The sequence below is a fragment of the Callospermophilus lateralis genome, chromosome 2 (genome assembly GCF_048772815.1).
Source record: "Callospermophilus lateralis isolate mCalLat2 chromosome 2, mCalLat2.hap1, whole genome shotgun sequence".
Classification (NCBI taxonomy): Eukaryota; Metazoa; Chordata; class Mammalia; order Rodentia; family Sciuridae; genus Callospermophilus; species Callospermophilus lateralis.
Genome location: NC_135306.1, coordinates 2166317 through 2234199, shown reverse-complemented (window position 1 = coordinate 2234199; position 67883 = coordinate 2166317). Strand labels below are relative to the sequence as shown.

The following is a 67883-nucleotide window of genomic DNA, read 5'->3' as shown; positions in this document are numbered from 1 at the left end:
GCAGAGCAGACAAGAAGGCACCAGGTGCTGGGTCGCAGTGGGTGGGCACGTGCCAACCTGGCTGCTCTTTGGATGAAGGGGCTGAAGGCAGGGTCTAGGACCTTGGCACAGTACCTCCCTGCTCCTGGCTGGGAAGTGGGGTGCAGGCTGGCCTTCTGGGGCCTGGCTCCTCCATGGCACATTGGGGCCAAGTTTTGTTTTCCCCAAAGCCCTTAGAAATGTCACCATTCCTATCAGGGTCTCCCATGGCTGCTCCTTGTGTAATCATCTCTGATTGGCCAGAGCAGTACCTCCCTGCAGGGCTCTTGTTGAATAGTGATAGGCAAGATGCCCCCTGAGTGACCATCTCTGAGTTCCCCAAGCTGCTGGGACCTTCAAGAGGGACATTCAGCCACTGGTCAGTGAGGGTCCTGCTGGGAACAGTCCCCAGCCAGGAGAGCAGTATCCACCTCTCCGGACCAAGATGGGAAAGCCTCCATGATGCAGAAATGCTGGTGACCTGGGGAGGGACATGGGCTGCACCCATGGGGACTGCAGAACATCCCAGACTTCTGCTGAGTGCCCCAGCCCTTGCCCATAGAGTACCTGAGCTCAGCCTGCTGTGTCCTGCAGGCAGAGAAGGGACCTCAGTAGAGATGGCGGTTGGGGACCATCTCACGGTGCACCCTCCCAATTGTCCCTGGCCCAGCTTTGCCCTGGGGATCCCCTCATACTGACCATGGCCCCCAGTGGGTATCCCCAGCCTGGGGAAAAACTTGGGGATTGATGTTGGCTCAGCCCTACACCCCTGATTCCCCAGCCCCCCCTTTGTTCTCTCTCCATCTCTGTGTCTCTTTCTGTCTTAGTCTCTCTTCGCCCACTTCCTCTTATTGCAGCTGCCCTGCTTTAGAGAAGGTTCTGGATGGCACTGGACAACAAAGAGTCAAACAAAGAACTCAAAAGTTCCCCAACCTGAGCCAGGCTGTCCGGGTGTCCTGTATGTATCCCCCCCCCCCCGCCCAGCACACACAAACACACTTACTACCTATGTAAAAGGTGTTCTGTATGTGTCCACGTGGCTGAAAGAGCAGGACAAGGGACAGATGGGCAGTCACTGCTATCTAGGGTCTAGATGGCCCCCAGTCCCAGCCCAGTGGGTTCCTAGCAGTGGACAGTGTGGGACCAGCAAGGGTCTTGGTGCAGGCTGCTGCAAAAGTGGACAGTGCCTGGCAGGGGTCAGGCAGGTGCTGCTCGACTTGCACTAAGGGGAGAGGGCAGGACGCTGTGGCGTGAATACTTGTGGGTAGCTTGGACACTTTAAACGGAAGGAAGACCAGAGTGCCCCTGCACCCGCGCTGCACAGAGGTCCCTGCGGGATGGGGCCGCTCCCATGGTGGAACCCCATGCGCACTTGTGTCTTGTAGCCATTAGCGAGCCCCTTCCTAGTTTCCGGCCGCCAAGGCGCGGGTCCCCCGCAGGAGTGCAGATAGACAACCTGCGACGCTGCAGCGGTCACAGTGCGGCGGCAGGGGGCGCGCACAGCCAGGCGCCTGAACTTGGACCCTGGAACCTGCTGTTTTTCCCCCAATCTGAGTAAAGAAAATGTTAATTGTTCTGGGGCCAAGAGCGCCAAGAGGCGGAGGGGGCTGCTGACTCGCTTCTGCCTCGGCGCTCCGCTCTGTAGCCTGGTCCAAGTGCCAGGCCCGCTGCTCCTGGGCGGGGTGCACAGCCTGGGGGCGGCTCCTGGGGGACTAGGGGCTAAGCCAACAGGCTACTTTCCAGGAGGATGGCCAATGCGACCCCAGGTAGGAGCTGGGCCCTCCCCCACCCCCACACCCAGGCAGATCCCAGTCTGGGCTAATACCATCCTTGTGAGAATCCGGGCCCCCATGTCCAAGGCCTTCATCCCCAGGACCCAAGCTGCCTTGGAGACAGGGATGCCCCTCCAGCAGAGCCTGGCAGGTGTCCTTGCATGTCCTAGTGCGTCTGTCCATGCGGGGCTCTGAGCCTCTCCAATGGGCAAGGGAGGTGGTGTCGGAGCCCGCCCAAGTGCAGAGCCCCCTCCTTCCTGCAGAGGAGGCCCCTAGCTGGGGGCGAGGGGGGGGTGAGATGCCTGCTAGCCCCCTGCTGGACCCCCCTCCCTGGAGAGGGGCCCAGGGGGTGTTCCCACATGACGGGGCAGTGCTGGGCAACCCCAGAAAAGCCCCCTTTGGGAAGGGTGTGTGAGTGAGCTGTCAGAGGTGGACAGGAGTCCTGGATTCCAGTCACTTGGTGATTTTCATGGGTCACTTCTTCTGAGGTCCCAATTGCCCACCCCAGTGATGGCACAGTCTGCTAAGAAGGGCTTCCAGGTGGCTGGGAGCCAGTGTTCTCAGTGCAGTGGCCTGGGCTACCACACAGCTCCTGCCCACCCGACTGGCCGTACAGGGGACAGGGCAGCAGTGCCGGTGGAGGAGCCCAGGAGGGCAGAGCCACCCAGGTCCTGCTTGGCCCTAGCGGTCAACCACTGAGCACAGGCACTGCTGCCCCTCACCCTGTGCCAGGAGCCAGACCCCAGGACCCTGGACATAGCCTGTCCACCCTCCTGCAAGAACCCTTCCCCATCCGGGCCCTTACCTCGGGTGTGGTTGGTCTCGGCTGTTCTGAGACAGGAGCATGTTTCCTCAGGGGACCCTTTCCCTGTGTGGAACAGGAGGGCTGGAGCAGATGGGAAAAGGGTCCTTGTGGTGTGGGGCCAGGCTCATGGGGCAGGTTCCTACTGGAACCACCCTGGAGGGACACACCAGAAGGTGCAGGGTAGGGACAATTTGGGACCCGGATCACATGTCTAAGAGTGAGTGCCATGAACAGTGTCCTTGGGAAGTAGGTGGAGCCTGGACCTCCCATGGCCACTTTGGGGGGTCAGCCGGGTGATGTCTTTCTGGCACAGTAAGTGACCCCAGGAGGCTGTTTGATTTCTGTCACCCCTCCCAGTCTGGGCATCCTCTGCCATCTCCCTCTATGGCCTGGGTGTCACCCTCCCTGGCCATTCTTTCCAGGTTCATTACCTGTGCCATCTGCCTGCTGCATACCAGGCCACAGCACCCTGTCCCCAGGGTCTGAGTTTCAGCTCCCAGCCTGGTGGCATCTTCTGCCTAGCACAGTCTACCCACTGGGCTGTCAGCTTCCAGGTTGTAGTAGTCTCCACCCAAGTCTCCACTGGGGGCTGCCCCTCCTCCCTGCTTGTCTGAGTTGGTCTCTGTTCCTGCAGAGTACACCATCACTCTGCAGATGGAATTGCTGCTAGAGCTGGGGGCAGGGGTATCGGGCACTGGGTGAAGACTCTGCAGGAAAAGGACAGCCTGGCAAGGAGAGCTGAGCCCTGGATGAGGCCCAGGTTGGCAGCTCAGAGAGGTGATCCTCAGCACGGAAAGTGAGGAACTCTTGGGAGAACTTCCAGGCAAGAGAGGGGGCTCCTCTTGGGCAGGGACCTCCTGGTACAGGACCTCCTGGTGAGGTGGGGGTGCGGCATGGTCAGAATCTGGACCTGGAGTCCAGCGGCCCTGATACCTGGCTCTTCTCCTTCCAGAGTCTTGGGTAACATGAGCGTCCTGCTAGGCCACTAGTGTGTGCGCCACAGTGCCCACACCCCAGCCCCATCCCAGGGGTCCCCCCAGGCCCCCAGGCTGCCCGACTGAGCAGTGGGGATCCAAAGAGGAGCTGTCAGCCTTCCAGGTTGCAGAAGTCTCCACCCAAGCCTCCCGACCCCTCCTACTCCCGTGCCTCCCCACCCCAAAGCCCCTGCTATGAGGCCAGGGGCCAGGGCACCCCTTCCTCTGCCATCATTCTTGAGTCTGGTTGCTCCTGCCCTGGAGGTGACAGCTGCTGGAGCTAGGCTGTCCAGAGTCAGGAGTCCCTTCCCCACCCTCTAATGCACTTCCCATCAGAGACCCCAGCCACTAGCCTCCCTGGAACTACTAGTTCCCAATGGCCCTGCTCCCATAGGTCACGGGACCCTAGCCTGGGTCCAGATGGCCAGGACACAGAGCTCAACCCTGGCGCCCTGCCAGGGTACATGCCTGGCCAGCCCTCCAGGCCCATATTAGGGAGCCCTGCAGGGCACAGAACACATCCCAGGCCCCTTGGGAGAGGCTTGAGGCCTTGATGCAGCCCAGCCCAAGCCAGCAGGACAGACAGGGGTGGAAGGAGCTTGGGGCTCTGCCCCGGGCCTGGATTTTCATGGCAGCTCAGGAGGACAGAGTGAGTGAGCAGAGGCAACAGGGCCTGGGGATTCTGCCGCCAGCCAAGGGTGCTGCTCTGCACACACTGGTCTCAGCCACCTGCCACACCAGTCTCCACATGTCTGCAGTCCCATCTTGACCAGCCCTGGAAGTTGCTGAGGCTCCAGGTACTGCCAGCCTGGGGAAGGGTGGCTCTTCTGTGCCCCACAGACAACTCAGGTTTCCCTGGAACAGGGAAGTCCATGTGGGTGAAGGATGCCAGCGAGTGATGTGTGCCCCCCAGCCTCAAAGGCATGCTCAGCAAGCACACATGCCTGCAGTCACGTGCCACGTAGCTGGTGGGCAGGGTGTGAGAACTCGAGGGTGGTGGGAAGGGCTGCCAGTGACCTGTGACAGAGGGGTTACCCACAAGGAGTGGGGGAGGAGGGGCCTGCCCAGTGCTAGGCCTGGCCAAATGGGCGCTCTCCAGGCCAGTGTGTTGGTGAGGCTATGCCTGGTCTGACTCAGGGAGATGACGCTGGCACTCAACTCTGGGCATCAAAGAAGAAGACAGACAAGGGGCCACTGAGGTGCAGCCCTGGACGAGGCTTTCTCAAGAAGGGGCCAAGAGCTGCCCTAGAAAAGGGGCCAGGAGGAGGCCGACTAGGAGGCCAGCCTCACAGCAGTAGAGATGGGCGGTGCTGAGGGCGGCTGGGGTCCGGCCTGGGGTTAGGCAGGACCCCTCAGGAATCCACAGGAGGGCTGAGGGGCTTTGACTTCAAGACTGGCCCATCCTGATCCAAGAGTCAGTGGCTGTGTGAGCTGGACAAGTCACAGCCCTCTCAGGGCCTTGGTGTCCCCATCTGTAAGACGGGAGTGACAGCCTCTGCCTGGAGTGGTGAGCTGAGGCCTGATGGTGACCAGAAGAGATGGGGCACCTGCAGAGCTGTGCAGACACCTCTGTGCCCAGGCCAGTGCTGCTGGAAGCTGGGGCCGATGTCCGCCCATTGTCTCAGTGCACTTCCCTGAGAGTGGAGCTGCCAGGCCAGAAGACCTCACGTCACCAGGTGGGACCGGCTGCCCCCGCAGCAGTGCCCGGCACAGTGGGAGGTGTGTTCTGGGGACCCTGGACTGGGCCTGCTCTTCCGTGGCTCACTTGCCCCTGAGCCTCAGCAGCACTGGTGCCATCTCCTGCACAGGGCACTGCAGCCTAGGGACGTGCCGCCAGCCCTCCAGTCTGGTTAGTGGTAAGACCGGGCACTTCCTGCTGGGACCTCAGGCCAGCACCCTCCTTGTGGTGAGGCTCTGGACAGCAGGGATGTAAGCTGTGAGGCCCAGGGGTGCGCATGGGTTCCAGGCAGGGGTGTGGGTGTCATAGAGACACTCCCTGGTGGCCCTAATACCTCCTTCCTGGCAGCTTTGACTCTGCCGACCACTCGAGCTGTCTACCTTCCAGTCACTTCTCCTGCCGTGGTGGCAGCAGGCACGTGGGGCTCGCCTGCCTGCATCATCTGAGGAGTGGCATAGGACAGGCCAGGGTGGCACTGCAGCACAGCATGCCCCTGTGCTCTTTGTCAGGCACCAGCTGCTGAAGGCCCAAAGGGCACTGGTGGCCGTGGGGACAGGGCAAGGAGGGGTCCTCCCCTTGCTCTGGGGCATAGATACATCTATGCGGCTGTGGGCACCCAAACCCCATGTACACAGGGGGTCACAGCAAGGTGAGGCTCCCAGTGGGGATGCCCTGTTCTCCCTGCTCAGGTGACAGGACCCTCAGCCAAGTCCAGGTGGGCTTTGGAGGTTCTTGCACTAGCTCCAGCTGGCACAGCCCAGGTGGGGAACTGAGAACCCATGTGTGCATGTCACCAGATACCTGGAGCAGCCATGGGGTCAGGCCCACAGCCAGGGTACCCAGGCAGCTTCAAAAGAAAAGAAAAGATATGGCCTGTGGGTGGGACTGGCCAAGAGCCCCAGGTACTTGAGGGTGAGCATTCGACCCTGAGATACGGACATGGACATGACCCAGAGTGAGCTGCTGTCCACTGACAGGGAGTTAGCAGAGGGCTCTCCGAGAGGCTGACCAAGCCCAGGACGTGCCAGGGATAGGGACTGCAGTCCCTCATTCTTGGGGGCAGGGTCTGGTGGTGATGGCCCCAGCCAAGGCCAGGCCTCTGTGTGCCAGGCTTCCTTCCTTCCTCCCAGGTGGGTTGTGCCCAGGGAGAGCTGCCCGGGTGTCAGTATAGATGCTCCCCAGTTTGGATTCTGCTCAACATGAACGCAGAGCTTTCACTGTGGACCATGACCTGTGTGTCACAGGAGATGGTGGGCTGCAGCCACTGTCCATGTGATGTGGAGAGGGAGAGGGATGTCACCCAGACACGCTGGCCCACCCAGCTGCCTGGGCAGCTAGCACAGCTCTGGCTTTTAACTGCTGCACGCAGGAAACTATGAGTCTTTCTGTCTAGGTCAGCAGAGAACCCAGCCTGCCCCACTTGCCAGGCACCAAGCCCAGCACTCTGCTGCCCCACGCCACAGTGACACTGCTCTGCTGTTTACCTCCTAGACCTGGTCTCCTTGACCTGTGGGGGTACTCCAGCCTGCAGGCCTGAACACACACATTCGTGTACATACATATATATGTGCACACATGCTCACACATCCCTGTGTGCTGGAGTGTGTGCAGGTGTGGCATACAGTCTGTGCATGCACGTGTTTGTACGGGTGCCTGTGCACACACACCACGCCATGCTTGGACTGTACCGCCCCCCTCCCCGCCCCTCTGTAAGCATCTGCAGTCTCCCTGAGACCTTGGACCCCAGGGTGAGCAGCTGGAGAATGTATCTCTGCAGAGGAACTGCCTCTCAGTGGAGGCTGGTCACACCCGAACCTGGGTGGTCAGGGTCAGCACTAAAAGCACTCCGGCTCTCACGGGAACCCCTGGGAGCCTGGGAAGAACATCTACACACCAATTCTGAGGAGTGGGCCCCGCCCCTCTCCAAGCCCACCCAGCTCTGATCTGGTGAAGCTGCGGTCATTAGTCAGGAGATGAGGTGCTGCCGCCAGACCCCACCCTGGCCTAGAGCCGGGCTTGCCAGTGGCTGGGGAAGGCCTCTGTGTCTCCTCTGTGAGCAGGCACCAGAGAGACCTCCTTCTGGCTTGGGATCCTCTGGAAGATTCCATGTCTAGGTTTGCGGAACCCTGTTAAAAGCCCTGAGTCTTTGCAGTATGGTGCCCACCCAGGCTCACGTGGAGACCACCTGTGTGCTCAGAGAGTGGCCTGCAGGTAACTGTTGGTCTTTCCTGAGTGTGGACACCCAGGTCTTCAGTGTTTGCCTTTATGGTGGACAGCTGCGCCCCAGCCTCCTTGGGCACAGGGCAAGGGTGTCCCCCGGAGGTCTCCAAGGTGGAAGGAACTACTGCTGGGTCATAGACAGTAGCCACCCTCCATATGGTTATGTGGGTACAGGAGCCCCAGGTTTCAATATCCCCGCACTCCACACTCTCAAACTGGGTCCACCTGCCAGTTCATGGCCAGCTCTGCCCACCTGAGTGCCGTTCTATCCCTGTCCTCCTCTTTGGACTGCCCCTGCGCTGCTTTCTGTGGGTCACCTGGCTGGTTCTGACTTCCTGCTGCACTCCTTGGTTGTCCCCAGGTTCTTTTCAAGCAGCACTTCTGTTTCAACAGGCGAATTTTACTCCGGTGCGGAAGGTCACAGACCCCTTCCTCTATGCCTTATGGGATCTAGCATGTTAGGCAATTCCAGCATTTCCTTGGTTTCTTCCTGGGCGTCAGGCCCTGAGGTGGCTCCAGTTCTACTTACTTTGATCTAGTGGAAGGCGCACGGCAGAGCAGATCTCTCAGGGGCCCAGGCTCCAGAGCCCTGTTCCTGGGTCTGTGCACTGAACTGCTGAGGCCAAGGGGACCAGCACCAAGCTGAAAAACAGCAAGGCTGAGCCCACTGCAGAGGCTCTCTGCCGGCTCCTCCATAGCAAGAGAGTTTTCCCACCTCATGGGACCCGAGGCCACTACCGAAGTCAGACCAGGACTGGTCCCACGGCTTTCACCTAGGGTAGGACTGTCCACCATGCCCCCTTCTTCACCCGCATCCCCATGCAGACGGGGTGGCCAAGGGCGCTCAGCTGTGCTCCACTGCTGTCTGTCGTTTCCTACGCCAGCCCCCGAGAGCCCCGCCAGGATGTCTGCGACACGGTGTCTGTGCCACGGTGCGAATGGCTGGCGGGAGGAGCCCACTCTTTTCTCAGGATCCTCTCAGCTGCTGCTGCACTTTCACTCTTCAGCATGAGTTTCTGAAACGTTTGTTAGATTCTGGGGAAATGATGATACACTCTAAATGGGAGTCGATTAACTGCCCATTTGGAGGATGACCACTGAGCCCAAGGGAACATGATGGCTCGCGCCCCTCCCGACAGCTCCCAGTCCAGCACAGCCCCAGGGAGCAGGCAGGTAGGCCCTGGGTTCGTGCACCTCGCCGCCTGGTGGCAGAACCTTTCCCCAGCAGTGTCTCTGGCTCCTGGACGCTCCTGCTCTTGGTTTGTGGGTGCCCTGGTTTGGGCTGCTGAATCAGAGGCCTTTATTTGTTCTAGTCATTTCTCATCTGATCCTCCTGGGTTTCCACATAAATGATCATGACAGCCGTGAACACAGCCCCCGCTCCTTCCCTCCTGGGCTCAGTGCTCTGTTCCTTCAGTACTCAGACAAAGGGTCCTTCACGGGCAGCGGGCAGCCGAGCTCCCCGTCTAAGGTGAGGAGTGCCTGCTGCCGTTAGGAGGGAAGGTGTCTCTGACCACCTTTTCCTCAGTCCTGCTGCTGCTTCCCTGACCACCAAGGGGAGAGAGGGGAAGGAACAGAGAAGAGGCAGTCCTGGCCCTAGGAGAGTCCCCCTCGGGTGCCTGAAGGCCGTGCAGTCAGTGGGGCAGGAATCCAGCTGCAGCCAGGCCAACTGGGTTCCCACCAGAGACCTCCAGAAGCCCCTAGGCTCTGTGACTCCAGGTGTCCTCACCATGTGTGAGGGATGCAGCAGCCCTGGCCAGGGAGGGGCCTCGGGTTCTGTGCTACCACTTGGCTCATCGAAGTGCCCCGCACTGGACACAACTGCCAAATGGGTCAGAGCCCGGGATTTTGTGGGCACCAGAGGGCTTCCATTGCAGACAGTGGGCTGTGGGCTGCCCTGCTCACCCTTGGCTTCTGGGTGCATTCCATAGGCTGGATCCTGAGACTGAGCTCCCCAGAGGTGCCTCCCCCTGACCTGGACAGGCACCCTAGGGACCTGATTCCCTTGGGTTCCAGACTTTGTCCACCAGAACTCAGCCTCAAACTGAGAACTGCTGTAGATCAAGCACCACTGTACCAGGCACTGGGGGAGCACCTCCCGCTGCTGTCTTCCCTCTGCTCCACAATCCCCAGGGAGGGATATTCTTTTGACTTGCCTGGGGCACCTAGTCTGGGCTCAGGGACCAGGACTGAGTCACGCTCATGCCATCAGAGCCCTTGGCTCCCCCTGGGTCCCAGAGAATCCCTGAGAGGGGCTGGAATTCTTCACCTGGAGTTTCTGGCTGCCCCAGCTTGCCTGGAAGTGGGTGCTGTCCTGCTGGCTCCACCGTGTCTCCGGGAGCCAGCCAGCCCCACAGCTAAACTCCACATCTTGTTCAGAGAATAGAGAGAAGGTCGGGGAGGTGGGCTTCTCCCAAAGCCACCAAAGCACAGAATTCTTGTGGACATTGGCAATTTGCTGGCACAGCCATCTTAAGGAAAGAAGGAGAGCAGTGTGATTTCAGGGCCCAGACATCCTCCAGGTCCCCTTGGGTCACACAGGGAAGGAGCAGGAAGGGGAACAGGAGGCATGGGCCCCAGAGTCCTGGCAGCTGTGCCACAGCTGTTTTCTTGCTGTACCTGGACTAGCTCTACATGGGGGTTGCGACCCCCATGTGCCCCAAAACTCTCTGATGTGACCCAGGACCTGGTGCTCAGTGAGCTGTCTCCTCTACGCCCCGATACTTGGGGAGCTATGTCCTCCTACAAGGGCAACTTTCCAAGAGGCCCTGGGGACCCTGGCCCGCAGCCTGCATGGCAAACAATCATGTTCATGTGGAGTTTTGGCTCTGCTGAGGGGACAAGGAAGGATGCCAGGGAGTCCGTGGGTCGCCTCCAGGGCCGATGCTCACTCCGGTGTGAAACAACACTCCAAGGGGACAAGGGCAGCTCACCCTTGGCTCTCCCAAGCCATGTCTGGGGGCGGGGCCTCCCAGTGCACTTCCTTGCCCCACCTGCCTATGCCCCTGGAGCAAACAGGCCCCCCTTGTGCCCTTCCCAGGCACTTCCAAGGCTGACCTGAGGCCAGGAGGGAAAACCCAACGTGCCCAAGAGGTAGGGTGGTAGGGGCAGCAGTTCCTGAGGAGTCGATGGTCTTTTGGGGTTTTGCCATTGAAAAGGGTTTTCAGTAAGAAAGGGGCAAAACAGAGAGCATATAGTCCCTACCCCTCAGCCACGTGTTTCCCCACCTGCGGCTACCTCCTGCGGCCCAGCCCGCTTGTGGCTAAGGAAAACAGGCAGCCACGCTGATGCAATTAGGAAAATGTTATTTTTCAAATGCTGCCAGATCCCTGAGGTTGAACCTGTGACCTGAGAAACAAGGAGAGGGTGTCAGGCTGTGCCTACAACTTGTAGCCATGGCCTGGGATGGCCACTGAACACCCCCAGCCACCAGAGGATGGGGGGCCCACCTGCTTGCTTTCTTGGGGATGGGGAGCTTGGGCAGGTACTCTGGACTTGACCTTGTGCCCAGGTGAGCCTCCTTGGAGCCCAGCCTCCCAGCACTGCCCAGAGAGCTGGAACAGAGCCCATTCAGATCTCCCTGCACCTGCCTCAGGCAAAGCACTCTCCAGGTCCTCTGCCCTCCTGCCAGTCACGTGGCCTGCAACCTATGGAACAGGCCATCTAAAGATCCAGGCTGCCCTTCCTGGGGCCCTTGCTCTAGGAGCAGCCAGGGTGTGGGAGCACTGCTCAGCCTGGAGGTGGAGGCTGCAGGGAAAGGGGAGAATTCCTGCATGCTGCAGCCCACTGCAGAGGGACAGTGCCAAGGACATCCTGGGTCTGGTCCCCTGGGAGCTCAGCTCATGCCAGAGGATGAGGAGCCCAGGGGCGAAGCTGAATCTCCCCTCATGCCCCTGCACCAGGCCCCTTGGCTGTCACACATGCCTGCTGGATGCTGCAGGTGGCTGGTGACCCTCTAGCTTGGGGGGCAGAGAGGTCTTGGTGTTAATATCCAGGGGGCTGCTGTCCCAGGAAGCTGGGAACTAGGAACCAGGGTGGTTCTGCTGGCCTCTGCCCCAGGGGCTGCGTGTGGTAACTGCAGCAAAACCTTCCTGGATGTAGAGACTGAGGCAGGAAATCTCTCAGGGCTCCAGTGACTGCAGACCACCAGGGACCCTCCTAGTGTACCTGGATTGCCCCAAACACCCCTGTCTGCCACTGGCAGGTGTCTGTCACTCGGGTGATTGGGCAGGGTCTCTTTGAGCCCACAGTATGACAACACTGGCAGGGCAGCCTGGGACTCAGAGGGCCTGACCTGATCTGCTTGGCCCCAGGGGCTGCAGACTAGAGCCCTTTGAGCCTCCTGATGGTTCACCAACCCAGCCCTGCACAGCTTGAGGGTCCAGAGGAGGCCTGCGGGCCAGAGGCCAGCTAGGACCATGAAGGAAGGCTGAGCAGCCTGCTTCGGAACAGGCTGTGGCGGGGGAGGGCCGGCCTGGCCCGGGTCCAGGGAAGGGAAGGGTTCCCACGCCAGCCTCAGGGGGACCAGGGGCAGCTGTGAGAGCCTGCCCTGACTTGGCTGTGATCTGTCCCACCTTCCAAACTTCCCCAGCCTGGCCGCGCCCCCTCCCCCGCGCGCCCCCTGCAGGTGCCGCCCCGCCCCGCCCCCACCCTGGTCGGTCGCGGTCGCGGCGTCCGGGCTGCGCGGGGCCGGGGGCTGCGCGCGTCCGCGAGGGCGCCCGGCGACTGAGGGGGCGCTGGCGTGTGCCCGCAGGCGGCCCTGCGCCGAGGACGGCGGCTGCGGGGACGTGCTCCTGGACACCGCCAGACCCAAGATGAGCGACCTGGACACGGAGGTGCTGCCCTTGCCGCCGCGGTACCGCTTCCGGGACCTGCTCCTGGGCGACCAGTCCTTCCAGAACGACGACAGGTAGGCCGGGGGCGGCCGGCCGCGCGGAGCTGTCCGCGGTGCTGAGCCCGCGCGCCCCCGCAGCCGCGGCGCCCTGCAACTTTCCAGGTTCCGGGACCGGGAAGTTTCGGGGCGCCGGAGAGGGGGAGTAGGTCCGGGGAGGGCCCCTGGAGCAGGGCGCGGGATGCTCGGTGCTGGGGGTCGGCCCAGAGCTCGGTCGGGGGTCCCTGGCCTCCTGGTGCCTGCCCCCAGCTCCAGCAGAGCTGCTCCGCGGAAGCCGGGGTCCAGCCGGGGCCTAGGCGCCGGGGTAGCGGCCGGCAGTCTGGCTGAGAACTAGTGTCCTCCAGACTCAGGCTGTGCTCACTTATTAATTATTCACTGGGGGACAGAGTGCAATTTCACAGTCACACATTCAAAGTGACAATGTTCCCTCACCTTAGATTCTCTTCCGTGTGAAAAAGCCAAATGAACTTGTGTCTCTGAGGAGAGGACGGGCAGGATGGGTCCACAGGAGCAGCGCGGCTGAGGGGCTGGCAGGGAGCTGAAGGATGCTGCCTTTCCCTCCCCTGTTCCCCAAATAGCTGTCTTGGGTAAACACCCAGCACTCCAGCTCTGCCAGCCTCAGGGGAGGTGCTGTCAGCCTGCGAGCCGAGCCGAGGACTGGAAGCCTCTCCTTCCACTGTGCGCTGGGCGGCTCAGCACTCTCCTCAGGGCTCACTCACCAGCCCGGACGCGGCTGTGGTCCCCGAACAGTGCAATTGTTAAGTTAGCACATGAAGTGCTCGGGGCTGCAGATTATCAGGGCACAAACTGAGCTGTCAGAATAAGCTGCTGAGACTGCAGCAAAGGAGGAAATTGCTTTCATGAGCAGGGTCAGTGTGCAGGCGCTGTGTGTCAGGAACCCCCAGTACTTGGGGAAAGTGACTAAAAATCACATAGCCTGCTGCAGGGATGTCCTGCCAGACCATCCCCTGGATCTCCAGTGGTGCTGGGTTGCATTGAACACCTAGAGCCAGAGGAGATACCGATCCCAAAGTCTTCGACCACTTAACAGCAAGGGGTTGAGTCCTGCAGAGGTGCTTTTGAAAGTCAGTGTTTTCCTGCCTTGTTGAACCAAGTGCTGCAGCACATAATGAACCCACCTAGAATAAATGCCTTGGACAAGAGATTAGTTTTAACTTCCTTTTTGGGCAGTAGGGATGGGCAGGTGCTGGTTCTGGTGTCCCTGACTGGGGACTCCTGCCCTCTTGGGACCCATGTGGGGAGAGTCCGGGCTTCCCCAGGCCCAATACGTGCACTAGACATCTTGCTAAGTCAGCCCCATCCCACTGGGTGCCTGCTCTGGAAAATGGCAGACTTGGGGGACCTCCAACGTCAGATAGGAAATGGCTCTGGCTCCCCACATGGTGCACGGGCCTCCTGATCACCAGATGGATGTCAGTGACTAGGGTTGGTGTTGCTGTGCCCCTCTGTCTTCACAGGAGGTGACAGAGGTTCCCCTCCTGGCTCAGGCAAAGGGAGCTGCCACTGAACCCATCCCCAAGTCCTAGACCTGTGTACGACTCTTTAATCATGGCTAACTGTGTGGAGCATGAGGTCTGCCCCAGTGTAGTTCAGCATGTCCTCTGCATGATGTGGCCCTCACTGAGCCAGAGCACCAGCTCCCTCAAAGGAAGCCACCCCTTGGAACCACTTCCTATTTTTCTAAAGCTGTCTCTGTCCCATGGGGCTAGTTTGGCAACAGCTACAGGGTGGGTGTCTGGCCTTGCCCATCTCATGACCCCCAGACTCTGAGAAGGTCCCCGTTTAGCTAGAGGGCCCTGAGGCAGGAAACCAGCATGGCGAGGGGGCCAAGACCCACCCTGAGGAGGTCCCATGGTCACCTGAGCCCCCATCTGCAGCAACACCCTCCCCACCCAGCTCTGAGCACAAATCCCAGGCCAAGGGGGAGGGTGGCTGCTTGGAGGTCCCTGAAGTGGGCCTGGTAGCCCTGATGGCCACTGCACTCGAAGTGCCTCAGCCCTCCTCTCCTCATCTGCCTTTGGCATCCCCAGAGCTGTTCCCCCACCTCGTGCACTGTCACTGATTCCTAAAACAAGGGACGGAGCTGGGGGGCACATGGCTAGCCTACCACGGACCCACAGGTATAGTGACAGCCAGGCCACATGAGGAAAGGAGACAGAAAGGCTGCTTCTCAGGATGGGAAGGGAGTGCTGACTCTGGTCTGAGGGGCCTGGGTGCCCAGAGGGGCCAGGGAGCCCACTTGCCCCACCTGCAAGAGCACAGGTGTGCAGGGGCTCTCGGGACCTCTCCAGGGCTTTAGCAGGTAGGATTCCTGGGGCCGAGTCCTGGGGCTGCAGGCCATAGGGTGGTATGCAGAGATGGAGCAGCCAGGACCTCGGGGACCAACCAGGGTGGTGGTCTCCACCAGGAGAGTCTGGGGAAGCTGTGACCTGCGCGTGCTCTCTCCGCCTGCCCCCAGCTCCCCCACTGTGGGCCCGGCAGGCTCTGTGGGGAGAGGCCCGAGTCCTAGCAGGCTGTAGGGCTGTGGCTTCCTCTCTGAGAGGGGAGTAAAGCCATGTGCAGTGAGTCACCACTGCTGAGGCTGGCCTTGCGGGTGGGGGTTGGGAGCACAGCCACCCACACGTGGACAAGGCAGAGCCGCCAGGCCACTCTCCCCAGGTGACTGAGGGCTCTATGCAGCTCCGTGAGGGGCAGGATTGAGAGCTTCCCCTTCAAGGGACTGATGTGGCCCAGGTAGACTCACCCCCCAGGCCGTGTTCTGGGGCTTCCTGGGGAGCGGCACTCAGTGGAAGCTGACTGGACGCTGTGGAGCCTCTACCCCTTCCCAGGACCCAAGAGGCAGTGTTAGGAGACCCAGGCCCACTCCCTGTCTAGAAGCAGTCCTCCTTTATGCCCTGGAGACGTAAGTGAGCACCACAGTCCTAGGGGGACTGGCACTTGGGCTCCTTCTCCTGCAGAGTGGGTTAACAGCCCCGGAAAGGGCAGCTTGAGGGGGCAGTGGGGCAGGGCTGTAAAAAGGCCTTGGTGGCTACAGGTGTGGCTGCAGGTGGGCTCTGGGAGCCTGGGCTCCTGCTCTGTAATGTGGACATGAGGCTTTAGCTCTGCCCTGCCCACTCAGTCTCAAGAAGAGAGGGGACGAGCTTTCCACAGGAGGCAGACAAGGGCTGTTGCACCACTGGCCCTTCTTCCAAAATGCCCAAAAAAATGGAGTATAGGAGCCAGGGGTGGATGGGCCCAGCCCATAGTGTCACCCAAGCCCCAGTGGAAGCCAGGTTAGGTCCCCCTCTGAATGTAGGGCAGGCCAGCAGTGAGAAGCACCCACACGCACCCCCCCCAACCCATTGAGCAGACTCCATGCAGGGAAGGGGGCTTGCCCTGGGCTGGCTGGGTTGGCCTGTGTGCTGCCCCAGGCCAAGCCCCAGGAGAGATCCCCACCCCATCTCTCACCCAAGGGTCCTGGAGTGGAGCAGCCTGCTGCAGGGTGACGCCCGAGCAGGCCTGAGGGTGGACGCAGCCCCAGCAGGGCCCCAGCAGGGCCCCAGCCTGGCATCCCGTGGTCCTCTGACAGCTGAGCATCTGGACTGGTTTCTCTGGAGGAGACGTGAAATATTTTCACACGGATGAGAAATGGGAAGGCAGGCAGGATCCAGCATTGTCAGGACAGAGCCCTGCAGGAGGCAGCTGTGGACAGACCAGCAGGCAGGGACCCAGCACAGGGAGCAACAGTCAGTCCTCCAGGGTCTAGGCCCTCCCAGGCCAACAGAACCACAGTGGGTCAGGCCGCCCTATGGGACAGAGCCAGGCCCCTCCCCAGGTTCGAGGCCCCACCAGGGCTCCAAGCAGGACTCAAGTGAGGGTCCCTAGGGACAGCAGGCCCTCAGAACCACTCACCTATGGTTGCTAATGACTGAGCAGTTAGGAGCAGAGTGGGGAAGAACCATCCAGGGAGGCCCAGGTGAGTGGGGAGAATTAGCACGGCTGCCTGCCAAGTGCCTGCAGGAGGCCTGTCCCTTAAGTGCCCTCCCCACCCATCCCTGCCTGCCTGCCCCTCTGGGCCATCAGCCTGCCCTCCCCCACGACACCCTTCCTCCCCCCCCCCCACCCCCTTCCTGAAGCCTACCAGCATCCGCCCTCCCCGTGGCCCTGCCCATCTTCCACCAGAGCAGGGCCGCAGGGCTTCCCTAGAAAGAGCTCTGTTCAGGCTGCCTCCCCTGGGCGGCCCCTTAAGGACAGCAGCCAGCTATCTGGACCTCAGAATGGGCCCTAGGCTCCCCAGAGGTCACCAGCTCAAGTTTGCTGTTGTTATTTTTTTTTCTAATGTTATATATTTTTCACCTTTATTTTATTATTTATCTATTTTTATGTGGAGCTGAGGATCTAACCCAGGGCCTCACCTGTGCTGGGCAAGCGCTCTGCCACTGAGCCACACCCCCAGCCCCACCGGCTACAATTTTACCTGAAGGCCGCGGCAGCTCTGTGGGGCATCTGGGTCACATCGCTGTCTTTTGAGGGTGCTTTGGGGATGCTGGGGGTGGGCTGGGCTGTACCTGTATCCCATGCCCCTTCTGGGGGTGCCTGGTGAGCCAGCTGGTCCCTGGGTCCCCACAAGAGAAGTACCTGTGTCAGGCATGGCCAGGGCTTGGAAACCGAGGAGCTTAAAGGAGAGGACACAGCCAGGCCTGGCTGGGGTGGGGTGGGGCCAGCTGAGCATCCAGGAGGACTGTGGTGGGTTTAGGGCAGTGGAAGCCCATGGAGGAGGCCGGGAGCTTCTGGGGGTGAAGGCAGAGGGAGGTAAGGACAGGCAGATTGGGAAGCATTTCCTCCTGGACTAGGGACCCCATGGGGACTGGACATCCACCCCCACTGCACTCTGGGCTGAGCTGCCCGGAACTCACATGTGCAGTGAGGGGATTTCACCTGGACCAGTGGACGAGAGTCAGGAGCTGTCGCAGCAGAGGACCGCCACATGTGTGATGGTGACCCACCTGTGCCAGCCAGACTCCAGGGCAGGATCAGCAGTCCCAGGTAGCCCTGGAGCAGGCCGAGTGTCCCTAGTCCTCTCACTGTCAGTGCCTCCCCGGCATGTGTCCACCCCAGGGCTGCTTAGCTCAGGGAAACGCCAGCTGGTGTGGTCTCCCCAGGTTATGTTTAACCTCTGCCTGGGACCTTCCTTCCCCCTGCACAGGCCTGACTGCCAGGCCAGGCTGGGCTGGTGGTTCTGCCACAGGTCACCTCAGCCCTTCCCTTCGCCCTGCCTGGGGTGGGGCCTGTCCAGTGCAAGTCCGTAGGCCTTAGAGGATGCAGCCTGCTAGGGAGGTGGTCTTGACCTGGCCAGTGGGCCCAGGGGAGGTTGGGGTGAGCTCTCAAGGGAGGGTCCACCTGTGTGGACTCCGGGAACTGGTCCAAGGTGTCATGTGTGCTCTGTCCTGCCCACTCTCCTGGATACCCTTTGTCTGCTGCCTGCAGAATGGAACCAAGAAAGGACAGATCTGGACTGTGTGCTCTCAGGTGTCCTGAGTGAGACACGTGGCGCCTGTCCCAGCCACTGCCTGGATCCAGCCTGATATGCCCTCCCCATCAGCTGGGTGTGGGGCTGGGACTCCCCCTGGGGTCCTTAGCAGGAAGCAGAGCCTCAGAGGTGGGCCCTGAGTCAGGGTGGACAACAGAAGGCCAGGTGGCCTTCCTGTGGGGGTGTGGCCTCCAGAGCAGTTCACACCTTCCTCCTGCCTCACATGAACTCCAAGGCTTGGGCCACTGCTCCTCCCCAGGAGGCCAGGAGTGAGCAGAAGGACAAGGGCCAAGGTCACAGAGACAACAGAAGGAAGTGGGCACTGGGTGCGTGCGTGTGCAGCCGAGCAGGGCATCTCCTGGGGGGCTGAGTAGCACCCGGGGCCCATCTTCACTGAGGTAGGATGTTGGCCTCCACGTGATCCCATGTTAGTGTCTCCACCACAAGAAATGAGAAACGGCTCTGGCTCCCCACACCCAGGCCCTAGGGCACCCTGAAACGCTGAGAGGGCAAGGTAGGTGTTCCTCCCGGTGTGTGCTGCTCCTCGGGCCCCCTGGGCCAGCACAGCCAGGCACATGGCTTCCTCCCCTAGCCCACACCCCAGAGACTCACAGGCATGACTCAAAATCAGATTCTTCCCAAATTAATTATAAAGCAGAACCCAGATGCCCAGCAAGGGGGAGCCAGCATCCCCCAAGGCACAGAGACCGTGGTCATCTGGCTGTCAGAAGGTGATTTCCATGAGCTTCCTATGGTGTGACCACATGTTCCAGGCTGGTGCATGCAGCACAGGAACAGGGAGGGTCACGTTAGGGCTTCTTCTGCTCAGGCCTCCACCACAGAACAGGGGGAGTGGGTTCCGCTGCAAGTATTTATTGGGCACAGCCCTGAAGGCAGGGAGTCCAGAGCAGGTGCCAGCAGTCCAGAGACCTCTCCTCCCAGTGTTTATGGGGGCAGGGGGCAGAGCAGGCTGATCTCCTTCCCAGGGTGCTGGTCCCATTCCAAGGCCCACCTCAGGACACATCTAACCCCATTCTAACCCCATCGCTTTGCTTGCCATGCCACAACTACTTGAACTTGGATTTCCACTGGATCCTAGAGAGAACCTCTTGTGTGCAGCACCCCCAGCAGTCATCAGGAACCCCCCACCCCACATGCTGGCCTTTAATTAGCCATACATACAAAGATAGGACTCTAAGACTTCTTCAGACAGCAGCTGATTGGGAGGATAACAGGCAGACACTCAGGTGGACCTTGCTCAAGCCACACGGCCAGGAGCTGCTGAGCTGGACTGGCGAGCACCAGCTGGTCCCTCAATTTTGGACTTCCAGCCCCGAGAATGGGAGAGAACAGATCCCTGTTGTTTGAAGGCACTTAAGCATGGTGCTTTGTTGTCTGGGCAACAGGCACCACACCTCCTGTCAGAGTGCACAGGTGTGTGGGGGGACCTGGAGGTCCAGCACCTGCCCCTGCTCGGGTTACCAGTGAGGTCCCGGCACAGGGCTGGGGAGCCGGCTGTGCCGTGCCCTGTGCAGGCTCTCACAGCTCTTGTTGGGTTGGGGTTCTCAGCCAGCTCTGGGGGAGCGTCTGCTAATAATATGCCCGATCCTTGAGTGGGCTGTTTTCCTGGGTGGCCCTAAATTGACTGGAGACCTGCTGGGAAGTGGGAGCTCCAGAGGCCCACCCTCCCAGCAGCCCTGGAGCTGGACAAGGAGAGGGGACATCCCGTGCTGGAGGAGGGGACAGAGCAGGCGTCAGCAGGAGGCTCCCCTCACAGGAGCGATGGCTGAGGGCCTCCACCTCAGGAACAGCCTGAAGCATGGGGATGGCACAGGGTGGGAGGGACCCTACCTCTCCCTGACACTGACCCCCATGAGAGCCCTGGAGGGAGGCCACTCTGCAGCCAAGGGGAGGGCCCATCCCTTGAGCACCCCGACCCCAGGGAGAGGCGTGGGTTTGTGGGAGGGGACGGGAAGGGCAGCGGGTCCTAGCTGGTGGGGAGGGGTAGTGGAAGGAGCTACAGAGAGGCTGAGGACAGATGTGGGACCCCAGCTTCCTTCCACAGCTCTGTGCTGGACAGGACTGGCTGACCAGTCCCTGCAGAGCAGGCCCCAACCTGGCAGGGCCCAGGAGCCCTCCCTGGGTCTCAGGTCCCTCTAGACACCTGAGACGGGAGTCCCCATAGAAGCAGAGCTGGCTGGCCCTGGGAAGGCTGTGGGGTGAGGGTCTGAGCCCCCGGGCTCCCCCTACCCAGGCTGCATTGCTCCAGATGTGGGCAGGGCCACACCCCAAACCCCAGGCCTGTGGAGGCTCTGTCCCAGCTCCACCTCTCTGTCCCTCTCCACATCCTCCGCGGGCCCCTCAGTGAGTGCCACCCTCAGGGACTGTTGGAAGACAAAGTGATGTCACCCCAGAAGGCAGAGCTCTCCTGCCTGCTGGACCCTTCAGGACCCTGGTTTGCCCCCAGAGGCCTGGCCCCCGCCCCACTGCTGGAGCTGATTCTCCCCCTCCCCAGGAGTTTTCTGGCTGTTCTGCAGGGGCCTCTTCCAGCATGGTTGACCAGGACCCAGAGGGGCCCAGCTGTGGGGAGGAAGCCCAGTCCTGTGTCCCCTCAAGAGGACCCTACCGAGCCGGGCAGTGATGTAATGCCCCTGGAGGGAAGTGCGGCATCAGGCTCAGGCAGCACCCCCTCCACACCCCACCCTCTCTCCTCATACCCAGCCCTACAATGTGGGTGCTACCCCACACCCAGCCCCTCACATCCAGCTGGGCCCTCTGGAGTGGATGTGGGGTCTGCCTGGGACTCCCCGCAGGCCACTGGATTTAACTCTCACATTGCCCATGTCCTGATGCCTAGAACCTGATGCTGTGACCTTGTACGACCTTGAAGGTGTGATTTAGTGAAGCCTCTTGAGGTTGAGATGGGCCTGAAATGCTGTCACAGTCTCCTTACAAGAGGGCTGGGGTGGCGCCGTGGTGGAAGAGAGGCAGGCAGAGATGGTCACCAGGGTGCACTGTGCAGACTTTTCCAGATGACATCATAAGGGGACCTCGGGGAAGGTGGGGCTGGTGTAACAGACAGAAGAGCAGACACAGCCACCAGAGGGGGAGGCTCTGGACCTGCACAGAGCCCTGACCAGCACACGGGGCCTCCAGCCGGTCGGAGTGTCAGTCTCCATAATCGCAGGAGCTGCTTCACTTACCCAACTCCCTCTGGACGCCTGAGGGCCACGTATAGCCTATTGTTCTGTCCTCTGGAAAGCCCTGACCAACACCCGGCTATTTTCCCCAGAGCCGGTTCCTCTGACTTCACTGTCCCTCTGGAGTGGACGCTGGTCCTGAGGCCCAGCTGGCCAGGTCTGCCTGATGTAGGTGTGAGAACCTGGCGGATGCCATTGTGACCCATGTATTGCCCATGTGTCCCCATTAGAGATGGCCAGTGGGTCCCCTGGGCAGCAACACCTGTGCCTTCTCACCTCAGGGTGAGCAGGTGCTACCCAGACATCCAGGTCTCCCCGACCGTGGGTCTGAGGACACTGCTACTGGGGGTTCAGCCCTGTCTGACCACTGCCTGACCCACCTTGCTCCTGCGCCCAGGGTGTGCCTGCCTGGTTCTGTTTCTCCCTCCACTGACATAGCCTCACCTTCATCAGAGGGCCAGGTGCACACCCATAGCACAATTCCTGCCACACCCCCACCCTTTCTCTTCAATTACCAGTTTTCAACGGGAGGCCAAGCTCACGGCCTCTTCTGGCGACAGCAGCGGGTTTTTCTGGATTTGTCTCCCTGAGCATCACGTACTGACCCACAGAGTTACACAGACTTGCTATCTGTGGTGGCCGAAAAGTGCACCCTAAGATGTCCACGAGCTAATCCTGGAAGCCCGTGAGTCTGTGAACGTGGCAGAAGGGACTCTGCAGATGTGACGAGGTTGAGGGCCTTGACGAGGTGTGACCCGCGATTCTCTGGGCAGTCAGGCCTGATGCCCTCCCAGGGAGGCAGGGAGACATGAGGACAGAAGCAGAGGCCAGCGAGGACAGAAGGGAAAGGGGCCCAGGCGGGTGAGCCCAGTGCACACCTGACTCTGGAAGGGGCAGACGCCTGTCTCTACTGGAGCCTCAGTGCTGCTGACACAGGTGTCAGGATTCTGACCACCAGGATCGGATGAGAAATGTGTTTGTTTTTTTTAAGAGAGAGAGAGAGAGAGAATTTTTTAATATTTATTTTTTAGTTTTCGGCGGCGGACACAACATCCTTGTATGTGGTGCTGAGGTTCGAACCTGGGCGGCACGCATGCCAGGCGAGCGCGCTGCCACTTGAGCCACATCCCCAGCCCCAGTGTGTGTTGTTTTAAGCCACTAATTTTGTGGCAATTAACCAATTGGTTATAGCAGCCAGAGGAGATATGCCCACCCTGTCCAGTGTTCCCTCTGATGCTCAGCTGTCCTTCCTTGGCCAGAGGGGGCTTTTTGCTGGCCCTTGACATGACCCCATTCCTTTCTGTAACTTCCTTCCCTCTAGCAAAACGGGATTCTCTGTGCCCTGGCACCTTCCCTGCTGAGACGTCTCCAAGGACTGTGCGTCCAATGGGGATAGTGTGTGGTTCACTCCCAGCTGAGAGCATCCTCATTTTGGACGACAACACCCTACACACCCCCAATGTTTGCTAATTATATTGTTCTTTTTACTCCACCAAGGTTTTAAATTGTTACAATCTGTTCTGTAACCAGACTTTGCATAATTATCTAACATTTGCTGTAAATCCACTTACATAGGTTCTTGCTGACCACACACACATTCACTGTTATTTTTCACTGTGGAGTTTCTTACTTGGGTATTTCTTTGAGGTGACTGCATTTCACCTTCAAGGTTGTTTTACCTTCAAAAAGGGCATCTGTGCTGGTGCCACATGTTGTGTGTTGCTCCACACTTGCGGCATCTCCCCTGTCTGTGGACGTGGGTGACAGCTTGGCTGGGTATAATAGTCCTGTGTCTGTGGACCTGGAGGATATCTTGGCTGGGTACAATACTCTTCATCTCACTGTCTTCCTCCTCAGCGTTGGGTCTGCCGGGACCCTCGTGTTTAGTGCCCCCGAGGAAACCCAAAGCCAGATGGCTCTGCCCCTCCCGGGTGACCCCTTTTCCCGTCTTGTACCCTTAAGAGCTCTTTCTTTGCCCTTCAATCTCAGTAGATGTAGGAGGGTCAATATCTGGGTGGTGTTTTCCTGGAACTCAGTACACAGTTCTTTGTCTGCTACACCATTATGTTTCTAAATGTTTTCTAAATTGATTTTAAATACTTAAAGCCTGTTGGAGCCTCTACCCTGGGGCACAAGGACCCTTGAGATAGTCCTCCACCCTCTCTCAAGTCCCGGGTTCTATGTCTGCCTCTGCTGTGCAGAGTCATCTACTGCTGAGGTCCTTAATTTGATTAAGGTTCTTGCTAGTCTTGACTCACTTAGTAGTAATTGGAGGGCGCCTGGCTCTCCAAAGGCCTCTGGGTCTTTCCTTCCTCAGTCTGCAGAGATAACAGACTCCTCTGTCTCTCCTTTTTACTGAAACTTGCCCTCATAAGCCGACCTGGGCCGGAAGCCTGGAGGATACTTTCCCTCTGCCCTGGACGTAGGCTTTACCCATGACCAGGTTCTCTGTCCTTGAAGTCCACTTAGTCCTTTCCTCTCCTTTTTCTCTCCTTCCTTCCTTCACCCACTCTTCCTGTTCCTCCTTCCTTCTCTTTTTTTTTAAATGTATCTGTTTTAAGTGTGGTAAATACACATGGCATAAAATATACCATGCAAACCAATTCCGAGAGGACATTCCGTGTGTTAAGCCTGTCTGCACGGTGCCGCGGCTGCCTCCACCATCCATCCACAGGACTCTCCCACTTTCCAAGTGAAAACTCTGTCCCATAGACACTGACTCCCCAGCCCCGGCACCCTCCATTCCACTTCCTGTCTCTGGCCTGGTGACTCGGAGTCGTCACACAGGTGGAACCCCGCAGCACTGTCCTGTGCCAGGCCCCTTTCTCAGCGCCACGTCCTCAAGTCTCACCCACATTGCGCAGCTGTCAGACCCTCCTTCCTGCTTAAGGCCAAGGGATCCCCATGTGGCTGGGCCACACATTGCCCCATGGTCATCCCCTATGGTCAAATGGGTTCTTCCACCTCCCAGCCCCTGTGTCCTCTTCCTGTTCCCTTTCCTGTGCCCCAGCCTGTGGGTGACCCCACCGCCTTCCCACAGCTCCAGAGCATGGGCCAGGGCTGTGTGTCTGAGTGTCCATCTGCCCCGTTTCCTAGGATCTTGTGAGATGTCCTTGCCCATGGACCACGCCACGCAGCTGGAGATGTCCTAGGCTCCATACTCTTTCCCCAGAGGGCAGCCTGAGGGTGTCACCTTGTTCTGGGGGTTGGCCTAGACAGCTCCCCAGCCAGAAGACAGGGAAGGCCAGAAGAGCCTCTGGCTGCCTCTCCCCAGGGCTGTGGGGAGGATTCTCAGGACGCTGTGGCGGTCTCAGGTTGACCTTGAGGACAGGACCAAGGAAGGGGGGTCACTGCCCACACTTCCCAGCATGGCTCCCCACAGTATTTGGGGACATCTGTGACACTGGCTTGTCCTTGCCCTTATGGCTTCTGAGTATTAATCACTGCCTTTCACTGTCTGTTTATCAGCTTGGGTTTGGGAGGCTCCTGAGGCAGCGGTCACCCCTGCCCCACTGTAGATACCACACCTGCCCACACACCTGCCTCCCACCTGAAGACGTGCCACACAGGGACCCGGCCTCCTCACCTCCTCTGGACCACCTTCTGGCTGCCCTGCTTCACAAGGCAGCCCATCTGTCCCAGAGCTTCAGCTCCCATACTGAGCAGGTAACCAGACAGTTTCTCTGCAGCCTGGCAGCCCCAGGATAGGCCTCTGGCAGGCACCCTGTGAGGGTCCAGCATGGACATCCTGATCCACCTCTGTGCTGCTCCTGTCCTCCCCATCCCAGGTGCCCCTCCTTCCTCTCCCTACCTGAGCTCGACCCTCCCCACCCAGTCTTGTGGGAAGAACGGCAGTGCCACTTCCAGAGGCTGTGTCCTCCGCCAGCTCCAGTGCCCCTCAGCCCTCCCTGCAGGGAGCTCACAGCACCTGTCTGTCTTTAACACTCATAAAGGGGCAATTGTCATCTGTTCTGGGGCTTCCAGGACATCTGCCCCATCTCCACTCCCATGCTCTGCAGACATTCTGAGGGCTCAAGATTGTCCACGCTCCAAGGACCCAGAGCCTGGGAGCCCAGTGCCCGCCCTCCCACCTCACTTGCTCCAGGCTGTGCGACTTGCCTATGGGTCACTCCACTGTACCCAGAGGCCAAGGAGCCAGGAACCAGCACTGGATGTGTAAGGGACTGTCTGCCCTCTCCGCACAGGAAACAGCCACTGGACCCTGCCGAGAGGGGACTGTCATTTCCAAGATAAACCCACTTTACCCACCCACATGGTGCAGGAACAAGTTGAGAGGTCCCCCTGCCACCTGGGACACAGACTGCTCCAATGCCTGTCACTAGTTGACACCACAAAATGTTGGTGTCCTCCTCCCAACTGTCACCTCTCTCTAGCCCTGGGATTCGGATGCCAACAGCACAGGCAGACCCCTGCACTCAGAAAACAAGAGTGGAAAGGACAGCCCTCTGTGTGGGCAGAATAGGCTGGCCCTTGGGGACAAGCTGCCATGCATCTCCACTGCCACGCTCTGCGGACGTGGCTTTCGTGAGCCTCCCAGATGTGGCTCACTGCCGTTGCTCAGGGATGCAGGGTGAACACAACACCCCAAAGCCCTGACGCCCTCTCTTGCACCCTTCCCTTGCTCCTGGGGTGCCTTGTGTGAGCACCCCTGATGTCCGCAGGCACTTTCTCTCACTGCGGTGCTGTGTGCATGGCCCCGGGTTGTGCAGGCACCTTGGCCTGCTTTATCTGTTTATGCACATCAGAGGTCTCATTCAACAGCATGCCCTGGGGAGACCTCCGGCCTCCTCCTCGTAGCTGCTCTCCTCCTCAGAAAGGGGCACCTCCATCTGTGAGTGCCTCCCAGGGCGGTGGGGAGCTCCTCCTGCTTGTTCCCCTCAGGCCACGGGAGCCCAGGTTTGAGCCTTTTGCTTGGTTTCCATGTGATCTGGGCCTGGGGCAGGTGTTGGAGAGCCAGGATGCGAGTCCCCTGCGGGAGTAGCCCTGTGCCTCAGCTTCCCTACGGTGGCCCAGCCCACCTGACCTCCATGGCATTGTTAAGAAACAGCCTGCTCCCTGCCAGGCTGGGGCGGGCACTGCACCCAGCCTTCCTCTCTGAGTGCTCCTTCCCTGTGACGTGGGCCCTGGGGTTCTTGTGTTTTTGCAGAGTATGTGCATGGAGACCCATGAAATCGGGGACAGATGGTCAGCCAAGGGGATTCGGGGTGAGGGGGTGGTGCAGGCCATTTCATGAGGGCTCCTGGTGAGTGTGGGTGGGCCAGGCCACCCCCACTCAGGTTGGTACTACCTGAAGAACTGAAGCCCACTTCTCTACCATAAATCTCCTGTTTGCTCCCTGATTGCTGGCACTCACAGTCGGGCCCCTGCAAGCAAGGAGCTCCTGGCCTGGGGTGTGGGCTGCTCAGGAGGACCCGGGAGCCCAGGAGAGCCCCTCCACCTGGGTTGGGCAGGTGTGACTCTGAGAGCTCCCACGCCAAGCTGGACTTGGGGCAAGCCGGACCTCCCAGCACCAATACCTGCAGAGTTACCTGCCTGGGCAAGTCATCTGGAGCTCTGTCTGTGAGGTGGAGGAGCTAGAAAAGCCACACAGCATGGCCACACAGAGCCGCTCTGATCAGCTGGTCCTGGGTCCAGATCTTTGCTCCGCTCCTTCCTGATCCTGGGGAAGCCACTTCCTCCTTCAGTCTTTCCACATCAAAAAATGGATAAGAATCTGTGTCCCTGGCAGGTCGTCCTTGTGTTTGGTGAGGTGGGCCTTACACGCCCCAGAAGGGCGTCAAGAGCTCCACGTGGGTAGCTGCCTCATGCCCCATGGATCCGGTGCCCAGCACCCACTGTGGCATGGGGGCCAACAGCCGAGTGCCCCTGAGATGTGTCCTGACAGCTCTGGAGGTGGAAAGAAGGGGAAGGAGGACGCTGAGTGCCCACGGGAGACACCAGCAGTTTCCCACCTGGTGAGGGAGCTGGAGCCACCTCACCTGGTCAGGCCAGGAGCTGAAGGATAGGTACAGCTCTGGGCTGGCCGATCTGAGCATTAGACTGAGGTTTCAGGACCCCTGGAGGGCCGAGATGTGGGCACAGGACCAACCAGGATGCCTAGCTCCCCTCTCCAGTACTCCCGTTCCCCAGGTACCTGGCCAAGGGCCCAGGCTCAGCTGCACAGTTCCTCCTTCCCAGCACGGACAGTCACCACCACCACTTCTGGGGAAGGCTGAGCCCCGGGACTCGGTCTTCCTTGGGGGCGTGCTGGTGGGGACAGAGCCTGGGAGCCCTCCCCGCCCTGCCCCCCCCCCGCCGGACCGTTCCACTGTGGCGCGCGGGGGGCGGGTGCGGAGCGCGATGGTTGCGCCCGGCGCCGCCCCCGCCGCCGCCTCCCGCGCCGAGCGCTCCCGCAGGATGGCGCGGGCCAAGCTGCCGCGCTCGCCGTCCGAGGGCAAGGCGGGCCCCGGGGGCGCCCCGGCCGGCGCCGCGGCCCCTGAGGAGCCGCACGGGCTCAGCCCGCTGCTGCCGGCCCGCGGCGGGGGCTCCGTGGGCAGCGACGTGGGCCAGAGGTAGGGGCGGGCGCGGGCCTGGGTCCCCACTGCGCGCCGCCGGGAGGGGCTTTGCATCTCGCTCGCATCGCAGGGGCCAGCCCGCTGCACCTGCCGCGCTGTCCGCAGCCCTGGGAGGGGACGGCTGGGGGCTGCCCTTCGAAGCTCCACCCAGGTGCCCCCCTCCCGACCCCAGACACCCCGCTTAGAGGCTGAGTACAGTAGGCCTACGGGTAAGGCAGGGGTGGACGTGGACTTAGGCTCTGTGCCAGGTGACAGGCAGTCCCTGCCCTGTCCCACCTGAGGTTGGTCCCCGGTTTGGAGGTGAGCAGGGACAGTCCAGGCAGGTCTGTAGTTCTCTAAAGGCTGAGATGCAGCTGGGGCTCAGGCCCGTGTCCGCAGCCCCCTGGGAGCATCCCCAGGGCCAGCTGCTGGCCTGGTTCCTGGGGCAGCCAGGGTGGTAGAGGCCCTCCCTGGGGCATTGCCAGTTCCTCCCCATCCCTTCTGCAAGCTAGGGTGGGACATGGCACCCCATTTCATGGATGAGGACACTGAGGTGTCATCTGCAGCAATGATTCTTGGCCAGCACCTTGCCTGTGCCAAGAGCCATGCCTGGTGCTGCGGGGGATGAAGATGAATCAGACCTGGCCTGCTGTGGGCACACATCATGGGCACAGAGCCTGCGCTGGGCAGAGGGTGCAGGCCAGGCCGTGGCTGCAGAGTGGGCTTCCTGGGGTGCTGGTCCTTCTGGGAGGAGCAGGAGGAGTTGGCGGGGTCTTCCAGGCAGAGGGAAAGTGAGGGCCAGAGCCTGGGGGGTGCATATCATGGCTGGCGGGGGCTTGGCAGAGGCTGGGCCTGACAGATGGCTAGGCCAAGGGGCCCTGGCCACAGGCTGTCTGGCCCGCCCGCCCACATACCCATTGCCTGCTTCTCGGCAGCCCCTCAGTATTCCCATTTGCCAGAGGAAACTGTTGAGGTTAAGTGTGCAGCCGAGGCTCTTGGGCTGCTAATGGGCAGCTCTTGGGCGGACGGGTGTGAGTGCCGACCAAGGCCCCAGGGGGCCGGTTCCTCCGCCTCCTCTTCCTGGATGCTGGGGGGGCCAGTGACCTCAGGAGTTCTACTCACAGCCAGCCTGGCCCTGGCCAGGGGTGGACTGCAGGGATGGCAGGTTCTGCCCAGGGTGCCTCTGAGCCCACCTCGCAGCATGGGAGCTGGGGCCGCAGGCCACCTCCCCCAGGAAGACCTCCCTCTTTCCCACTCCTGTACTTGGCCTCCCATGAACCAGTGGACCATAAATGCTGACCCTTTTACACTGGCCTCTCTATCCCCCAGAAGACCTCAAGTACAGGGCCTTGTCAGGCTCTTTCTGCAGGGCAGGAGAAGGGAGGGGTCACACCTCTGGGACAGGCCAGCACCCCACTGGCAGCTCTGCAGCCTCCTTCCCTGAGTGCTGGTCACAGGCTGCTTGCCTGCTCTGGAGATGGGCAGTAGGGAGCCAAGGCAGGCTCCTGAGCAGAGGAGGACTTGGCAGATTTGTGCTTTAGGAAGTTTGGTGTAGATTTCAGGCGAGCCCAGAACAGGGAGGAGGGTGCCTGCGGAGTGAGCTGTCGGCTGTAGCTCTTGGGGCTGCCCCATCCTGCATGCCTGGGCCATCTCCAGGGCCATGGAGCCTCGGTCCTCCCCATGGCCTGGAAGGCAGTGAGGCAGAAGGAGGTCTCCACTGTCCCCAGGGGACTTGGCCACAGTGGGCAGAGGTGTCTGCCCCCACGTCCAGTGTGCCCCTGATGCACTGCCCTCTCATAGATGGCTGTCCCTGGAACTGGGTCTGCTGCCTCCGCTTCCCCATCTGGGAGGGGTGGGGGGTGTGAGAAGGCCCCTCCCTCCTTCTAGCACTTTCCCAGGGCTCCAATGAAGGAGGGCTCCTTCTGTCCCCCACCCCACTCCCTGGACCCAGGTGCGGTCTCCCAGCCCCACTCCTGTCCTGAGGCCCCTATGGAGTCCCACCTGCCCCCCCCCCCCGGCCCGGACGCCCTCAGCCCCTCTGAGCCCTCAGGACCAAGGCAGCAGGGCTCAGGAGGGACATGTCCACGCACCAAGGTTGCTGGGCTCAGGTGGGGACAGCCATGGGCAGGCAGGCTGGCCACACCTCAGCTGTGCCCATGTGGACCCAGCAGGAAAGGGGGCGGTGGAGGGGAGGCCGCGGGAGATGTCCCCCTCCCTCAGGCAGATGGTGGGATGCTCAGAGGCTGTGGCCACAGGTGACTAGTCATAGGGGGCAGCAGAGGGCAGGCAAAGGGTCTGAGAGGGCAGTGTCCTGGAAGGCCCTGTGGGGTCCTAGGAGTAGGGCAGACTGAGAGTCTGGGCCCTTGTGGTCTGGAGCTCCCAGAAGGAGTCTTAGGGACCTGGAGCACTGCCAAGGGAGGACCTCTGGAGGAGGGGCCAGGGAGAGGAGCCCTGGAAAAGATGGGGTGTCCCAGGGACAGGTGTGAGAAAGGTCCTAGGTAGAGGGGGAGCGGGTGGGCTGAGGGCCAGAGGAGAGGCTGAGAGCTGGTTGTTGGTGCCCACAGGGGCAGACTCAGGGGCAGGCTGCAGAGACCCGCAGACTTCCACACCAGGGCTCCGTGCAAAGCCCAGGGGTGGGGCCTAGTGTGGGCGAGGATGGGGGCTGGGGGCTGGTGCCGTGCAAAGGCCCTGGCTCAGGGGCCAGGCTAGGGACAGGCTCACGGGGCTGCAGAGTGGTCCCTGCCACTGCCTACCCCTTCCTGTCCCCATGGGACCTTCACTGAGGGCAGGCCCTCTGGGCCTAGCTGGAGAGAGCTCTTCCTACAGAGGACAGACCCTGGGAGATAGCCACTCCTGTGTGCAGGAGGGCTGAGGGCCGGGAGCCTCCCGGCAGGCAGCACTCCAGCCTCTCAGCCCGCTTCCAGCTGGCTGTTTAGATGAACCGGCCACTGCTCCTGGCTGAGTCTGCCCCACAGCAGGACACAGCTTGGCCTCCCCATGGCTTGGTGACTCCCCAGGACAGCCCTGGGCCCTGCCCACCCACCACCTTCCCACCAGCCAGCACCCTCGGGAGCCCTCCCCAGCCCCACTTTGATCCCTTGGGAAGCCGAGCACTCACTTTCCATCCACAGTCTCACCAGGGACACATCTGTGTCGGCCTCCAGCTAGCCCTCTCTGGTCACACAGCCCGACACCTCCACTCCTCCTCTGGTCCTCCCCAGCCCCTATCCTCTGTCCCTGGCTGTCATCGGCTAGCACCTCCTCAGGGCAGGTCCTCAGGCTCCAACGTGGCCCTGTACTCTGTGGTCCAGAACTCCAGGGTTTGTGGTGCCTCAGTGAACAGAGCCCCTGCCCTGCCCAACACCTGCTGCCCTGCAGGTCCAGATGCTCACAGCAGCCAACACCCTCCACCAGCCTGGTTCTGCCCCATGCTACGCAGCACCCTGTCCCTCTCAGCTCCGTGTGTCCCGCTGCCCACCACGCTGGTCTTCCTTATGGCCTTTGAGCACTCCAGCTCTGCACACACCAAGCCTCCACCCAGAGCCCCCCTCTGGTGCTCACCCCTCCACTGTCAGGACAGCTCGTCTTCAGGAGCCCCACACTCGATCCGCCCACCCCTACCCTGTTACTTCCTCTCCCCTAGAGCATGCTGATCTGCTGACCGGGGCTGGTTTATCGTTGACCATAGCCAAACATTGGGGAGGGGTCCCTCATAGATGCGGCTTCTGGCCTTAACTGGTGCATGACTGGGTGGGACGGCCCCTGACTGGGGGGCTTAAGCCACAGAAGTGAGTTTTCTCATGGTTTTAGAGGCTGTGTACATGATCAGGATGTGGGCAGGCTGGTTCCTGAGGCCCTGCCGGCTCACAGGCGCCAGGGCCACGTGGCCATCCCTCTCTGTGTGTCTGTCCTGATCTCTCTGCAGGGTGCTAGTCCTCCTGGATTAGGGCCTACCATGTGACCCATTTCAACCTTTGTGAAGACCTTGTCTCCAAATAGAGTCCCCTGCTGCCTTGTGGGGGTCAGGGCGCAACATGTAAATTCGGGAGAAACAAAACTTAGTCCAGAGTAACTGGTTTCCTTTGCGGACCCTGCTGAGACCTGAGACTTCAGTGCTCCCATGTGCACTCAGTTGATCAGGGAACCCCCCTCCCCTGAAGTCCTTTCTGGGGAGACTGAGACCCCCTGCACCCACACTGCCCAGTCCACATGAAGGTAGAGTTCCACTCCCTCCAGCCTTTGCCCCTGAGCTCCTGTCCAGTATGGACCACACAATTTGGTGGCAGCTCCCACCAGCCAGTCTGGGAAAACCCTGGCCAGCTGCCCAAGTTGGGCTCTGTGCAGGGACTCCTTGACCCCCAAGAAGCCGTCGACCCCCAGTCCCAGCCAGCCCAGTCAAGGAAGCCAAGGGGCAGCGCTGGCCGGCCAAGCCCCAGGTCTCTGGGTGGCAGGGAGTGGAAGAGGAGTCGGGCACCTTGCAGCAAGCCCCGCAGGCCCCTGCACCACCCTGGGCGCTGGCTGCTGCTGCTGCCCTCAGCTTCCTGGGGTGAGGTGCTTCTGACAGGGCTATTCCTGGTGCTGCTGGGCCTGGGCATGCTTAGCGCTGGGCAGAGCACCGCAGGGGCTCCCAGGTGTGTGTTGGCTGAAGGCAAGCCACACTGTCCTCGTGGTTGGCACCCCAATGGGCCCAGCGCAGAGGGTTGCATGTTCTGGCCTCCCTGGTGGGCTGTGCTGTTTCCTGGTACAGAGGTGAGCATACAGAGGTGGCCTGGCTGCCACCCTGCCCCACCCTGCATGCTGGGCCGCCTGCCCTGGCACCTGGCCGTGTGCTGGGGCTCTGCAGGCAGGGTGTATGGCATGGGCATGCCCCACCGCCCCTGGACCTTACCTGGAGCCCAGCCCTCTGTCCACCTGCCTTCTGCACTGATGAGTCTGCTGTGTCCCCAGGCCCCACGTGGAGGATTTCAGCCTGGAGTCCTCCCTCTCTCAGTAAGTGCTTTGTAGGGGAGGGGGCTTTGGGGGACAGATGTGTCCTCACACCCTGGCAGACCAGTCCCCATGGGAGAATACACTCTGCCAGGCCCCTGGCCCTGCAGCTGGGCAGGGCCATGTCTAGCCAGCACAGGGTTGGGGGTGGTCCCTTGCTGAGGAGGCCAGGCTCTCAGGGGCACCCTGGTGCCAGGATGGGACCTGCCATGGTGCCCTACAGGGCAGACGTGAGGATGACCTCGTGCCTGGTCTTAGCCCCCTTAGCTGCCTGTGCAGGTCGAGGTTCCCCAGGAGCCAGGTGGCTTGCAGAAGGGGTGCCCTTCCTGCCACAGCCCAGGCTGGGGCCAGGGGCTCCGCGGCTGCACTTGTGGCTCCCGCTGAGGCTGAGGTCCCATGGTAGGAGGTCCCAAGGTAGGAGTCAGTGCGGCCCCTGGGAAAGCCCTCCCTCCCCCACCCGGTCTGCCTCCCAGTGGGGCCTGTCATTAACAGTTCCATTAACTGGCAGCAGTAACCACCTGCTGCTGTGGCTCTCGCCTGGTACCTCCCACGGGGTTGAGGGCTACAGCCTTGACCCTGGCCTGTCCCCCAGCCTTGCAGCCTTGCACCCTGTGCACCACAGATAACAGGCGAGAGATGGAGGCTGGCCGGCTGGCCCGCTGCCCCGGGCTCTCCCACGCCCCCGTAGGCTGGCCCTGTAGGGTATGACCCTGTGCAGCTGCCCGAGGCTGTGGTCCACACCACTGTCCAGCTGGCCTTGGTCAGAGCAGGTCCCTAGGCCCTGGGAGGCCCAAGGCCAGAACAAAGACCTCGCAGACTCCAGGACAGCAGACTGGTTGGAGGAACAGCCAGGTCATCTGTTAGTTTAGGAAGCCCCTGACCACCCTCCCTGGCCATTTTGGACTCTCCTCCAACCCCAACCCTGTTTCCCAGCTTGGGCTTGCAGGGCCCAGGCCAGGGTAGGCAGGGGCCCCTCTGAGCACTGAGGAAGGATGACCATGAGGCCCCCCACCCCGCCTCAGGCTCTGTGGGGCTGGGGTGTGATAGGGCCCGGCAGTGAACTAACCTGGGACAGCAGGTGGACCTGTGGAGCTAGCCTGGTACCGTGGGTGAGGAACTAGGGGAGCTTAGGTGCCTACCCCATCTTGCTGGCCACACCCAGAGTTGCTGGAAGTTTCCAGGAGGGGTGGGCGGCATGTCACAGTCACGGCTGCCACTGAGGCCCCCACTGGTATCAGGCACGGGGGCACCTGGGTGTCTCTTCCCACCCTGGCCAGCCCTCTGTGCTGCTGTGGGGCACTGCGCAGGACCAGCCTGACCCCAGGCAGCCTGCCTGCCAGCTCCTACACAGCTGTCCACTCCACAGGGCCAGGGCCACACTGCCCTCCCCAGGGCTGGGCTGGCGGTGTGCTGCTCTTCCAGGCTCAAGGCCAAGCTGGGCCTGGGTCCCACCCAGGTCAGTGGGCATGGCCAGTGCTATATGGAGCCAAGCCCACAAATGGGCAGCCTGGAGCCTGAGGAGTCTCAAATGGTGCTGGGTTTCCCAGCTGCCTATGTGGGCACTGTCAGAGTGACGGCACAGGCCTGGGCGCACCCCCTTCTGGGCGCACCCCCCTCTGGGCGCACCTCACTCTGGGCGCACCCCCTCTGGGCTCACCTCCCTCTGGGCTCACCCCCCTCTGGGCTCACCCCCCTCTGGGCTCACCTCCCTCTGGGCTCACCCCCCTCTGGGCTCACCCCCCTCTGGGCTCACCTCCCACTGGGAGCACCTCCCTCTGGGAGTACCCCCCCAGCCCCCCACCCCACCCCGCGCACCTCCCTCTGGGCACACCTCCCTCTGGGCGCATCCCCCTCTGGGAGCACCCCCCTCTGGGAGCACCCCCCTCTGGGAGCACCCCCCTCTGGGCTCACCCCCCTCTGGGCGCACCTCCCTCTGGGCGCACCCCCCTCTGGGCTCACCCCCCTCTGGGCGCACCCCCCTCTGGTGCACCCCCCCTGGGGTCACCCCCCCATCTGGACGCACCCCTCCCTCTGGGTGCACCTCCCACTGGGCTCACTTCCCTCTGGGCTCACCTTCCTCTGGGCTCATCTCCCTCTGGGCTCACCTTCCTCTGGGCTCAGCCCCCTCTGGGCTCAGCCCCCTCTGGGAGCACCCCCCTGGGAGCACCCCCCCTGGGTGCACCTCCCTCTGGGTGCACATCCAGAAGAAGCGGGGACACAGCGCAGGGGCTGATTTTCCCTTCACTGACACGGCACCTTGGCTGCCAGGCGCCCTCGCACAGTGTGGGAGGCAGTTCCTGCCATTGTTCCCACTCCCTGGGGAGGAGGAGAGGAAGCCAGGAGGGCAGGTGAGGAGTGGCCAGGTCTGGCTTTCCAGCAGCCTGGGCCCCCGACTGCAGGCTGTGACCCCAGGATCTCAGAACAAGCCAGCGAGTGCCCGTTGCAGGAGGAGGTGGCCCACAACCCCAGCCAGGCTCCCTCCCCAGGGCTGTCCCTGGCCCTTGGAGGGTCATCAGGGCCCCTGCACGGTCAGCATGCTTTGGAGAAGAAGACAGTTTGGTCTACTGTTTGTGGTGGGGTCAGGAGTGGCGGCCACTGCTCATCACAAATCCAAAGCCAAGCATCATTAATTTCTCTGGCATTGTGGGGCTCCAATTCTGCTGCCTGGTCCCGCGGGTTTCTCTGGCTCCTCATGGTTCTCCATAGGTGGGTGCCGCCCACCCGGAGCCCTGGGGACTGTCTAGACGGATGTCCACAGCTGACTGGGCACTCACCCCCTGAGTGGTGGCCCTGTGTTCTATTCATGGGCGCACCAGAGGCCAGGGTGTGACCAGCTGTGGTCAGCAGGCCTGACCCCCCCCCCCCGGTGCCCAAGCAGGGACACTGCTGCCCGGAAGCCACAGGCAGCCCAGCGCAAGCACGGGTGGGCTTCTCCATTCCCTGACTATGGGACGGAGCAGTGGCTTCATGGTCTTTGCAGGCAGCTGCGTTTGGGGAGCTCAGAACCTGGGGGATCCGAAGGCAGGAGCCGGAGCAGAGCCAGCCCCAGGGGTCAGGACAAGCCAGAGAGGCAGAGAAAGAGCCTGGAGGGCAGAAGACAGGGAGCCAGGAGTGGGGTGGGGGGTGCCCAGAGCTTAGAGGACCCCTGAGCTGTGGTGGGCAAGGCGTCCACCCAAGGAGGATAGACTGGGTGGGCCTCTTGGGCCTGATGGTGGGAGGTCGGAGGTGAGCCTTAGAGAAGCAGGCAGGGCAGGTGGACAAGCAGTAATGTCCCATGAAATGGTGTCCAGCTGTCCAGTGAGACCAGGCAGAGGGCACAGGGTAGACCTGGAGCTGGGGCTCTCAGCTGCACAGAGGGTGGGGGGGCAGCTTTGGAGGAGGTAGGAAGTACCTGGGTCCCAGCCCATCTGGGGGAGGGGAGGGGGTCAGAGCGAGCAGGGTCAGGTCCACATCCGGAGGGTGCAGTCGGTCTCTGTTGCCAGCAACGTACTGCAGACTGATGCATAGTAAAGGAAAGGGGCTTATTTGGCTCGTGGTCTGCTCCAAGGTCCTGGGGCCGCATCTGGTGATGGCTTCTTGCTGGCGGAGCCTGCAGTCAGAGCAGGGCCTGGCGCGGGTGCACCCATGTGTCTGTCTCCCGCTGTCTGCCTCTTCCTCCTGTGAGGCCACCAGGACTCCCTCCTGGGCTCCAGGCTGCTGACCGCGTCCCAGAGCCCACCTCTGAATACCATAGTGGGTTTCAACCCCTGTCCTTTCACCTGTCCCAAACGCCTCTCAGGACGTGGGGGCAGCATGCCCGGGCCAGGCAGTGACATCAGACTCTCCAGCTGCCTCCACAGAGCCCACACCCATTCAGAGGAGAGCTTTCATGGCCCAGCCACCAGGAGAGGCCCCTGCCCATGGTTGATGATGGGGAGTGGGGAGAGGTGGGCACACTGGGCCTGCACTGGCCTCGCCTCCACTGGGGCTGCTGGTGACCTTCTCCACGCAGCAGGACTCTGCCCGTGGGCCCTCGGCCCCGCTGCCCTCCCAGGTCATGACCCTGCTCTGTGCCGAGGTGGGACTGTGTGCCCCACATACACTGTCATCCTACCCACACGCAGTCACCCCACCTGACCCTGCTCTGGAGCAGGGAGGGACTCAGCCTGTGATGGAGGACGCCCAAGGTCATGCTGAGGGAGGTCGTTGCCCAGCACCACAGGGGCATGGCCGCTGGGGGACAGGCCATCCCCACCCCAGCTGCAGGAAGCCCGGCTCTAGCCCCGCTCGTCATCCTTGGAGTGACTGTTGGCGGTTCACCTCGGTGGGACATGGAGCCCCAACGGGGCGCGAACTCCAGCAGAGCTGGGCACAGAGAGCCGGGCAGTAGCTGTCGCCATCGGACTCCATGTTACTCCCAGAGACCAGATGGGGCCAGCAGTGAGTGGGCCTTGTGCTGGCGCCCTCTGGCACCCTCAGGCCACTCCCACTGGGTCCACTGTGGTCTGTTCTCAGGATGCAGAGAGCCCATGCTGGGCAGAGGGCTTGGAGACGGGCCCGTAGGCAGTCATGTGTGTAAGTGACGGGGGCCTGGGGACCAATGGCCAGGGGCTGCAGGGGAGCCCAAGGGAAGGGGCCTGTGCTAGGGGGTTCCGCTGCTGGCCTGCAGGACAGCTCAGGCCTGACTGCTGCCTGTGGCCCTCCTGGCCCGACTGCCTGAGTTTCACGCTGCTTTGAGCAGTGGTCTTAGAACCCAGCCACCAGAGGCCACCAGACCATGAATGGCCATCAGCTTCCGGGTACTCTGTATAGGTCCTGGGGTGTGTTTTGAGCTCTGTGTGCCCAAAGCCCAGTGGGTGCCATAGCCTGAGCCTCCTTGGGGCCCACAGGCCCTGGACGCTGAGCAGGCGGTGGCTTGTGGCCCTTGTGTGCTGGGGGAGGCACGGGGAAGGCTGTGATAGGTGGCTTCCTGGGTCCAAGGTGGGCGTGCCTCTCAGTCCTGCAGCTTGGGACAAGTCAGTGGGGCTTGGGGCTGCCTCCCCGCCAGGCTCCCGCTGGCTGCCACCGTCCCCTCTCCTGCCCCAGGGTCCAGGTGGAGTTCTACGTGAACGAGAACACATTCAAGGAGCGGCTCAAACTGTTCTTCATCAAAAACCAAAGATCCAGTGAGTGGGGGTTGGGCGCTCCCAGGCAGGAGGGGAGGGGCCCCAGAGGAAGCCAGTGTGGCTGGGACTGTGTCTCTGAGCAATGGGCGCGGGGGGCATTCCCTCTGCCTAAGAGTCGCACATCTCTTGGGAGCCGTGTGGGATTTGTGGGGACACTGCCCCATCTGCTGGACACCAGGTTGGGCTGGGCTGGGCCTTCTCCATGCAGGCCCCTGCTGACTCCTTCCCAGCTTCAGGACTGGCCACCCTGGGCCTCCCAGGGAGTCAGAGAGGGGCTCCGAGGTTACGTGTGTGGGCTCCAGGCCCCCCTGCCACGGAGGGGCAGCCTCAGGAAACCCCCTGGGCCCTGACTCCACTTCTGTGCAGTGGGCACATGGTGCCTCCTGAAGGGGCCCGGGTGGGGCCTCCAGGGTGGAGCTATTGGAGGGGCTGCAGGCCTGCCTGACGTCTGCCTCCCCCAGGCTTGAGGATCCGGCTGTTCAACTTCTCCCTGAAGCTCCTCACCTGCCTGCTCTACATCATCCGGGTCCTGCTGGACAACCCGGCCCTGGGCATCGGATGGTGGGTGTGACCCGTGGGGCTGGAGGAAGAAGGGGTCCTGGGCCCTGGGGGGACTGCACCCAGCACCCAGCCTGGCCTCTAGGAAGCCCCGTGCCCAGTCAAAGCCATGCCCAGTATGCTGCCCAAGCTCAGCGTGGGGAGAGGGACCCCCAGGCTGGAGCTGCATGTGTGGCTGCCCATAGACCCAGAAGGTACAGGGAGCCTGGAGGGTCCAGGTGCCCCCTTCATGAGAGGGGGTCTTCACGCTCACTCCAGGAGGGTCCCAGCCTCTGGGGGAGCCCCCTGCAGCAGGATGCAAACTGGCTAGGGCTTTGGCCCCTCTCTGAGGCTCCACCTGACCCTCCTGGCCCACGGCGTCCTCTTCCTGGGTCACTCCTTCACCGTCAGGGCAGGCGTATTCTGGCCATGTTGAGGAAGAGTCACCTGCAGACTGCAGGAGCCTTTCGAGGAATGGGGGGGACTTCTCTGAAGGTTTCTGTGTGGTCCTCCTGCTCCCCGCTGCTGCTGAGTCCCAGCCCCGATTCTTGTGGGGCGCATCATTTTCTTCCCTGGAAGCTGCTGGATCTCTGCTTAGGGATGCGTGGGTCAGGCTCTGTCTCATTTCTGGGTTGGCCCAGCAGCCCTCAGTGCCGGATTGTCTTGAATAATGTCCTTGGAGACTGCCTCCCCTTGGTCACTGGCTCTGGGTCCTCTCAGGCTCCTCAGTGTAGGCGTCCCTAACTGTGGGGGTCTTGGAAGCTGAGCCGGGAAGGAGCCGGCCCTGGAGGCTGTCTGTGTACAGACCTGCTCTCCACCTTCCTTTTCATCCGTCACCCACTATTTAATAGGAGTTGGCATGCCCAGGCCGGAGACCCTCACCCATAGCTGAGAACAAACCCCTGTGGTTGTCCGGGTCAGGGGAGGGCAGAACCCACCACAGCAGTTGAGGAGGAGCAACAGGGGTTCTGACTGACTCTCCAACCACCTTTCTGGGTCTATCTCACCTTCTCCAAGTCCCGGGAGCTCCTGGGCCTCTGGTCCCCTTCCCCAGAAGGCCCAGTGTGTGGTGTTCATCACCCATCCCTAGCACAGCGCCTGGCATGTGGGTGGTGGTGGGAGGAGGGTGAGTGGGTGGTGGGCAGGCAGACAGACGGTGAGGAGGTCACGGGTTGATGTCTGGATGGATGGGCAGATGATGGCGGGGTGGAGGGCTGGATAGATGGAAGGTGGGTGGGTGGACAGAGGTAAGAGGGTGGCTGGGGCAGACGCACGGGTGGATCCCAGGTGAGAACGTGAGTGGGTGGATAAAGGGATGGATGCTGACGAGAGACAGGCCAGCAGATGTTGGGTGAAAGGGCCGGAGGTAGAGGAGTGGTGGACAATGGATGGCCTCGAATCTGCCTCAACCCTGGTGAGTTTCTGGAGGGAAGTAGGTCAGGAAAGAGGTGGGGGTCCCCTCTCATAGGCTCAGAAGCAACGAACTGGCATGCAAGCTGTGCCCTGCCTGCCAACTGTGCCCTGCCATCGCCAGCCAGCTGATCCCAGGTGACACTTGTCCTCTTGGACAAGGTGACACTTGGACACACTTGTCCTCCAGAATGGCTTAGGGCCCTGCACTGGTGAGCCAGCCCCTTGGGTCAGGAGCCTTGTCCCCACTGAGCCTCATCCAGCCTTATTTGTGGCGGCTTGGCCTCAGGAGGCCTGGAGGGCCCCTGGTTCTGCCTCTGGCTGTGTGGGACCTTCCAGGGAGTGTGTGACAATGCAGAGTCCCTGGCTATCTCCTGCCAGAGTCTCACTGTCAGCCCAGATCCCAGGTGAGGGTGTGGTCTGTCAAGCAGAGCCCACACGTCATCCCTGCAGGGTCTCTGCCAAAATTCTAGAGCTCTGGCACCCCTCAGTACATGGGACTGGGTCCCCTTCCCATGTACCCTGAGCCCATGGCAGCCCAAGGAGGGCCTTGGGGTTGGCCGGAGGCCCTGTGGCCAGGCCAGCTCTCTGTCTGTCTGCAGCTGGGGCTGTGTGAAGCAGAAGTACACCTTCAATGGCTCCTCCTCTGAGATCAACTGGTGAGTTCCTGCTGCTCCTGTTTGCCAGGGTCAGGGGACAGGGGGTGGACATGGTGAGTGTGGATGGCGTTCACACTGCCTAGCCTCTGAGGGCAATGGCCAGCCTCAGCCTGAATGCTGCCCAGGGTCCCTGCAGACACATTCAGCTGCCCTCTAGACCCTGGCTGGGATCAGTGCTGGGGATGTCCCCTTCAGAGGGGTTCAACGTGGTTCCCCAGCTAGTCTCTGCCTCTGGCTGTGGGGCCCCCACTGCCTCTGAGATGTTCTTCCTGAGCCTGTCTGGGCTGGGCCCAGAGGCAAGGGGGACACTGATGTGCTGCACCCTGCCCAAGGCTCACCTCCCTTCTCTCCCCAGGGCCCCAATCCTGTGGGTGGAGAGGAAGATGGCTCTGTGGGCGATTCAGGTGAGAGTGCCCACCTGCCCCTCTCCCCACAGCAGAGGGCAGCCGTTACAGGAGCGGGGCTGGGGAGCACTCGGGACCCACCCAGGGACTGCTGGGCGCACCCCCCTCCGTTTCCTGTTGGAACCTCTCCCTCCTGCTGACCCCTCAAGCTTGCTGTCTCCCTAGGGGATGCAAGGGAGGGAGGGTAGGTGGCCCAGGCCAGCTCTTGGGGGTCTCCCCAGCCCTGCCACTGCTCAGTTCTCTGGGTGGTGGCACTGGCTCATGACTGGATGCTTGGCCTCCCCAGAGAGGGCCTCAGGCCCCACTTCACAGGCTCAGAGAGGCTGTGTCTGGAGCAGGCTCCGCCCAGCCCAGCCCCTCCCTGGCAGACTGCCAGCAAGCCCTGCCCTGTCCCACCATCTCAGAGCCCCCCACGTGGCCCTCATGGCCCACCTCCACCTCCTGGGGCAGCAGCATGACCGCTCTCCATGGTCCCTGCCCCTCAGGCTGGCCCCTGGTCAGGAGCCTGTCCAAAGCCCATGGCCTTGTGCACACGTACACACAAAGGGTGCTCGTCCAGAGACCCGCGTGGCCTGCCCCTGCCTCAGACCCCAGACCCAGGTCTGCTCCTTGTGCCTCTCTCCTCTCAGGTCATCGTGGCCACAATAAGCTTCCTGGAGACCATGCTCCTCATCTACCTCAGCTACAAAGTAGGTCCCCACCATCCTGTTCCTCCCCACTCCTGCCCCAGCACCACTCCCTGACCTCCCAGGCTGCCCTTGCACCGTCCCTGTCCTCTGTCCTACCTGCACCAGCTCTGAAGCCCCCTTTGACCCCCAGGGCAACATCTGGGAGCAGATCATCCGAGTGTCCTTCATCCTAGAGATGGTCAACACCCTGCCCTTCATCATCACGGTGGGTGAGCCCCAATCCCACCCCTCCCCCAGTGGTCCCAGCCCCTACCCACCTCCCCCAGGGGCCTCCAGACCTGCCCCCCCAGGGGCCTCCAGTCCTGCCCCCCCAGGGGCCTCCAGACCTGCCCCCCCCAAGGGCCTCCAGTCCTGCCCCCCCAGGGGCCTCCAGACCTGCCCCCCCCCAAGGGCCTCCAGTCCTGTCCCCCCAGGGGCCTCCAGTCCTGCCCCCCCAGGGGCCTCCAGTCCTGCCCCCCCAGGGGCCTCCAGACCTGCCCCCCCAAGGGCCTCCAGTCCTGCCCCCCCAGGGGCCTCCAGTCCTGCCCCCCCAGGGGCCTCCAGTCCTGCCCCCCCAGGGGCCTCCAGTCCTGCCCTCTCCCTCCCCAGCCCCGCTGTCTCCCCACAGATCTTCTGGCCGCCGCTGCGGAACCTGTTCATCCCGGTGTTCCTCAACTGCTGGCTGGCCAAGCACGCACTGGAGAATATGATCGTAAGCAAGAGCCAGACCCCTGCCCACCTGCAGAGGCAACTTGCCATACCCAGCCCCAGGGCCACCAGGCTGCCTGCCAGGAGGCCATGTGACCAACAGGAACATCTGTCACTGTGACCTGCCCCCGTCAATGTCTGGGAACAGAGCTTCTCCTGACCTGGGAAAGGTCTGGGGAGGAAATGGGGCCATGGGCAGTAGCAAGCAGGCCTACGTGGGACCAGCCACCAATCCTGGGTCACAGGCACTGGGACCACGAGAACCAAGACTATGAGAACCAAGACCGTGAGCTCTGGGCCCACGAGAAAACTGGGCTGCAGGCAGCCTGCTGAGAGTCTAGGGAGGTCAGCCTCTGTGCCCCCAGGCCTGCCCCCGCCGCCAGGCCCCCAGACTCACAGGCCTCAGCCCTCCTGGGGCACAGGGGGGCGGGGGTGCTCCTGAGAGAGGAAGCGAGGTCAGTGGCCTGCCCAAGTCCAGGCTGCCCTGTGGCCCTCGCCCAGGGGAGGTGTGGCCAGGCCACTGGCTTTGCAGCCTGCTTCTTGTTTATCTGCTCTGGCCGGGGACCGAGCCCTGACCACTGACAGCCGCATCCTCCACAGAACGACTTCCACCGTGCCATCCTGAGGACCCAGTCGGCCATGTTCAACCAGGTCCTGATCCTCTTCTGCACCCTGCTGTGCCTCGTGTTCACGGGGTGAGCCTTGGGCATTGAGGGCCACCCAGCAGCCAGGGACAATGTGCTCCTGGGCAGAGAGGCAGTGACAGCTCAGGGCACAGAGCCAGGCTCTGGGGTCAAGGTCTGGGGCAGGGGGTGGCTTAGCTGGCTGGCACGGAGGTCCAGGAGTAGCCCTGAGCCCATGTCCCCATGAGCAAACCCCTAAGTCCAGCTCCCCCAAGGCCCAGGACTCTGGGATCTGGCTTCCTGGTCCATTCCTTGGGCTCTGAAGCTGGGACTAGCCCTCAAGTGGGATGGGACCTTTGGCCTGAGGCCACCCTGAGAGCAGAGGCCAGGCCAGGGCAGGGGCTTGGAGGGTTCTCCTGGAACTGAGCCTCCAGCCACTTGGGTAGATTTGCTGGCCTCCTACACCCACCTGTGCTCTGGCCCTGTTATGGATCCTGGAGAGGCCCTGTTACCACTTGCTATCCCCCAGGCCCTGGGCAGAGGGTGCCCTGTGCTCTCTGCCCTCCCTCCCCTGCACCCCACCCACAACACACAGACCTCAGAGGATCTGGAACAGATGTCCAAGGCTACAGAGTCTAGGGTGACTCAGGGTGAGTCTCCTCCCAGCAGCCCTGTGTCACCCAGCTGTCTACCCCAGGGTCTGAGCACCGGCTGTGCCAACATCGTGGGACCAGGGAGTGACCCCAGGCCCTGCCCAATAGACCCCCAGTTGAGCATAGGAAGGAGGTGTCCAGCTCTGTGCAGGGAAGGGCCTAGGAAGCAACCCCTCATGTCGAGGGTCCTACGCAGCCCCAGTCCACACAGGAGGCCCCAGCTCCACATTCCTGCTCCCTGTGGGCTCCTGGGCCTGGGAAGAGCTGTTGGGCAGGAAGGGAGTCAGATTTGAACCAAGGTGGTGCCAGGGCTGGTTCAGGGGCCATCCAGGGCCTAGAGGGATCAAAAGTGCCCACCAGTGTCAGGCTAGGAGACGCTTCAGCAGGGCTGGGAACAGATGGGTGGTCTGGGAGCCCAAGAGTGCTGAGCTGTGCCCCAGACTGAGACTTGGACTCAGCGTCAGGAGACGGGGTCCACCAGAGCCCAGGGTACCCAGGCTGGAGCCCAGCCCTTGGTGGCCCAGCAGTGCCCGTCCCCTAGGACCTGTGGCATCCAGCACCTGGAGCGAGCTGGCGAGAACCTGAACCTGCTCACCTCCTTCTACTTCTGCATCGTCACCTTCTCCACGGTGGGCTATGGCGATGTGACGCCCAAGATCTGGCCGTCCCAGTTCCTGGTGGTCATCATGATTGGCGTGGCCCTGGTGGTGCTCCCACTGCAGGTTGGTCCCCAGCCTCAGAGACGCGGGACTGTGGCATGGGCACCAGGGTGGTCAACCCTTGGAGGGCCACAAGGCCAGGGCGGGTGACACCTGCGGAGGGCAGGCCTGGCCAGGGCCTCCTGTGGAGTATGGTGGTGAGCCGCAGTGCAGCCGAGCGGGCTCTTCCTTCTGGGAAGACAGGGGATTTTTTGGTGCTAGGGTGACCCCCCCTGGGAGCAGTACAGAGGCAGAGGTGGACAGTCAGTGTGGACAGTCACCTGTTGGCTACCCACAGTCCTGCATGGCAGCAGTGGTCAGGACCGTGAGGGGCACCTGGAAGGGCCACTGCTGACCCTGAGCTTGACCCTCAGCCCTGGCCAGCTCTCTGCTTGTGGTTCCGAGCCCCCATCCCCAGCCAGAAGCCCTCTGCTTTTCCCAGTAGGCTACGAGGAAGGCCTACTATGTGCTGGGGACACCTAACACCAGGCCCCTTACAGCAGTCTGGGCATGTGACCCTTCCCCTCCAGGTGTCTGAGGCAGAGTCCCTACTGGCCAGGCAGTGCTGGGTCCTCCCCACCTCCATCTGAGACGATGCAGGGCATAGGCTGCATTCTAAGCTGTAGTCATTTTATGGTCCACTGATGTCCACTGAGGTGGCCTCTCTTCATCTGCTCATTGACTGCTTGGGTTTCTGCTGACCCTGCACTTTCCATAGGGGGCTCTGCTGCCCTGCAGACTCCCTGGCCTGCCCTCTGGAAGCACAGAGCCCTCTGTCCGTGACCTCTGCCCTCTCTTGGTTGGGAGCTCCCCCCTCGTACTGACCGTCTGGATTCTACTGTGGTCAAATGTCCTGATCTTTCTTTTATGGCTTGTTTTCCTTTCTTGTCTGAAAAGACCATGTCCCTCCTCAGTCATGGATATTTCCTTCTGAGAGGTGGAGGTTGCGTCTTGCTGCAGCGGGAGCAGGGGCAGGCCTGTGCCAGCCAATCCCCAGGCTCATCCCCCCACACCACGCACCTGGACGGCCGCTCTCCTGGAGGGCGCCCCACCCTGCCCACAGCCCCTGGGCTCACTGCTCCTCCTTGTAAGATTTCTAGTTTGATCCATGAGGCCTGCCGCCCTGCCCTGGTCTGGGGTCTCTGCCAGGACCCGTGGGATGGGCTTGGATCGCTCCTGCAGACCCACGCCGCCTCTGCCAGCTCTAACGTGACCCTCGCTCTCGCTGCCAGCGTAGGGAGTATCTCCAGGGAGCTCATAGAGGTCACTGGTCACTGGTTCATGTGGAAGAAAATATGGTCCCTGAATAGGGAGCACTGGTGGCTTCCCGCCCAACCCTGCTGCCTTGAAGCCCAGCCCCTGCCGGCCAGGCCCAGGACAGTGTGCGGCTGGAGAAGGGGCGGCTGCCCCACTGAGCCGACCTTGGTGAAGCACTCCAAGTCATCCCCAGGGCCACCCCTGGCATCTGGTGTGGGCAGGTGTCCTCCCTTCCTGTCCTCGAGTGCCAGGAGTGGGCTTAGCGATGCTTCTTCCTAGTCCTGTAAATGTCCCTGCTGTGAAGTCACCCGGAGCCTTCTTTTCTAGGGGACAGGGGTACCAGGGATGGAACCAGGGCTTGGTGTGACCAGGCAAGCCCTCCACCACTGGGCTGTACCCCCAGCCCTCTTGAGCCTCACAGAGGCCAGAGGTGCCATGGACAGGCCAGACCCTGGGGTCTCCAGGTCTGTTCCAACAGATGGCCACACCACAGGCTTAAAACAACAAGCCTGCTCCACAGTTCTGGAGGCCACAGTCCAAACCAAGGGGTCAGCAGGCTGCTCCTGTGGCTGCAGGGAGGATGGACTCAGGCCCCAGACTGGGTAGCAGGATGCCCTGCTTCTCACAGGGCTAAGGGTGACCAGGACCACGGTGCTGCTGACCTCGCCATCTGCACAGCCTCCTGCCCCTTCCTGCTGCCCCTGGGAAGACTAGGGGTCCTGTTAGTGGACAGGGTGGTCCTGGTGCCTTTGGAACAGGACTTGCTGGTGGAGGCCCTGGGGAGGGGCGGTGGTGCTGCTGGTGGCCATCACAAGCCTCCCTCCAGAGCTCAGGGACAGCTGTCATCTGCCGGAGCTGCTCTGCAGGCTCAGGTCCCATGTTGTCGGGCATCAGTGTCAGGCTCATGGGCACCACAGCAAACCGCCGGACAGACAGCTGGACAACAGGAAGTCACTGTCCTGGAGGCAGATCTGCATGCAGGTGTGGGCGGGGCTGGTGCCCCTGCTGCCCGAGGCCTCCACAGACCTGGTGCCCTTGTGGCCACATCCAGCAGCCTCTGCCCCTGATCCAGGCCTCTTCTCTGGGTCTTCCTTTCCTGAGGACAGCAGTGTTGGACTCGGGGTCACCCAAATCCACGATGACTTCATTTCAACAAATTATATCACAAAGACTCTGTATTCAAATTGGGTCATGTCCTGAGGTTCAGGTGGACGCACGTGTTGGGTTCACTGTCAAACCTGGTCATCAGCCAGCTTCATCCTCTCGGCCTCCCTGGGAGGCAAGTGCTGCTCTGATCCGTGGCAGACAAGGAAACAGCCTGCGGGAGGTGGGATGCAGGCCCATGGTGACCCCCAGCAGAGCCCAGCCTGTGCCACCTGCAGGGAGGCGTCTCTGTTGGGACCACGCTGGGTCTTGGGCACCTCCTGGTTGTGGAGCCAGTTCAGTGCCTCAAGGCCATTGGGTCTTGTCACTGGGACTGAGCAAGAGCCCTGTTCATCCAGGGACTTGATCTCGGGCAAGGTAGTCACACATTCCCTGAGCAGGCCGACTGTCAAGGGGGGCCGCCACCATCCTTCACTCAGAAAAGTGTGAAGCCAGCAGGGTCAGCACCCTGGACAGCTCCAAGTGGCCGGCACTGGGTGAAACTGGGGCGCCTTCAGGCTGCAGCTCCACTCACACCACCCTGCCCAAGGCGGTCCCAGCCTGAGGACTGACCCCACACCCGATGTGTTCACCGCAGCTGTCAGGAGAGCACTTATTTCCTAACTCCGTGGGCCGAGAATTTGCCAGCACTGTCAGTTTTCCCCACAATAAGTCTCAGGGGCTGATGGGAAGAGCCGCAGGTCTGCTGACCGTCCACAGCTCAGGCTTTGGCAGCCACTCGGCCTCTGGGGTCTGGAGCTGGGCTCGCATCTCAGGCTGCCCCAGGCACGGGCCAGTGGGGATGCTCACTCCCCCTCCTCGAGTGGCCGTGCCAACACAGTGGCCATTTTCAATGTGGCTCTGTCCTGGGCCACGTTGACCTCTGGCCCTCTGTTCCTGCACTGACCTCTGCTCAGGCTGTCTGCTCCCTGCACACCCTGCCAGCCACCTGGTCCTGCTCTGTGCAGTGGCCCTGGGCTCAGGGCCTGCCCCTGCCAAATGGGAAAGGTCCAACCCCAGCCCCACCCCTGCCCTCCCTGCCCCTCCCTGCCCATGCTGAGCCAGTGCCCACTGCTCTCCCGCACAGTTTGAAGAGCTTGTCTATCTCTGGATGGAGCGGCAGAAGTCTGGGGGCAACTACAGCCGCCACCGCGCACAGACGGAGAAGCACGTGGTGCTGTGTGTCAGCTCCCTCAAGATCGACCTCCTCATGGACTTCCTGAATGAGTTCTATGCCCACCCCCGGCTCCAGGTGAGGCCCCCAGGCTCGGGATCCTCCTGCCCCCAGAGCAGCCACCCCTTTCCAGGACTGCCTGAGCCCAAGCACGTCCCCTGAGGACTAGCCCTCAGTTTCCCTGTCTAGAGGGGTGGCGTCCCACACTCTGGGAGTTCTGCGGGGTCCTGTGGAGTGCTGGGTGAGACAGCACCCAGGAAAGCAGATGGGCTGGCAGTGGCAGAAGCCTGCTCAGAGGCTCTGACCCACGGCCTGGCCAGCAGGACTACTACGTGGTCATCCTTTGCCCCACTGAAATGGACGTCCAGGTACGCAGGGTTCTGCAGATCCCCTTGTGGTCTCAGCGGGTCATCTACCTCCAGGGCTCTGCCCTCAAGGACCAAGACCTCATGCGGGCCAAGTGAGTGTCAGCCAGGGTGGGCACAGCGGGTGTGGGAGCCACTGGGTAGGTGGGTTGGCAGCTGGAGCAGCAGAGTGGGTATGGGGTGTTTGGCAGCTCTGGCTCAGTGCCCACCACCTGACCCAGGTGAGCAGGACCCTGCCCACGCTGGGCACAGCAAGCCCACCTCAGGCCTCCTGGGCAGACCCAACGTTGGGAGCCCCCATTCTCCCCACTTGGAGTCTGGGGATTCTCTATGTCAAGTTCTAGGAGCTCAAAATAGACCAGGGGCGGAGGAGCTGGCTGCTAGAGTCAGTGGGGGAAGTCACGAGGGCTGAGGGTGGATCTTGCTTTAAAGATAAGTTGGCAGAGTGACTTGAGGTGACACAAATGTGGCATGCCATGGAACTTTCCAGAATGTGCTAGTGTACTTCCTGGGATTCTCTCCAAAGCCCCTCCTGCCACCTTCCCATTCCAGAAGCCTCCTATGTCCATCACATGTGTGAGGTATGGATGGGACCACAAGGGGCTGTGACCATCAGGGCCCTACCTCAGCCTACAGGGCTGAGGGCAAGCAGGACACCTGGCCCAGGGTCGCTCATCCCTCAAGCCCTGCACCCTGAGGTAGGGCCCTGATGGTCACAGCTCCTTGTGGTCCCATCCATGCCTCACACATGTCTGTGTCTGGCTCCAGGCCTGCAGCTGGGGGAGGCAGTGTTGGGCAAATAGGGAGGAGCCAGGGAGGCAGGGGGGCAGCAGAGGTTTTAGGAGGCACAGTGTTCTGCTGCTTTGGGGTGGGAGAGGACAGTGTGTCCACTGGATCTCAGGCCAGCTAGGTTATTTCTGCAGCTGAGCCCTTGGGAACCAGGGGTTGGATATGGTCATACAGGACCACAGTGTGGCCAAGAGAAGGAGATGGGTTCCTGTCCCCAAGTGTTTCTGTTCTGTGGCCCAGTCCGTCCCTGGTTGATGGGGCACGGGGATGGGCTGAAGATGCTGAATACCCTGGGTCAGGTCAGCTGGGCCAGGGCCCAGGTTGCTAGCACACAGTGAAGGGGGGTCTCAGTGGCGACCCCCTTCCAGCCCCTGACAGCTGGAGCTGAGGCCAGAGCTCTCCACTGCCCCATCAGGCCATGTCCTGGAAGAGCCAGGTGCCCCGGCTGGTCCACTGGTGTCTCCAGACATGCCATCTGGCTTCTGAGACATGTCCAGTGTCCAAGCTTGAACCCTCCTGAGGGTGTCCAGAAATCCTGACCAGGCCCAGGATGTGCTGGGGAGAGGCCAGGGAGGTGAGGAGGCCCAGGACTGGAGGCACTGCTGGGACCAGGCTGACCACCTGAGCTGGGGTCTGCCGACCTCTGGCCACACTAGCGGTTGGCACTTTGCAGGATGGACAATGGGGAGGCCTGCTTCATCCTGAGCAGCAGGAACGAGGTGGACCGCACAGCCGCAGTGAGTGAGGCCGAGGCCAAGGCAGGCGGGGGCGGGGGGAGCCCCTCCAGCCTGCAGCTGCCCACCCCCCCCCTCACTGCAGGGACACTCCAACACTGAACACACCCCCCCCGCCAGGACCACCAGACCATTCTGAGGGCCTGGGCCGTTAAGGACTTCGCCCCCAACTGCCCTCTCTACGTCCAGATCCTCAAGCCTGAGAACAAGTTTCACGTTAAGTTTGCTGGTGCGTCTGGGGCCTGCAGTGCGCAGCTGGGAGGGCGGGGGCTGGAGCGCCACCACAGGAGCAAGGAGGTGCGGCAGGGCAGCAGCCCTCCTTCCTCACCACCCAGGAGGGGCTCCCACAGCGATCCAGCTTTTTTAGATGATCCAGCTGGGGTGCAGGGTCAGGGAGGGCAGGAGCAGGGGTTGGGAGCAGCACCCTCTGATGAGTGCACCATGGGCAGGACCCTGCCGGAATCCCTGGGGACAGGTGAGGGGCCTAGATGGGCACCCCAGGGGACAGGCGAGGGCCACACCCAGCCCTGGAGCTCTGGGCAGAACAGGAGAGACACAAAGCAGAGCCTCCATCAAGGCTCCAGTTCTGGGCTTGCAGAGGCTCTGGGGAGGGGCTGGAATCAGAGCTGAGCAGGGGTCTGCGGTGCAGTCGGGTCTAGGGGCCCAGCCAGGGCTCCTGCAGCAAGTTCAGGAAAGGTGGACCCTGTCTGCTGCCCTGCAGACCATGTGGTGTGCGAGGAAGAGTGCAAGTACGCCATGCTGGCCCTGAACTGCATCTGTCCAGCCACCTCCACCCTCATCACCCTGCTGGTGCACACATCCCGCGGCCAGTGAGTGCCCCGCAGGGCCTACCGCCAGGCCCCAGCTGGCCCAGGGAGACAAGGCAGGGCCCTGTGGGGTGGGGCTCCCTGTGAGCGTTGCTCCTTGTGGGCGGAGCCCCCGCAGTGGGTGTGGCTTATTGTGGGCGGGAATCTCCTGGGGCGGGGCTACTCTGGGGGCCGGCTTCCTGGAGAAGGGTGTATGCCTCACATGTCTGGGGGAGGGGCCTGCCCCAGGGAATGCTGACCCAGCCGAGCGGGAGGGCAGCCCTAGCTGAGGGTAATGGTCTCTTGCCCCGCTGTGGCCGGCAGGGAAGGACAGGAGTCACCGGAGCAGTGGCAGCGCATGTACGGACGCTGCTCTGGCAACGAAGTCTACCATATCCGCATGGGCGACAGCAAGTTCTTCCGCGAGTACGAGGGCAAGAGCTTCACCTACGCGGCTTTCCACGCCCACAAGAAGTACGCGCCCCGCTTCCAACACCTGGGCCCAGGGCAGGTGGGCGGGACCCAGAGCTGGGGCACCCTGGCCACAGCCGCCTGACAAGGACAGCCAGCCGAGGCCTCAAGATTGCTCATTAAGCTCTCATAAGGCTGACCCCAGGATCACTGGTTCCCTGACCCACGAAGGGAGGGTTTGGTGGAGGACCCGGACCCCAAATGGGTTTCCCAAGGAAGGCTGGGCAGGAGCGCAGGAGGCAGTTGCAGTCAGGTGACCCCCAGGAGGAGCAGGGGGAGGCACCGGCAGGTGCGGGGCAGCCCGTGGAGCCGCAGCCCCTGTGCCCAGGTACGGCGTGTGCCTCATCGGGCTTAAGCGAGAGGACGACAAGAGCATCCTGCTGAACCCAGGGCCACGGCACATCCTGGCCGCCTCCGACACCTGCTTCTACATCAACATCACCAAGGAGGAGAACTCGGCCTTCATCTTCAAGCAGGAGGAGAAGCAGAAGAAGGGGCAGGGGCTCTACGAGGGGCCCTCCCGCCTGCCCGTGCACAGCATCATCGCCTCCATGGGTAAGCCCCCAGGCCCGGCTCTTCCTTGGCCTGCACTGACCTTGGGCAAGGTGAGTCTGTCTGGGTTTCAGTGTTTGAATTTGTCAAATGGAGGTGTCCCCACCTGTGAGGGCCTGTCAGCAATGAGCAGGGTGTCTGAGCACCCATCCTGTGGGCCGCCTTGGTCAGGGGTCTCTGGGGTGCAGGCCAGCCGGCCATCCTGGTCCCTGGCAGTCCCATCAGCCCAGAGGGTTTCCTTCACACGTGGTCCTTGAATAGGCCAAGGCCCCAGTGTCCTCTGTGGCTGGGAGCCAGCTGGACAGTGTTGTAACTAGCAAGGCCTTTGGCCTTCAGGTACCCTGGAACTTCCATGAGCCTGGGGCCAGGTCCAGCTGTCTCCCGCGGGTGTGGGCCCAGGGCTTGAGGATACCTTAGGTGGGTGCAGGCCCTCTGCAGCCAGGCCCACCCAGGAGACTGGGGAGCAGGGATAGATCAGGGAGCCACCCAGGCCACACACCCCTAGACTCGGCCAGGGCACTGCATTCTCCTACAGGATGGCCTGAGAATGACTCAGGCGGCACGCTGACACTGTTGAGTGCCTGCTGCATACCCTACTGGTATGTGCCTACTGGAGTGTTGGCATATGGTCCCAACTTTGTGCTTTGGGTCAGTGTGGCACACATTCTCCATGACATGTCATGGGCTGGCAGCCAGACCTGGAGGTTATACTTCCTGATGGTGGCAGTGTACCCGTGAGGCCAGGCCTGCTGAGGGGCAGGGGAGACGGGTCTGCTGCTGCCCAGCCTCACCTCCCCTGGAGTGTGTGTGTCATTCCCTGGTGGCTCCCAGGAAGCCGTGGTGACTTGTGCAGCCCCGTACCCTGGGCCAAATCCTCCATCCCCACCTGGCAGTCCCTGGCTATAGTGGGAAGGCAGAGTCCGCAGGTACAAAGTGGTCCTGCAGCTCCCCTCTGATCCTCAGCATGGCCATCCCCACCTGGGCTGGTCCTCAGAGCAGAATGGCCAGCTGCCAGGCTCCTAAGCTCCCAAGAGCCCCTACCCTCAGGCCATCAGTAACGAGACTACAGCAACTGATTGGGTGGTGCCACTGAGAGGTGGGGGGGCTCTGGGGCTACCATACCCAGAGGCTTTGTCCTGCTTGTCCAAAGGGGGAAACCAAGGGTTAGAGGGTGCTGAGACTCCCAAGGCCACGCAGCTGTAGGACAGGGGCCAGGACGTGAGCCGGGGTCTCTGAGGCTGGCTGTGTCCTCAGCCTTAACAGCAGGGTGAGAAGGGGCCACCAGCCTAGCTCAGTCACTCTCTCCAGGGACAGTGGCCATGGACTTACAGAACACAGAGTGCCGTCCCTCGCAGAGTGGTGGGGGCGGCGGGGGCAACAAGCTGATGGTGCCCACGGAGAATGGCTCAGGCAGCCGTCGGCCCAGCATAGCCCCGGTCCTGGAGCTGGCAGACAGCTCGGCCCTGCTGCCCTGTGACCTGCTGAGTGACCAGTCTGAGGACGAGGTGACGCCCTCAGATGACGAGGGGCTCTCCGTGGTCGAGTGAGTGCTGCTGCAGGGGTTGAGCTTTCAGCGGGTGGGCGTGCTGGGGGGCTGAAGGCCCTGGGGGGCGCTTGGCTCCCTGGGAGTTCTGGCTTGGCAAACAGCAGAGCAGGTGCCTGACCTCTCTCCCGTGCCTGAGGCCCTGGTCCCGGCAGCTCTTTGAGCAGAGGCATGCTGAGGGGTCTGCAGGTCTGTGCCCCTTCTCCTCAGTCAGGACTGGAGGTCAGCACTGAGTGGGTGGGTCCCCTCCTGGGGGGCTCACAGACCCCACAGGGGGCTCACAGGAGTGGGGCCAGTACTGGGGCAAGGCCACACCAGCATGAGACACGTCCTTGCCCGAGGCTCCAGCCCCACAGCAGCTCTGCCACAGAAGTCTCTGCCCCCACCCTGCCCACAAGCTGGTGCGCACTCAGGCAGCGTCCATAGCACCAGGTGCATCTTGCAACTGGTCAACCCTCATTGCCCTGGAAGGCAGGTTCTCCCGCTGGGGGTCAGGAGACAGGTGGTGCCCATCACCAGGGCCATGGCCTGTGGCTGCCAGTGAGCCACCTCGAGGCCCCACAGGGCAGGGCAGGGCAGGGCAGGCTGCCCCTGAGGCTGCTATCTGGAGGCCCCTGGAGGTGGAGTGAGGGAAATGTGGTGGGCAGCCAGGGCACAGTGTGGTGTGGGCTGGGAGCTGTTGGACAGGGATGAGGGGTCGGTGGCCTGCAGGGGAGACCAGCCTGGCCCAGGGAAGCCACTGACTTCCTGGACTCAAGGCCGCAGTGTCTGCCCGCTGGCCAGGGTGCTGGGGTGTCAGGGAGCTCGACAGGGTGGTCAGATCCCTTGGGTCTACCCTGGCTTCAGGGTCTTGCATAGGCTCCTCTGTGAATGTGTGCATTGAGGAGAGAGGGGTCTCAGGCCAGAGGCCACCTCCTGCCCCACCCTGGAGGTCTAACCACTGGGGGGCCCTGGGGCTGCCTGGAGAGGTGACCCTTCCCAAGGCCTGCTGGCACCCTGGGAGAGGGCACAGCGGTGAGGGCCCCTGCACACACACCTTTGCCTTGAGCCACCCTAGAACATTGGTGGAGGCCCTGACCTTGCGGCTCGTCTTTGAGGTCTCGTCCCCCATGTGGCTGCCTGGGCTGGCTGGGTCCTGCTGGTGGCCAGAGGCCAGGCTCCAGGAGTGCGTCCCAGGTGCTGATGATCTAGAGCAGAGCCAGTCCCCTTGGCCAGCAGAGGGTGACCGGGGATGGAATGGACACCCTTGAGTGCCCCGGTAGTGGTGGCCCTGGGATGGCTGCCACAGAGCCGTGCTGAGGGTCCGTCTCCACCCAGGTATGTGAAGGGCTACCCCCCTAACTCGCCCTACATCGGCAGCTCCCCCACCCTGTGCCACCTTTTGCCGGTGAAAGCACCCTTCTGCTGTCTTCGTCTTGACAAGGTAAGGCCACCCGCCAGCCGGGCCAGACGCCAGCGCAGCCCCGCCTCCCACTCCCCCTTCACATCCAGACGCAGCTGCCGACTTGGGGAGTGCCGCCAGGGTGAGAACAGAGTGCTCCCCGCTGCGCCGGCCTTCACCCCCACCATCCTGGCTCTTGGCCTCCAGATTCCTGAGAGGCACTTTTCCTGGACTGCTTGAGGGTGGGTGGGCGCCTCCCCATCCACCCCTGCTCCTGCAGCGCCAGGGCCGTCTCTCCTGGTGTAGGCTGTGGCCAGAGCTGGGCAGGACCTCGGCCTGGCGCAGTGTCTGTTCTGAGGTGCTCATGGTCCTGGAACCCAGGTCACCTCTGAGCAGGGCTCCCTGGGGAGCCTCGCACTCAGGCCTTCAGCCTTCCCTGGGTGTCCGCTGGCCACAGTGCTCTGGGGAAGCTGTCAAAGCCCCGCGGGGAGCGTGGGGAGGACCGTGGGCTTCTGTGCTGCTCCTGGCCCCACTGCTGCTCTCCAGGCCCCAGACGCCTCGCGGCTTCTGTTGTTCTGTGGAGAAGATGGCGCCCTCCACCATGGGTTCCACTCGCACACGGGTTTGAGGCGTGTGCACTCCTTTTTTCCCAGGGCTGACACCCATGGGACACCAGGCAGTCCTCATGGGCCATCTGTCCTCACCCATGAGATGACGGGAACTCCCCATGCCACCGTCCCCCGGCAGAGCTATGCTTTCCTGTGGGATGCCCCAGCCGGTTCTGCCCAGGGCCTGAGGGCTCTTAGGGGAAGGGTGTTGTGGGAACAGCGCCGGGTGCCCGGGCCAGGCCACTGGCTTCTGGCCCTTGGCCAGGATGTGGGTGTGCCGGTCGGCAGCTGTGGCTAAACCCACGCTCACGGGGACTGGCTTCGCCCGAGTGCCAGCGCTGCCCTTGGAGGCACGCCAGCGGGCACAGCTGTGGCCTCGGGGGCTCCTGCTGACCGCGGTGGGTGTGGGGAGGTGACATGCTCTGGCCCTCCTCAGGGCTGCAAGCACAACAGCTATGAGGACGCCAAGGCCTACGGGTTCAAGAACAAGCTCATCATCGTCTCGGCCGAGACCGCCGGCAACGGGCTCTACAACTTCATCGTGCCCCTGCGGGCCTACTACCGCTCACGCAAAGAGCTCAACCCCATCGTGCTGCTACTGGACAACAAGTGAGCCCTGAGGGCCTCCCCGCCTGGCCTGCAGCTGGTGCCCCCTCCTCCCCCGCCCTCCTTCCTCGTCTCTTCCCTTGCAGCCCATGTCCATTTCCTCCTGTCCCCACAACTGACTCCCGCTGTAGGGCCCACGGCTCTCACACCCTGTGGCTCCTTTTACCCAGGGCCAGTCACCGCCACGGGCCTGGTGACAGGCCCAGGGCTGGTCTTAGCTGTCCGACCTCAGCAGGTCCTGCCTGGGCCTCGGTCTCCCCACTGGCCTCCATCTCCCCTAGACTCCCAGGTCCAATGGCTGCAGTTCCGGGGTCCCCTGCTCCCGGGTGTGGGCAGGGTGGGCCATGGAGCAGATGGCACCTGCAGGCTCTGCTGTCCCCTCAGGCCTGACCACCACTTCCTGGAGGCCATCTGCTGCTTCCCCATGGTCTACTACATGGAGGGCTCTGTGGACAAGTAAGGCACTGGGCAGCTGAGGATGGGGCGTGGGCATCGCTGCAGCCCTGTCCCCTCTGAGCTCTCCCGAGGTGGCGCAGCCAGGTGACCCAGATGGCTGGGGCAGGGGAGTGCATCCAAGGCCCCAGAGGGACCTGGGGGGGAAGTAGGCTGGGTCCCTGGGCCATGTGGCTCCTGCCCGCACCAGCCTGGACAGCCTGCTGCAGTGCGGCATCATCTACGCGGACAACCTGGTGGTGGTGGACAAGGAGAGCACCATGAGCGCGGAGGAGGACTACATGGCCGACGCCAAGACCATTGTCAACGTGCAGACCATGTTCCGGTGAGGCCCACGGCTGGCCTCAGGCCTCAGGCCCCGCCCCAGGCCCTGACCACGGGCCTCCTGAGCCCCACAGCTGACCAAGGCAGACCACAGATGCCCCAAGCCCCATGGCTGATCATGGGCCTCCTGAGCCCCACAGCTGACCACAGACCCCTGAGCCCCATGGCTGACCAGGGCCTGCCCTGAGCCCCACGGCTGACTAGGGCCCACCCTCCCCCCACCCTCCCCCACCCTCCCCCCACCCTCCCTCCTCCCCAGGCTCTTCCCCAGCCTCAGCATCACCACGGAGCTCACCCACCCTTCCAACATGCGGTTCATGCAGTTCCGTGCCAAGGACAGCTATTCTCTGGCTCTCTCCAAACTCGAAAAGGTGAGCAGCCCCCGCCCTGAGTGCCAGCCACTCAGCCCCAGAGTCTGGAGAGAGTAGGAGGAAGAGCCGGGAGCTGGCAGCCTCCTGTGGATGCTTAGGAGGCCAGGGACCGCCCAGCTGAAGGCTCCTGATCCTGGAGCCAGGAGATCCCACAGGGCACTAGCAGGCCCTGGCCACCCAGAATCCAGACTGTCTGTCCTGGGATGGTTAGCTGGCCAGTACAGCTCCAGCCCCACAGGGAGCTCTCCAAGTGGGTGGACCACCTGAGCCCCACACCTGACCATGGGCCCATCTCAGGACAGTGAATGGGGCCTGGGTCCCTCAGGTGGTCCAGTTAGGGAGGCCAGGACACGGCTGAGTGTAGCCTCAGGGCTGTGAGTCTCTCAGGAAGCAGCCCTGGGCTCTCTGCCCTGGTCTGCGTTCAGAGCCTACGTGGCATAGAGGTCCTAGGCCCTGGTTAGGGCCTGGCCTGTGGGGACCTAAAGGGGAGGAAGCCTGCCTCGGGTCCGTGATGGACAGAGCAGGTGGCAGAGCTGGACCCAGCGTCCTCCCATCTGCACCTCGGGGCTCCATGCAGGATATCAGATGTGGTCAGGTGTGGGACTGAGGGACACAGAGACCCACCCATCAGGGTGTGGGGACGCCACAAAGACACAGGAATCCACCAAGAATGTGAGACTCACAGGGTGGGGAAGACATGGTCACTGTTGGTGACCACGCTTAGGCTAGTGGCAGCACACCTGTCCTCGCAAGGATTGACCATGTGTTAGGGTGGGCAGCTGGAGGCCAGGGAGTGGGCAAGGTGGCATCTGGAGGTCACGGCCACCATGTCCAAAGCCATGCATGCTCGTTGCTCAGTCTGGGCCAGAGTCCTCTCTGGAGAGCTGCAGGGGCTGTGTGGCCGACTCAGGAAGACCTGTGAGCCGAAGCCCCCAGAGCAGGCCTGGCCATTGGCACCAGGCAGAAGGGACAAGGGCTGGTTGCACGTGGACTCAGCTTTGTTGCCTGAACCTGGATGGACAATGCAAGTGGGCTGCACCCGGCTGCAGACCTGGAGGCCCAAGGAGACCTTGGGTTTTGTCCGCACCAGAGAAGTGAGAGGACGCCAGGTGGGCAGTGGACAGCCCCCAGGCCGACAGAGCGGCTCCCACAGCAGGAGGCTCACCCAGGCCCTGGCCTCTGCCCGCTCCAGTGCTTCCCCACACCCTGATGGGTGGGTCTCTGTGTGCCTCAGTCCCACACCTGACAGCTCAGACGCTCTCCCCAGGAGGAGGTCATGGAGGGCAGCCACACTGGGAGGTCAAGGCTTCCTCAGAAGCCACAGAGCCCCAGGATTCTGCATCTGGGTGCCCGGCTGCTTCCCCAGGCCCAGGATTCTGAGCACCAGGAAGACCCAGTGCCAGCGGGCAGCACCGGGTAGGAGTCGGGCAGGCCAGCCCAGTCCTCAGTGCTGCTTTTGCTCACCACCCTCCCCGGTCTCAGCCCAGCTCCTCCTGGGCCTTGTGCCTCCCCTGTGCCTCAAGGAGGCCAGAAGTAGGTCAGGTCTCGCTGATCATGCTGCCCTGCTTGCTGTGGCAGACGTCACCAGTGCTGTGCCACCTCCTCCCCAAGCACTGCCTGGCCAGGCCAGCTCCTCATTCAGGAAGGTGAATGGGCCCATCCTGTGGCTCAGCGTCGACAGGGGTAACAGGGACCAGCTGGGGGCCAGGACATCACTGTGTGGCCTTGGTGGCTGTGAAGCTCTTAGGAAACAACCTTGGGTCCTCTGTGCTGGAATGAGGTTGAGGTCCATGAGGCATGGAGGTCCTGGGGGGCTCAGGCCAAGGAGGAGGAGTGGGGCAGGCCACTGAGGCCATCCATTGCCCACCCACTCCCCGGTGAGTGCCAGTCTACAGGGTCCACCAGGGCCCTGTCTTCTCTGCCAGGACAAGTTTGGCCTTGGGTCCCAGGCAGGACTCTGCCACCTCAGACACGGGGCTCCTAGAGACTTCAGCTGGGCACGTGGGCAGCACGAGACCCTGGGTTAAAAGAAACCGATGTCGGCTATTTTAGTAGAAATGTTCCTGCTGCTCTGAGTTCCCATTGAGTGGTGCTGGCAAGTGTGGAGAAGAGGGGCCTCAGCAGCCCCCGACCTTCCCCTGGTGTGCGCCTGGAAGGCGATGTCCTGAACTTGCCTTACCCCTCGCGAGAAAAGCAGAGGTTGAAGCTATTTCTGGCACTGAGATGAGGTGCCCCGGAGAGGTGCGGTGGTTGCAGGTGAACTCCCTGGTGCGTTGAGATGGGAAGGCACCCGCGCAGGTGGACGGCCTTGGGGTCTGGCTGAGGGGCAGAGGCTGGTGCCTGCACCCACAGCCCCACACAGCTCCCGGGTCCCCCCAGCCTTAGCCTGTGCAGCTTCCCTTCTGCAGCCCTTGCTGGGCTGGCTCAGCTGACCTAGGGACACCTGACCCCACGCTGCTGGCCTGGGCTGGCCACTTTCCGTCTGGCTGTTCTCATGGCTCACGGGGTGTCCCTGTGTCCTCACTGTCATGGGAAGACTTGAAGACGCACTGGCTCCCACAGAAGCCCAGGTGTCCCTCTAGGGCAAAGCGTGGCAGGGCTTAATGGAGAAGGCTCTGGAAGGGAACCAACACATCAGAGCTGCCTTCCTCTCTCTCTCTGGACCTGCCAGGGTTCTTCTTAACTTCCGTTTTGTTCTGTTCTGATTTAAGCAAAACGATCATTTTAATCATGGGGATCCTGCTGTCCACCTTCTTCATGTGCAGTCTGCTCCTAGACGTAAGGGCACACACAGATCATGAATCACTGGGGTGGCCCGTCTGTGTTTCGCGACTCACACGCCCTCCTGCCGACACTCCCCTCTTCTGGGCCACAGGAGTGAGAAGGGGAAAGTAGCCACTGCTTTCTGCTCCCTTCTGTAGTTCCCTGGAGGGAAGGAGGCTGGTACCGGTGGCTGCAATGGCTGCCAGGGTATCTGCACCTCTGGAAGCTTCCCACCATCTTGCATTTGAAGCTTTTCTGGCTGCAGTGGGCAGCGTGTCCTCAGCTACTGATGTCCTGCCACCTGAACCCCCACTGGGGTGCAGCCAGCTGACGAACGGCTCTGAAGATGTCCACACCCTTGTCCCCAGAGCCTGCAAGTGTCCACCTCTGTGGCAGAGGGAGCTCTGCTGATGGGATTAACTGAGGGCCTTGAGATGTGCGAGGATCCTGGATGGTCCATGTTGGCCCCCGTCCCCATAGGGTCCTTGCAGGAGGGAGGAGGTCAGAGAGGTGGAGGAGGCTACACTGCAGATTTGGAGATGGACAGAGAGGCCACGAGCCAATGAAGGTGGTGCCCCAGGACAGAGTAAAGGTGGGAAAGCACCTCTGGAGCCTCCAGAGGGAGCAAGCCCTGCGGACGCTGGGTTCAGTCTGATCTGCAGCACCTGGAGAGGTGAAGTGTGCTGTTTTAAGCCACTAAGCTCATGGTGGCTTGTCCTGGCAGCCCTGGGATACCCACAGTGGCTACATCAAACTCCCCATGCTCCAGGAGTGTCGTCTACACCGTGTGCCAGGGGACAAGCAGGTGTACACACTGTACCCTTGCTTCTATGCCCCAGTGTCCCGTCATTCACAAAATACGGTCTACAGTTGAAAATTACTGAGAAGCTCGAGCTGAGGCCGCAGCTCAGAAGTAGAGCTGGCCTGGTACAAAGAAAGCCGAGGTTCCATCCCCAGACAAAAAGAGTCCCGGGTGGCTGGTGCAGGAAGTCCACCTACCCTGGACCTCTCCTTAGGACTCCAGTGGTCACTCCCAGGCCCTGGCTCTGAGTGTGAACTGGGGCCCAGGCCCACTGGCCAATGATTACTGGTGCCTGTACACATACGCAGATGTACCATCCTGACCCCTGGCTGCCTCTGCGCAAGGGGCGTGGGCGCGGCCAGTCTGAGGACACTTCTCTCCTGCAGCGGGAGCGGGAGAATGGCTCCAACCTGGCCTTCATGTTCCGCCTGCCTTTCGCTGCGGGACGGGTCTTCAGCATTAGCATGTTGGACACGCTTCTGTATCAGGTCAGCCAGTGTGGAGGGAGGGGGGCTCGGTCCCCGCGGAGGCCTCATCTCCCTGCCAGAACTCGGTGCCTTCCCGGGTCACCCCCCGCAGTCCCGTGAAACCCCCGTCCAGTCCCCCAGGGCAGTGGGCCTCACCTCAGCATCTTCGAGGCCCCTTCCTCTGGGGGCTGTCCTGGGCTCCACTTTGGGTTCTGATCCTGTTCCAACTTAGCGTGTTTGGCCATGTGGGTTACCAAACCTGGGGGCGGCATTCTCTGCCGGCCCCAGGAGGTGGCCCTTGCAGGTGCACGGAGGCCGGGCGCCATAGGCCTGTGCCGGGCACCTGCCTCACCACAGCTCGGTTCACAGTCCTTCGTGAAAGACTACATGATCAGCATCACCAGGCTGCTGCTGGGCCTCGACACCACCCCGGGCTCCGGCTACCTCTGCGCTGTAAGTCTCCGGCCAGGCCAGGCTGCCGCACCACCTAGGAGCAGGTGGTAGGCCCTGCCCGTGGGCCCCGCAGCAAGGGGCTCTGGGCACCACCCGCGTCCCGCCCCAGCTTGGGACTCCTGGCATGTTGCAGATGAAGATCACGGAGGACGACCTGTGGATCCGCACCTACGGCCGCCTCTTCCAGAAGCTCTGCTCCTCCAGCGCAGAGATCCCCATCGGCATCTACAGGACCGAGTGTCATGTCTTCACCTCCGAGGTGCACGCAGCCACCCCCCTGCCCGCCTCCCCCCCACCCTGAGACTCCCAGTCCCATCTCTGGTTCTGGGGGCCTGGGGTGTGGTGGCCTCTGCCTATGTAGTCGCTCTTTCGAGGCAGCGTGGCTGCCGTCTGCCTGAGTGGGAGCGGGAGCTCAGGGGAGCCTCCGAGAGCCGCAGGACAAGGCGGGCAGCCCTGTGGGCCACCCTGACTGAGCACTTTCTGTGCTGACAGGGAGGGGCTGAGTCACACTATGGGGGGGGCAGGTGCACCCGAGGCTCCAGCCGGCCCTTGGTTTCCTTTGCAGCCCCATGACCTCAGAGCCCAGGTGAGCGCCTCTTGGTTGTACTGCTGACCCTCAAAACCCTCTGCTTCATGGAGAGGGTCCTACTGGACCCACTGGTTTGGGGCTTTGGGAAATGTATGGTGGGGAGTGGGGCTGGAGCCTATGCCAGCCACAGATCATCTCGGGGCTCTTGGCAGTCACCCTTCCTCCTGGGGAGAGGCTGGAGGGAGTGGCCCATGGGTTGGGACATTGGATGCACCCCTTGCTCCAGCCCAGTGGTCCAGTGCCAGCTCCCAGAGCGGCAATCGCCATCAGCACGTGCTGCACCCCCACCACAGTGGGTCTCCCCAAGGTCTGGCCTGACCCCCGTATCCCCAGGCCCCCTGGCCTTTCAGTTGCTGCCTGGTAGGGCTCCCATAGCACCCCACTCACACACTGACCCAGCCACACTCCCTGCTGCCCTCGCTGACTGCCCAAGGATGTGGCAGAGAGGGACCCTGGGGAAACTGAGGCACAGAGGAGCCACCATCCCTTGATGAAGAGCAAGGACATGCTGGGCCTAGAGGGAGCAGCCAGACCCACAGAAACGCGCGCCAGAGAGGCTAAGGCGGTCGGCTCAGCCACCGCAGGCTGGGGGCAGGGGCGGAGGCCCGTCCCTGGAGCAGACCTGGGGCACCCCGCCTGGGCCCATCCTCCCTTCCCTGTGGCTCCACTCTGGTCCCTGCCCCAGCCCACACCTGCTGCCCACCCCCAGTCCCAGGTCTCAGTGAACATGGAGGACCGTGAAGACACACGGGAGGTCAAGGGGCCCTGGGGCACACGGGCCGGTCCTGGTAGTGGCCACGGCTGCCACTTGAGCAGTGGCGACCCTGCTGAGCACCCGCTTCTGCGGCGCAAGAGCCTACAGTGGGCCCGGAAGCTGAGCCGCAGGGGCACCAAGCACACAGGGAAGGTACCCGCGGCCACCGAGTGGGTCAACCAGCAGCGGCTCAGCCTCTATCGGCGCTCTGAGCGCCAGGAGCTCTCCGAGCTGGTCAAGAACCGCATGAAGCACCTGGGGCTGCCCACCACTGGCTACGGTAAGGACACCAGGCAGGAGTTGGGTGGTGGCACCGCCTTGTCCATCCATCCGTCCAGCTGCCTTCCTGGCCATTCTGCCTGTCCCTCACTGCAAGGCCAGCTCCAGCTCCATTGTGGCCATGAGAGCCCTGCTCAGTGGAGAGCAGAGAATGCAGTGGCCAGGGCTCTCCTGGTGTGGGGAGGGTATAGGATCCCCAAGAACTGAGTGGCTGGGGGCCTTTGTTTGTCCATTAATAGGAGACTGGACTTGGCTGCCTGTAGCTTGGAGGAGGAGGCTGTGAGGTGGGGAGGGTGGGGCAGGTGATCTCCCCAGAGTCTCCTTTAGGGACAGACAGGACACTAAGTCCAGTCTTGCTGGGCAGCAGGAACGCAGGGACCATTCTCATGGGGAAAAGAAACAAGGCAGAGAGACCACAGGGCACCTCGCGCTGCCCAGCCCCATGCCCGTCTCCGTGCAGGAGGCGTGGCCACGTGGTCTTCAGGGAGACACTGAACAGCCCATCCAGGGCACCTTCCACCTGCCCCACTGTCCTTCCCAGGGTGTGGCCAGCCATTTCTGCTGCTTCAGGTCACCCCTAGGCATCCATCTCTGAGCAGGTTCCCACAGCTAACCCCCCTTACTCTATGCCATGTTTGGGGGTGACACTGGTGACTTTGACCATGAGCACTCTCTCTTCCTGGGATGCTGAGACCCAGCTCTAGCTGCACTGCTGCCCCCACCTCTCCTGCTGCTCCAGCCTCCCTCAGGTTCCGTCGGGGACCCATCTGTTGCCCAGGCCCGTCTACTTCCTCTGCCCCACGCTCCCCCCCAGTGGAGGGGCTGCCCAGGGCCACTGGGACTGGGTCAGGTGCTGGCTGCGCACCCCTGGGCACACTGAGCTGCCTCAACTGCCAGCTACTCCATGGGGGGTGAGTCCGAGGAGACCGAGGCCAGCCTTTGGACACTGGAGGGCGTCCCAGGATGCACTGTCCCTGCTGTGACTGCCTCTGGGGGTCTGACCACCAAGGTCATGGAGGGGTCAGTGCTTATGGCCCATCCAAGCACTGGCAGGTGGAGAGTCCAGGCTGGCCTGACCTGGCCAACCCCAGAGCTGGTGCCTGCCCTGTGTCCCCCTTGGTCTCTACATACTCCTGCCCACCCACCAGAGCTTGGCACAGAAGGGCTGGCTTCCTTTTGGCAATCAACTCGCTTTCAAGGTGGCCAGTGCTGACCACCACATCCCCCTATGGATGGCCCCTGTGTGCAGCTGCCTGCAGTGCTGCCCGCCACACCACTGCTTGCTGACCTCTCTCTCTCTCTCTCCCCCCCTCCCCTCCGTTTCTGTCTGTGCCTTTCCCCTGTGTTCTATAGAGGACGTAGCAAATCTAACAGCCAGTGATGTCATGAATCGGGTAAACCTGGGATATTTGCAAGGTAATTCTGCTCTAGTGAACACTGACCACCACACAGGGGACATGCCAACCCTTTGTTGCCCTGGCCAGGCCAGGCAGAGGTCAGGAAAGAAGAGAGAGGGCCCCAGGCTCCTCCATATCGGGTAGGGCCTCACAAGCTTGCAGTTGGACCTTTCATCCTCGTGGGTCGGGTGAAGCTGTGGGTTTGTGCCATTCAAGGCCAGGAGGACTGGGCCTGCCTGGCTGTCAGGGACCACCCCAGGACTTCCACCCTGGCCTGCCCTGTAGGATGAGCTCTGCCAATTGCCTTTGCCCTGCCTGGGCAGGAAGGTCATCCCAGCCATGGTGGCTTCTTTGGCTGGTTCCATGAGATGTCAGAGGCCCCTGAGCCAAGGTCCTGAGCCCCCTGGACAGAGGCTGGGTGAAGCCTGGGCTGGAAAATGCCCCAGTACACAGGGGGCTTTGGAGCTGCTCTGCTCTGAGCTGCAGGAGAGAGAACGTGTGTACCGCCCGAGCCAGGGGGACAGCTGGCTTCCATCCCCTACTGGGACCTCAAGAGAAATTCCCCCCGCCTAGTTGGGACAAAGTTGATCACCTCAGTTCTTGTCTGGGTCCTCCAGTGCGGAGGGCCACCCCACTCCCCACAGCCCTGCACCGGCCCCGAGGGCTCAGTGCTCAGGGCAGAGTCCCGGCCATGACCTTGCTGGACCCCTCCATCTGGCAGCCTCTGGACCTACCCTGGTGCCCCCCTCCACACAGGACGAGATGGAGTTAGCTCAGGCAGGGCCTGTCTGCAAGGTTGCTGGCGGTGCTTTCCCTTACCCACAGCCTCGCACCAGCATCCACGCAAGAGTGGCCTCTGCCAGGCCCCGTGAACCCAGACCCAGACCACACCACTAACTGCCTGTTGCCGTGGCTCCTGGGCCAGGTGGCGGGCATGGGCTCAGGCAGCCCCAGACTTGCCCACGGTCACAGGCCCACTGTGGTGTTCGTGTGTCACCACCTGTGTGCTGGTCAGGGCAATGATGCTGGGGCGCTGGAGAGGAAAGCTAGGGGAGTCTCCTGTTGAAGGCAAGGTGGCCCTGTTAGCCTGGCCAGCAGGGTGGGCATCCACCCCAGGCCACTCAGCAAACAGATGAGGGAGCAAGCCTCACCTTACCCGCTCTCCACAGCCTGCCTTGGAAGGAGGCAGAAAAGCAACCCCCAATTCAGAGGCTAGGGTGGGGGTAAGCTCAGGCTGGCATGGGGAGTGAGGGCAGGAGTGTGTGGACGCCCAGGCTGGGGGAGACAGGAGGAAGGAGGTAGAGCCACCTTGGTGACCTGACACGGAAGGCGGCCTGGGGTGCCTGGCTGTTCCTGAGGAAGCTGGAAGCAAAGGCTCCTACCTCATCCAGCCACACCTGTGCCTGTTCCCTGCCTCCCACAAAACAAATAAGAACTCAGGCCAGCTGGGCCCCTCTGTCCAGCTGGAGCCTGGCATAACCCACCTCTGCCAAGAAGTACTGAGCCAGGCCCCAAGAAGTACTGAGCCAGGCCTGACTTGGCCTTCCGTGAGCATTGCTAGTTTTAGAAACACCCTCTAAAGTGGGCCCAGGGGCCCAAGCTCACAGAGGGAGGGCCCAGGGGCTCACCCTTGAAGGTGCAGCTGCTGGGCACAGAGGCCTACAGGGTGAATGCACTGGTGGCCCTTGATTCCAGAGTCACAATTGGGCATACATCACAGCATGGTGCCCTGCCAGTGACTGTGGTCTGAGTACAGGGTCCGCAAGAGCCACCTCTGCCACCCATTGCCCACACAGCTTGTCCCTGTGCTTGTCTTACCTCAGAGCTATGGCTGGGCACATGGTCACAGGAGACCACGCCTCCCCTCAGCCTTGAGCACAAGCCACAGCAGTCAGGGCAGCACCTCCAACCAGGGCCAAGGGGACCCAACCATGGGTTTTGGGAAAAGGGCAGAAATAGCTGTGCTCCTGGGACAGATGGCTCCATGTTGTGCTGGTGCAGGGTGACCAGGCCATCCTTCCTGCCGACACGGCTCTGGGTGTGGCTTATATGGCTGGCCTCCTGGCTGAGGCTACCCACCAGCTGACTCCAGCCTCACCCTCCTGCTCACTCGCTCGCTCGTGCCCAGCTGAGGCGGCTCTGACCCCAGTGCCTGCTGTGGCTCTGAGGCCGCTGGCTCCAAGCAGACACCCCCGCCACCTGCTGCTCACAGCAGCTCCCCCAGTTTTGCAGAGCCCTGTCCCTTTCTAGGGGAGGGGATGGTGCAGGTCATGGTCCTCTGTCCTTGGAGGCCACAGGGTGCCTTCCAACATCACCAGATGGGTAAACTGAAGCCAGTGAATTCAGGGCCACTGCCTTTAATGGCCACCTGTCGCTGTATTTGGCGAGGGCACCTGTGAGATGACCGGGTGCTCCTGGAATCACAGCTTCCCTGTGAGCTGCACATCATGCTGGTTTTGGTGTGGGCATGGCACAGCCCCAGTGGGAGAGGTCCTGCCTGGTCCCCAGGGACAGTGGCATCTGTAGGGCACTTCAAGGAGGGTGGGAGAGTTGGGTGAAGTGTGTACAGGTGTGGGTGGGTATGAAGGTGTGTCAGGCACGTGCTGTATACACCTGTGTGCATGGCCCCACGGGGTACACCAAGGGGTGTGCAGGTGTGTATGTGCAGGCGTGTCCAGGCACGTGCAGCTACAGGTAGGTGCGTACGGGTGCACACGTGGGAATGATCAGGCACAGGTTCCAGGTGTGTGGTCTGTGCAGATGGCAGATGCGCTTGGAGCCTCTGCTCAGGGCCCTGCATTGCTGAGATGCCACCCAATGCTGGCTGCTCGGCTAGCTGACCCCTGCTCAGTGCAGGGAGGGGCTGGAAACCAGTGCCCAGCAGTGCCAGGGGGACTGGCCCCGGCTGAGAAGATGCTCAGCTCCCTGGCTCCTTCAGGTCCTGCAGAGCCAGGGTGGGGAGTGGGCAGTGACGCCACCTGGCTGTCCTTTGCAGATGAGATGAATGATCAGCAGAACACCCTCTCCTACGTCCTCATCAACCCCCCACCTGACACGAGGCTGGAGCCCAACGACATTGTGTGAGTGACCTGCCCCTCCCCAGGCAACCAGGGACCTCTTGGGTATGTGGGACGGGTGGGGCCTGAGCACTCCAACGGGCTGTCCTGCACCTCAGGGCCCTCCCTCTATGCTTCACAGGTATCTCATTCGCTCCGACCCTCTGGCCCACGTGGCCAGCAGCTCCCAGAGCCGGAAGAGCAGCTGTAGCAACAAGCTGTCCTCCTGCAACCCAGAGACTCGAGACGAGACCCAGCTCTGAGCCACCTTGAGGAACTCACACCAGGGCATCCTTTGGACCTTGTGCCCTGCCTGGGGTCCAAAGGAAGGACTCAGGAGGCAGCAGCACAGATACCGTTACTGGCCTGGCCCAGCGAGGCTATACTTCATTCAGGGTGGCTCCCAGGATTTGACCCCAGAAAGAACTCCTCACCCCAGGGCCAGGCGCAGAACCATATCAGGCACCCTAGAGGCTAGCGGGAAACGTTTTTAATCTATTTTTACAAACCTGTACTGTCCATGTCTCTATACAGATGTACCGCAACTCGTGACCGGGGCCTGGTCAAGGTGAAGGGCAGGTGGCCAGTAGGGGACAGAGGGACTGGACACCACC

General features: G+C 62.0%; 1 protein-coding gene across 5 annotated transcripts; it reads left to right on the top strand.

The window, feature by feature from the left end:
• Nucleotides 1–12215: 12215 nt before the first annotated feature.
• On the top strand, nt 12216–67532 carry Kcnt1 (potassium sodium-activated channel subfamily T member 1). 5 transcript variants are annotated; one of them, XM_076843028.2, is made up of 32 exons: nt 12282–12376; nt 32590–32631; nt 37693–37772; nt 38234–38333; nt 40322–40378; nt 40734–40782; nt 41412–41471; nt 41602–41676; nt 42079–42162; nt 42759–42853; nt 43976–44156; nt 47620–47784; nt 48030–48166; nt 49534–49597; nt 49715–49823; nt 50316–50424; nt 50725–50874; nt 51200–51426; nt 52732–52966; nt 54284–54389; nt 55392–55564; nt 55946–56017; nt 56205–56339; nt 56598–56709; nt 60661–60762; nt 61111–61194; nt 61328–61453; nt 61760–61780; nt 62493–62817; nt 64170–64232; nt 67209–67293; nt 67412–67532. In XM_076843028.2, the coding sequence occupies exons 1-32, from the start codon at nt 12282–12284 to the stop codon at nt 67530–67532; spliced, it is 3639 nt and encodes a 1212-aa protein (XP_076699143.2). The 5 variants fall into 5 exon arrangements, with proteins under 5 accessions (XP_076699145.2, XP_076699143.2, XP_076699144.2 ...); XM_076843026.2 differs by lacking the exon at nt 12282–12376 and adding an exon at nt 27506–27660; XM_076843027.2 differs by lacking the exons at nt 12282–12376; nt 32590–32631 and adding an exon at nt 27506–27660.
• The last annotated feature ends 351 nt before the right edge of the window (nt 67533–67883 follow it).

Bases quoted from the DNA above. Each gene is read 5' to 3' on its own strand.
- Kcnt1 (XM_076843026.2), top strand. From the start codon at position 27,506: ATGGCGCGGGCCAAGCTGCCGCGCTCGCCGTCCGAGGGCAAGGCGGGC. The intron at 41,677-42,078 runs GTGGGTGAGCCC...GTCTCCCCACAG, and splicing joins CCCTGCCCTTCATCATCACG to ATCTTCTGGCCGCCGCTGCG. The intron at 61,195-61,327 runs GTAAGTCTCCGG...GGCATGTTGCAG, and splicing joins GCTCCGGCTACCTCTGCGCT to ATGAAGATCACGGAGGACGA.